The 72,089-nt window shown below is 50.5% G+C and overlaps 1 protein-coding gene across 1 annotated transcript; it reads right to left on the reverse strand.

Annotated features, from left to right (window-relative positions):
* Positions 1-14,780: 14,780 nt before the first annotated feature.
* Positions 14,781-51,222, reverse strand: LPCAT3 (lysophosphatidylcholine acyltransferase 3). The gene is given in 14 exon segments (XM_075352203.1): positions 14,781-15,358; positions 21,274-21,402; positions 22,622-22,780; positions 23,572-23,719; positions 24,628-24,794; positions 24,884-24,928; positions 24,930-24,971; positions 41,704-41,812; positions 41,891-42,069; positions 42,640-42,677; positions 43,756-43,849; positions 43,944-44,050; positions 48,391-48,498; positions 51,077-51,222. Coding segments are annotated over 13 exon segments (1,407 nt in total). The 5' UTR covers positions 51,171-51,222; the 3' UTR covers positions 14,781-15,358; positions 21,274-21,285.
* Positions 51,223-72,089: the final 20,867 nt, after the last annotated feature.

Here is a 72,089-nt window from a genome sequence, read left to right on the forward strand (position 1 = left end):
TGAAAACAGGCTGCGGGGTGAGGAAGGTGAAAACAGGCTGCGGGGCGAGGAAGGTGAAAACAGGCTGCGGGGCGAGGAAGGTGAAAACAGGCTGCGGGGTGAGGAAGGTGAAAACAGGCTGCGGGGCGAGGAAGGTGAAAACAGGCTGCGGGGCGAGGAAGGTGAAAACAGGCTGCGGGGCGAGGAAGGTGAGAACAGGCTGCGGGGTGAGGAAGGTGAGAACAGGCTGCGGGGTGAGGAAGGTGAAAACAGGCTGCGGGGTGAGGAAGGTGAAAACAGGCTGCGGGGTGAGGAAGGTGAAAACAGGCTGCGGGGTGAGGAAGGTGAAAACAGGCTGCGGGGTGAGGAAGGTGAAAACAGGCTGCGGGGTGAGGAAGGTGAAAACAGGCTGCGGGGCGAGGAAGGTGAAAACAGGCTGCGGGGTGAGGAAGGTGAAAACAGGCTGCGGGGTGGGGAACGTGAGAACAGGCTGCGGGGTGAGGAAGGTGAAAACAGGCTGCGGGGCGAGGAAGGTGAGAACCTGCTGCGGGTTGAGGAAGGTGAAAACAGGCTGCGGGGTGAGGAAGGTGAAAACAGGCTGCGGGGCGAGGAAGGTGAAAACAGGCTGCGGGGCGAGGAAGGTGAGAACAGGCTGCGGGGCGAGGCAGGTGAGAACAGGCTGCGGGGCGAGGAAGGTGAGAACAGGCTGCGGGGCGAGGAAGGTGAGAACAGGCTGCGGGGTGAGGAAGGTGAGAACAGGCTGCGGGGTGAGGAAGGTGAAAACAGGCTGCGGGGTGAGGAAGGTGAAAACAGGCTGCGGGGTGAGGAAGGTGAAAACAGGCTGCGGGGTGAGGAAGGTGAAAACAGGCTGCGAGGTGAGGAAGGTGAAAACAGGCTGCGGGGCGAGGAAGGTGAAAACAGGCTGCGGGGCGAGGAAGGTGAGAACAGGCTGCGGGGCGAGGAAGGTGAGAACAGGCTGCGGGGTGAGGAAGGTGAAAACAGGCTGCGGGGTGAGGAAGGTGAAAACAGGCTGCGAGGTGAGGAAGGTGAGAACAGGCTGCGGGGTGAGGAAGGTGAGAACAGGCTGCGGGGTGAGGAAGGTGAGAACAGGCTGCGGGGTGAGGAAGGTGAAAACAGGCTGCGGGGTGAGGAAGGTGAAAACAGGCTGCGGGGTGAGGAAACAGGCATATCAAAGGGTCACACAAAACAGGAATTGACACAATCGGTGTCAGCAGAGATGTCACTCCCCGCCAGTATGAAGATATATTGGGACAGCTCCAGATCATATGTATGAAATTTGCCCCTGAGAGATGACACCTCGGGCACCCCGATGTACGAGAACGGCCCATACTAAATAATCGAGTTGGAGTAAGGTATGCCTGGTGGACAATGTAGCATTGAATCAACTTATTATTAACCGAAGGGGATACCGCAGTCAGAGATTCCAATATCTCTTCCCATTCCTCTCCCTGTAGAGAGGAAATTAGAGATTTCCATCTCTCCTGGGCTGGCAAGGGGTCCGACTCCACCCCCACCGACAACAGGTAAGTGTATATAGCTGAGATGAGGCCTCGAGGTCCTTGTGATTTTAGAATACCTATCATAGGAAGTGATGATATCAATTTCCTCACTCCAATTTTCTGTATGTGGGATTGAATCGCTGTGCGAATCTGCAGGTATCTAAAAAACTGTGATCTTGGAACATTATATTCAATCTGGACTTGTTCAAAGGACTTGAAGGTTGTGGTTCCCGGGACAAAAAGATCACCTAATGCACTGACGCTGTGAGTGGCCCAGAATTGCGCCGAGGGGTGATCTCTCAGAGTATGGAAGTGGCTATTCCCCCATAATGGGAGTTCCGCCACCACCCCTTCGAAGTGTACCCACCCTCTTGGCTTGTCGCCAGACTAATCTTGCCAACCTGAGGAGGGGTTATTGCCGTGGTGTTCTCAGTCCTTCTGATTCGAGAAAACCCACTAAACAATCAGTCCCAGCCGCGTGTGCCAAGTGACTCTCAGAGTTTGGCAGCTGACATCCAGGCATCCAAGTCTCTAGTGCCCTGAGCTGTCCCGCGAGGTAGTAGAGAAAGGACTCCGGTAAAGCCATCCCTCCCAGTCTTTTGGATCTCTGTAAAATGGATAACCGAAGTTTGGGTCTGGATTTCCCCCATATGAAAGAAGTAGTAAGAGAGTTCAACATTGAGAAGAAGGATTTGGGTACTGATACTGCACTATGTTGTAGTGTATAGCTAAGCTTTAGAAGTAATATCATTTTGATTAAATTTATTCTGCCAACCACTGACAGGGGTAGCTTGCTCCACAAGTTATATTTAAGTTTAACGTGCTCCAGAAGTGGTGTTATACTCGTCTGCAGGTCTAGTGTATGGTCTTTCTGTATGTGTATTCCCAGGTATTTAAAGCTAGTTACCACTCGCAAAGGTGACCTACCCTCCATTGACATTCCAGACCCATGCATTAATGGCATCAAAGCAGACTTATCCCAGTTGATGCATAGTCCCGAAAACTCCCCAAATTTGTCTATAGTGTCTATAACCACCGGTAGAGTCTCTCGCACTCGATCTAAGAAGACAACCGTGTCATCCGCATACAATCCTATTTGATCTGTGCGGTCGGCTATAGTGATTCCAGTGATCTGTGGATGAGAGCGGATTCTAATTGCCAAAGCTTCAATAACTAGTGCAAACAATGCTGGAGACAGAGGGCATCCCTGTCTTGTGCCCCGATTCACTGAGAAGGATGTAGACAGCACCATTGACTAGTATCCTGGCTGTCGGGGACCTATACAACATATGAATCCAGTTACTGAATTTAGGCCCAAAAGCGAATCTCTGGAGGCAGGCAAATAAAAATGGCCATTCTACCGAGTCAAATGCCTTGGCCGCGTCCAGCGAGGCCAAGGCCCACTCATTCTCCTGGACCAGTATGCTATATTGCACTATGGACTGGACCCGTCTTATATTTATAGAGGTGTTTTTCCCAGGCATAAATCTGGTTTGGTCTGGGTGAACTATACTCAATATGACTGAATTAAGCCTGGACGCCAGTATTTTGGTAAAGATCTTGTAATCCACGTTAACTAGGGATATAGGACGGTATGAACCGCAGTCTAGTGGGTCTTTACCCTCCTTCCTCAGCACAACTATATGTGCTTCGTACAAGGAGGCAGGTAGAGAGTCGCCGGCTGAAAATTGTGAGAAAACCTCTAAAAGAATCGGGGCCAATACGTCACAATATTTACTATAGAATTCTATGGGAAGGCCATCTGGACCCGGAGATTTCCCCCTAGCCATATCCGAGATGGCAGTAATCACTTCATCCAGTGTGATGTCCGCCTCCAGAGACTCCCGTTGTGATCCACTCAAAGTGGGAAACTCCAAATCCGACAAATATGTCACGCGACTTTGAACTCCATGGGGATTTCTAGATGTGTATAGGGTTTTATAATATTCATGGAAGCACTCTAAGATATCTTCAGGGGATGTAGCTATTGAGCCATCCATCCTCCGTATACCCAATATTGTATTTGAAGTGTTGTGTTGCCTAACCATATATGCCAATAATTTACTGGATTGATTTCCAAGCTCAAAATATGATTGTCGGGTAAAGAACAATTTGCGTTTGGACTTGGTCTCAGAGTGCTGCATATATAACCTATATGATTGCATCCAGGCCGCTCTATTTCCATCGGTTGGGGCCGATATATATATTGCCTCTAAGTCCCTAAGTCTCCCCTCTACTATATCATCCTCAGTTTTAGTCACTCTTTTAAGATATGTTATGGTTGAAGACAAACACCCTCTAAGGTAGACTTTAAGAGTGTCCCACACCAAGTTAATATTCCAGGGTTTAGGGTGGGCTTCCAGGAAATCCTCTATTTGGGTCAGAGTTCTATCACTTTGATCTATTAGTTTCAGCCAAAAGGGGTTTAACCTCCAAAAGGGTTTACCAACACCTTGGTTAGTCTTCATAGTAAGAATCACTGGGCTGTGATCTGATATGCCCCTGACCCCGTGTACCACGTCATCCACCCAGGTCTCGATATTGCTCGACCCAAAAATATAATCCAGTCGGGACAGCGTGCGTCTAGTAGAAGAATGACATGTATATTCTCAGGTGTTAGGATGCCGGAGTCGCCAAAGGTCAATCCACCCACCTCCCTCCGCGTATTGCTGCAAATCAGTCAAGTGTGTGGCCGAATGTTGTCCCCCTCCATCCATCCGAAACCTGTCCTGCTCCTCATTCATCACAAGATTAAAATCCCCCATACATAACACATACGCATCTGGATAATTGAGAGCAAAGCTCAGTGCTTGTTTAAGAATGGAGATGCGAGCTGGCGGGGGGTTGTAAATACATAACAGCACATAATCTCTAGAGTTTATAGACGCATATATAAACACAAATCGCCCCTCCGGGTCACGCCTCACCACCTTCACTTCCCAACGGATATGTCTATGGACCAATAGAGAGACACCCCTGGAGTAGCTGGTGTGGAACGCATGTGCCGACCATTGTACCCACGGTTTGTTTACTAGTCTGGCTGTGTCCCGTGTGAGGTGAGTCTCTACCAGTACCACCAGTTGGGCCTTGACTTGCTTAATTTGGGAGAATACCTTAATATGTTTTTTGGGCGATTTAAGGCCTCTGACATTCCAGGTCATAAATATCAGCTCTGATCCCATATCACATAGATCTTTTTATAGAACCAGGATCCCAGGTATAAGACACTTTCTGCCCTGCAATTAAGTGTGGTTAACCCTCCAACAGTAATAAGCCTGTCCCTGCAAAGAAATAAAGTTAATGCAATTGCAGCTGTAAACATATAGAACCAATATCGAACTTCAGGACCTTTCCGATAAGTCCTGTAAAACATTTCAAACATCAATGGGGATACCACCACTGAATACAGTGTCCTGGTATAGGTGGTATAAGGGTGCACAAGATAGGGCTCCCATTTCACAAGAACCAATTCCTGGCCAATTCCTCCATCACTCGAGGCACGGGGAAGTCCCATCTGTCTCCAAAGGGGGCTTCAAGCAACCATGGAAGAAGAGGGTCGCCAGGGGGCACAGAAAATGTCACTTAGGAAAGTAATCTCATGGCTTCTGCCCCTTAGGTTTCGGGTGTACCTGTAGCCAGTCCTCAGCCTCAGCAGGTGTAGTAAAAAACAGAGGCGACCCTTCATGCACTATGCGGAGCCGGGCAGGGTACAGCATAGAGTAGATGATGTTCCGCTCCCTTAATTTCTTCTTCACCTCCATGAAGTGGGCCCTCTGTTTCTGGAGGTCCACCGAAAAGTCCGGAAAGATCGAGAGGGCAGCATTATTGAACTTGAGTGGGCTCTTCTGTCGGGCCAGACGGAGTGCTGTGTCTCTATCTCTGTAGTTGAGCATCTTTTCTAAAAAGGGACGTGGTGACGCGCCTGGAATAGGAGGCCTTGTTGGAACTCTGTGCGCCCTCTCCACCGCAAATGTCGAGGAGAACTCATCTCCGAGATTACATTTCAGCCACTCCTCCAGGAATTGTTCCGGATGCTGACCTTCCGAGCGCTCTGGCAGTCCTATGATTCGTATATTGTTTCGACGCATGCGGTTCTCCAGATCGTCTGCTTTTTGGCGCCATGCATTTGCCGATCCGGCCATTGTGGTCATTTTTGTTTTGAGTGTTACAGTTTGATCCTCAAGTTCAGACACTCGCATCTCGACTTCCGCTGTTCGGGCCCTCAAGGATTGCATGTCCTGACGCAGGAGGCCCACCTCTGAATGTACCTGCTCAATTTTCCCTGTGAGGGAGCTGTTGCTTGTAGAAATTGCTTGTAGAAGCTGTTCATACACCTGCCTCAGGGTTAAATCATCTTTATCCTCTGACCCGTCATCCAATAGTGCCTGTCCTTTTGGGGTGGCATTTCTCTTGGCTTTAGGGGCATCTGCCTGACCACCCCTTGCGAACTCCTTAAGTTTGTCAATAGCTCCACTTTGTTTAGGGGGACTCATATTGATACACTGGGGATTTGCTGATTCTGCACCCCTCTCTTATCGTGCCCCCGTGCGTCTGAATCTGTGCCTTTATAATGTATATTTAGTAATATGTCTGTCTCCACTTCCTCACCACGTCCAGAGAGCCGGAAAACAGCCACTTATATGGTGGATAATAAGAATGATGGGAGTCCCAGGGCAGCACAGCACTCAGGGTGTATTTATCAGGATGATGCAGGCCTGCGCAGCGTGGGGACTTCAATATGTGTCACTTATTTGTTTTCATGTGTCAGGAATGCCTCGATCACTCTGCCCCCCCCGACTTCCACACTTTGTAGCCTGACCCCCGGGCCTGATCGTGGTCCCTGCAACCGCTCCAGCCTGCTATTCCTATGAGTATACGTGCCCTTAATACTCACAAGCTTATGAAGAATTTGCAGTCATCATTGGCCCCAATGGCCTCCGTCTTAGGTCCTGACTCTGCACGATGCCCTGGATGAAGCTGCACCTCCAACACCCTGAACGCCCTGATACAAATGGCACCAACCCTGGCACACGCTGCAAACACGTATGCTCCCGCGGTGCTCTAGCCACCAAGCGTCTCTGGAGACAATCACTTGCAGAAGAAGACTTCATCCAATATGTTTATTCTTAACCGTAGAAGTCTGCCCTTCACCTCTTCAAAAAAGCAACTTCACCGCCCTCATCATCTCACTGTCCAGAACAAGGCTGACACATTTCCCTCCGTCCTTCCTGCAGGCCCCAATAACTGACCTCTGCTAATGATCTAAGACTGACATCCTCTATAATCTGAACCTCCCACTCTCGTCTCCATGACTTTTCTTGTGCTGCACCAGTTTTCTGGAATGCTCTACCCAGACAATTTGATCAATTGCCTATATCCACTGTTTCAAGCGTACTCTGAGCTGAGTGGATAAACAGCAGCAGTTTGTTCCAATGTATGACTGCAGAGAGGCTCACAGAGGATTGTCTGGGTCCTCGCAGGTGTTAATTCTAGGGAATCCCATGTAAGGTTTTTGTATATCTCCCACGCCTTCCCATACATAGGATCACTAATGAAGGGGTACTGGTTTAAGGTTTCTATTTAAGGGGTTCTAGTCTAGGGTATTTATTTGTCAGGACTCCATATTACTTTCAGTGCTTGAGCGGGGGTCTGTTATTCTATATGTATGGTCTGAGGACAGTTTTTGTTTATGGGGACTGTAGAGTGGTCTGGATTGGGGTCTGCATTAGTGCAGGGATCTGGTCTGGTCTTTGTTTCTAAAGTGGGGGATGGTCTGGGGTCTATGTTATTCTACAGATATGATCTGGAATCTGTGTTTGTTTTGCGGTCTGGTCTCTATAACTTTAGGGGCCTGGGCTGGGGTCTGTGAGCTTAAGGGATCTGGTCTTAGGTCTATATTTGTATAGGATCTTGGTCTGGGGTCCACATTACTTTATGGGCCTGAGGGAGGGGTATGGTCTGGCATCTAGGGGCATGGTCTGGGGTCTGTTTTAAATTGAGGGGTTTGGTCTGGAGTGTATATATATATTATTTTTTTTTTTTTAAAGGGCCATGGTCTGTTGTCTATATTATTTTAAAGGGCCTGGGGTCTGTTGTAGTTTGACAGGTTTGGTATGGGGTCTGCATTTGATTAGGGGGGTGGTCTGTTGTCTATATTACCATATGGGCCTGGGATCTATTGTTATTTAAGGGATTTGTTCTGGGGTCTGTACTTGTATAGGGGGCATAGTCTTGAGTTAATATTACTTTATGGCCAAGGGGTCTGTTGTAATTTGAGGGGTTTGGTCTGGGGTCTGTATTTGTATAGGGGGATGGTCTGGGGCCTAGGGGCATGGTCTTTATTTGTATAGGGGGAGTTGGTGTAGGGGTTTGGTCTGGGGTCTAGGGTCATGGTCTGTATTTGTATAAGGGGAGATGGTCTGGGGTCTGTATTTGTATAGGGGGATGGTCTGTATTTGTATAAAGGGAGATGGTCTAGGGGCATTGTCTGGGGTCTGTTGTAATTTGAGGGGTTTGGTCTGGGTTCTGTATTTGTATAGAGGGATGGTCTGGGGGTCTAGGGGCATGGTCTGTATTTGTATAGGGGGAGATGGTCTAGGGGCATTGTCTGGGGTCTGTTGTAATTTGAGGGGTTTGGTCTGGGGTCTATATTTGTATAGGGGGATGGTCTGGGGTCTAGGAGCATGGTATGTATTTGTATAGGGGGACTTGGTCTAGGGGTTTGGTCTGGGGTCTGTATTTGTATAGGGGGATGGTCTGTATTTGTATAAGAGGAGATGGTCTAGGGGCATTGTCTGGGGTCTGTTGTAATTTGAGGGGTTTGGTCTGGGGTTTGTATTTGTATAGGGGGATGGTCTAGGGGCATGGTCTGTATTTGTATAAGGGGAGATGGTCTAGGGGCATTGTCTGGGGTCTGTTGTAATTTGAGGGGTTTGGTCTCTGGTCTGTATTTGTATAGAGGGATGGTCTGGGGGTCTAGGGGCATGGTCTGTATTTGTATAGGGGGAGATGGTCTAGGGGCATGGTCTGGGGTATGTTGTAATTTGGGGTCAGTACTTGTATAGGGGGAAGGTCTGGGATCTAGGGGTATGAGCTGGGGTCTGTTCATTTTGGGGTCTGATGAAGGAAGGCCTGCACCTCTAGTGAATTAAATGTCTGTGGTTGGGGTGGTGTCCTTCATAAAGGGGTGGTCTTGTGTTTGTAAGTTATGAGTGACATTCTTCCCCCCTCCCCCTTCTTTCATGCCTCAGTCATGCATGTGAAGGTGGGTACTTAGTAGCTGAGAGTACCCCCCATTTAGTGTAAACCGATCAGTCCGGCGCTCACAAACACTTCCCCTGCACTTGTTGTCTCTGAGTATACACCATGTTCCAAATTATTATGCAGATTGGATGTAAGTGTCCTCGTGATTAATAACGAAGCTCATTGATGGTTTTGTGTCTCCGGGGTCTTTGGTCACTGTAATCAATCTCAGATACATTTTATAATTTATTTACCCAGATGAGGCCCAACCAAAGGAAAACTGGATGCTCCACAATATTAAGCAGCCACAGTTTTCAAGTAACATGAGAAAGAAAAAGGATCTCTCTGCTGCCGAAAAGCATCAAACAGTGCAATGCCTTGGACAGGGGATGAAAACATTACATATTTCCTGAAAACTTGTGTGATCATCGTGAAGAGATTTGTGGCTGATTCTGAGCACATACATGTTTGTGCAGATAAAGGCAGAATGAGGAAGGTTTCTGCCAGGCAAGTCCATCAGATTAAGAGAGCGGCTGCTAAAAAGCCATTACAAAGCAGCAAACATATGTGAAGCTGCTGATGTCTCCGAGTCCCTCGAACCTTAAGGTGTAGGATCCTTCAAAGGCTTGCTGTGGAGCATAAACCTACTATTCGGCCACCCCTAACCAGTGATCACAAGCAGAAACGGTTACAGTGGGCCCAGACATACATGAAGACTAATTTTCAGTCTTTTTACTGATGAGTGTCGAGCCACCCTGGATGGTCCAGATGGATGGAGTAGTGGATGTCCACCATGTCCCAACAAGGCTGCAACGTCAGCAAGGAGGTGTAGGAGTCATGTTTTGTGCCGCAATCATGGGGAGACATCTGGTAGGCCCTTTTGATGTTCCTGAAGGTCGGAAAATGACCTCTGCAAAGTATATAGAGTTTATGACTGACAACTTTCTTCCATGGTACAAAAAGCAGAAATGTGCCTTCAGGAGCAAAATCATCTTCATGCATGACAATGCACCATCTCATGCTGCAAAGAATACCACTGTGTCATTGGCTGCTATGGGCGTAGAAGGAGATAAACTCATGGTGTGGCCACCATGATCCCCTGACGTCAACCCTATAGAGAACCTTTGGAGTATCATCAAGCAGAGGATCTATGAGAGTGGGAGGCAGTTCACATCAAAACAGCAGCTCTGGGAGGCGATTCTGACATCATGCAAAGAAAGTCAAGCAGAAACTCTCCAAAAACTCACACCTAATCCATCCTTGTAGTATTGTGCCCATCCTTGTATTTTGCTCTGTAGTACTGTGCCCATCCTTGTAGTATTGTGCCCATCCTTGTACTGTGCTCTGTAGTACTGTGCTCTGCAGTATTGTGCTCTGCAGTACTGTGCCCATCCTTGTATTGTGCTCTGCAGTATTGTGCTCTGTAGTATTGTGCCAATCCTTGTATTGTGCTCTGCAGTATTGTGCTCTGTAGTATTGTGCCAATCCTTGTATTGTGCTCTGCAGTATTGTGCTCTGCAGTATTGTGCTCTGCAGTATTGTGCCCATCCTTGTATTGTGCTCTGCAGTACTGTGCTCTGCAGTATTGTGCTCTGCAGTATTGTGCCCATCCTTGTATTATGCTCTGCAGGATTGTGCTCTGTAGTATTGTGCCCATCCTTGTATTGTGCTCTGTAGTACTGTGCTCTGCAGTATTGTGCTCTGCAGTATTGTGCTCTGTAGTATTGTGCTCTGTAGTATTGTGCCCATCCTTGTATTGTCCTCTGTAGTATTGTGCTCTGTAGTATTGTGCCCATCCTTGTATTGTGCTCTGTAGTACTGTGCCCATCCTTGTATTGTGCTCTGTAGTATTGTGCCCATCCTTGTATTGTGCTCTCTAGTATTGTGCCCATCCTTGTATTGTGCTCTGTAGTACTGTGCTCTGCAGTATTGTGCTCTGCAGTATTGTGCCCATCTTTGTATTGTGCTCTGCAGTATTGTGCTCTGTAGTATTGTGCTCTGCAGTACTGTGCTCTGCAGTATTGTGCCCATCCTTGTATTGTGCTCTGTAGTATTGTGCCCAACCTTGAATTGTGCTCTGTAGTATTGTGCCCATCCTTGTATTGCGCTCTGTAGTATTGTGCCCATCCTTGTATTGTGCTCTATAGTATTGTGCCCATCCTTGTATTGTGCTCTGCAGTACTGTGCTCTGCAGTATTGTGCCCATCCTTGTATTGTGCTCTGTAGTACTGTGCTCTGTAGTATTGTGCCCATCCTTGTATTGTGCTCTGTAGTACTGTGCTCTGTAGTATTGTGCCCATCCTTGTATTGTGCTCTGCAGTACTGTGCCCATCCTTGTAGTACTGGGCTCTGTAGTATTGTGCCCATCCTTGTATTGCGCTCTGTAGTATTGTGCCCATCCTTGTATTGCGCTCTGTAGTATTGTGCCCATCCTTGTATTGTGCTCTGTAGTATTGTGCCCATCCTTGTATTGTGCTCTGTAGTACTGTGCCCATCCTTGTATTGTGCTCTGTAGTACTGTGCCCATCCTTGTATTGTGCTCTGTAGTACTGGGCTCTGCAGTACTGTGCCCATCCTTGTATTGTGCTCTGTAGTACTGTGCTCTGCAGTATTGTGCCCATCCTTGTATTGTGCTCTGTAGTATTGTGCCCATCCTTGTATTGTGCTCTGTAGTACTGTGCCCATCCTTGTATTGTGCTCTGCAGTACTGTGCCCATCCTTGTATTGTGCTCTGTAGTACTGTGCTCTGCAGTACTGTGCCCATCCTTGTATTGTGCTCTGCAGTATTGTGCTCTGTAGTATTGTGCCCATCCTTGTAGTACTGGGCTCTGCAGTACTGTGCCCATCCTTGCATTGTGCTCTGTAGTATTGTGCCCATCCTTGTACTGTGCCCATCCTTGTAATATTGTGCCCAATCTTTAGTAATACGCAAAAAAAAAAAATTCTCCCCTTTCCTCCGTTCCCTCTTATTATGGTATGTGCCCACCATCAGTGTTTGCGTTTTGAATGCGGCATGCTTCAGCTGCGTCCAAAATGCTGTGATGTACAGTACAAGCAGAGTGGATGTGATTTGTAAAAACCCCATGCCCACTGTGCTTGTGCGGCCAGCAGTGAAAACTGACCTGCGGTGCGGCTTGCAGAGGCCGCAGCATGTGAATTTCTGCTGCAGAGCTGCATGCATCCTCCCTAGGGAGAACACAGCGAGGAGACCGCAGTGCTCCTGAGCTTGGGCACGGGCAGCTGAGGTCTCCTGCGGAGGAGACTTGCGGGTACTGATAGTGAGCACGTACCTTACCTGCTTGTTGCGGCCTGTGGCGATCACAGCTCTATGCCCGGGGTCGGCAGGACTTTAGTACAATTGAATCATTTGCGGTGCCGCGCTGAGGAGATGGCTGCTGTCCACCAATCAGGTGCAAGGAGGTGACGTCTGATTCCAAATATCATTTGCATAATAATTTGGAACATGGTGTAGAGACAGGAGATAAACATCCTCCTCCTCCCTGCAGAGACATAGGGAACAGGGTCCTCCTGACACCTGGACGGGACGCTGGGAAATGTATAGCCCAAATCCAGAGGAAAAGCTACAGCATAATTCATTATACAAGAGAAATATCACAGCAAATCCCCCGGAAAGGAGGAAACTCACATTCAGAGGTCCTTAGAAGGGTTCATTAGTTCTGCCACTAAGTGGTGCTAGAGACTGCAGCGAGTTACACTGCACTGCCACCTGGTGGTGTAATAACAGATAATGTATCTGCACAGCAACTGCACCAGCAGAATAGTGAGTGCACCTCTGGAGTATAATACAGGAGATAACTCAGGATCAGTAATGTATCTACACAGCAACTGCACCAGCAGAATAGTGAGTGCAGCTCTGCAGTATAATACAGGAGGTAACTCAGGATCAGTAATGTAATGTATGTACACAGTGACTGCACCAGCAGAATAGTGAGTGCAGCTCTGGAGTATAATACAGGAGGTAACTCAGGATCAGTAATGTAATGTATGTACACAGTGACTGCACCAGCAGAATAGTGAGTGCAGCTCTGGAGTATAATACAGGAGGTAACTCAGGATCAGTAATGTAATGTATGTACACAGTGACCACACCAGCAGAATAGTGACTGCAGCTCTGGAGTGTAATGCAGGATGTAACTCAGGATCAGTAATGTAATGTATGTACACAGTGACTGCACCAGCAGAATAGTGAGTGCAGCTCTACAGTATAATACAGGAGGTAACTCAGGATCAGTAATGTATGTACACAGTGACTGCACCAGCAGAATAGTGAGTGCAGCTCTGGAATATAATACAGGAGGTAACTCAGGATCAGTAATGTATGTACACAGTGACTGCACCAGCAGAATAGTGAGTGCAGCTCTGGAATATAATACAGGATGTAACTCAGGATCAGTAATTTATGTACACAGTGACTGCACCAGCAGAATAGTGAGTGCAGCTCTGGAGTGTAGTACAGGATGTAAGTCAGGATTAGTAATGTAATTTATGTACACAGTGACTGCACCAGCAGAATAGTGAGTGCAGCTCTGGAATATAATACAGGAGGTAACTCAGTGTCTATGTACACAGTGACTGCACCAGCAGGATAGATGTCTCTACAGTCCACACGTCCATGACGTTCCTTTCTGCTGATTCATGAAGATGAAGCAGAGCTCAATTTGTCTTTGAACAGTTTGTTTCATGCAGCATTAGAACGCAAAAGGGAATTTCCCACAAAATGTATTTTTCTATAGAAAGAAGTGAATGTGGCCATTGCAGTCCGGGGACCCTGATCTCCCACCGCTGGTGCTGGTGACACCACTGGGCTCCCTTGCCTGTGTGCTGGGGCTGGCGGCAGCTCCAGGAGAACACTACCTGCTGCTCTGGTGCCCTGATTATGGGGTGCATTTTCTGGCTCCCTAAATTGCAGTTTGGGAACATCCGTGATTTTTACAAATGCCTCTGCCACACTGGATCTTAGTGATCTAGGGCTGCACGATCTGGATGTTTTTTCTTCCATCCTATATATCTGTCACATTAGTGAGTTTCCTGCTGACACGCGGCCCCGGAGCTCAGGACTAGAATATTACACTTGATATACAAAACCTCCATGACGCTCGTTTCAACAAGATCCTTAAAGCAGATGGTTCATCTGCTGTGACACAGACACGCCACCAATTACCAACGCACTATGTATAACCCAAATTTAGGTCACGTCTCTCAATGTGATCTCACCAAGACAAGGGGGCGACCCCATAGATAGAAAAAGCACCAAGTCAGGACCCAGCAGATATTACTATGAAGTCTGCAAAATAAGGAAATAATTGCTGGGAAGGGCTTCATTTTCCTAACACAGAGCTCCAAACCTCCAGCACAAGATAACATTAGAGCTGCCTGCAGTCACCACTAGAGGGAGCTCTCTGCAAGGATTAATACAGCTCCCATAATAAATGTTTATGCAGTGAGCTCCCTCTAGTGGTTGCTGTGAGAGGCGGCGGCGGGTCTGGGACCAGAGGCGGCGGCGGCGGGTCCGGGACCAGAGGCGGCGGCGGCGGGTCCGGGACCAGAGGCGGCGGCGGCGGGTCCGGGACCAGAGGCGGCGGCGGCGGGTCCGGGACCAGAGGCGGCGGCGGCGGGTCCGGGACCAGAGGCGGCGGCGGCGGGTCCGGGACCAGAGGCGGCGGCGGCGGGTCCGGGACCAGAGGCGGCGGCGGCGGGTCCGGGACTTTATATTCGTTTTCCATCTATGTGGTTGTTGCTTAAAGGGGTTGCTCTATATTGGACAGCCACTTAGTGGGCCCAGAAAGGTGAGAAAATAAAAAAAAAAAAAAAAAAAAAAGGTAGTTACCAGACTGGCAACACTCCTCTATAGTCAGCAATGCACCCCCCCCTCCCCAATTAGGCACTAGACAAAAATTCAGATACATGCGGCAGATACCACAGACCTATTGGACCCGTGGGAATGAACACGTGGCACAGACATGTTGACTTGGCAGAGTGCTTTATTGCAGCTCTTAAAAAGGCAGGACATGACCGGACCCCCTTCTTTTCCCCCCCATATGATATCAAAAGCCAATCCAAGTGCACTTTTTTTTTGCTTTTTGTTTCCCCCCTTTGATCGGCCATGTTTGGCATCATGCTTTCTGGCCAGTCTCTGGTGTACTTTTATGCCCCCTCCCCCATGAGTAGACCCCTTCCCCACCCCCACAGCACTTTTCTTCGCATTTGTTGTATCCAGCATCCCTGGACCATCCTAATCCAGTGCAATTTTACCATCGGCTTCTGTCGTCTTAGCTGCCGTGTGACGTGACCCGGCGGCTGCAGAAGGAGAAAAGTCGGGTGAAAGTCTCCAGCAAACTAAAAAGTTCAAGTAATAGAAAGTCCAAAAATCCCCCCCTCCCCCAAGTAGTAGAAAAGTCTATAAAATAACATTTGGGTGGGGGGGGGGGTCCTACATTCCTGCAGGATTATTGGCGCCGGCAACCAGTTTGTATTTAAAAAACAAAAAAAGTTATCAGCAATTGTGTCCTTCCTGGCAGTGTGGAGTCCGCTGTACAGAGGGACCAGCGTGGAAGGAGGAGGTGTGCGAACCGCCGCCACGAGGAGCGGCATACAATCTGCAGAGACAGGAAACAAGGGGTTAAGGCATTCATTCACTGCACGTTCCCAAAAAGACCCAAATATTCAGAAAGGGTTTTTAACACAGTTTGTGGGAAAGATGAAGAGATCTGGTTGTCACACAACGCTCATATATACTGAATGGCCACATTATTAGAGACACCGGCGCTCCCAGGGATAGAGCTTCTCAGGGTGGACGGGGGCCCCGGGACACAGCAAAAAATCAAGTGATTGAAACTGATTCACCAAAAATCCACATCATTGTGATGAAAGAGGTCAGGAGAGGAAGTGAAGAATCATTCTGATGAAAGTGGACTGGTGAATAATCAATCTGATGAAAGGGGACAGAAGAGGATGTGAAAAATCGTTTTGATGAAAGGGGACAGAGGAAGAAGTGAAGAATCATTCTGATGAAAGGGGACAGCGGAAGAAGTGAAGAATCGTTCTGATGAAAGGGGACAGAGGAAGAAGTGAAGAATCATTCTGATGAAAGGGGACAGAGGAAGAAGTGAAGAATCATTCTGATGAAAGGGGACAGCGGAAGAAGTGAAGAATCGTTCTGATGAAAGGGGACAGAGGAAGAAGTGAAGAATCATTCTGATGAAAGGGGACAGAGGAAGAAGTGAAGAATCATTCTGATGAAAGGGGACTGGTGAATAATCAATCTGATGAAAGGGGACAGAAGAGGATGTGAAAAATCGTTTTGATGAAAGGGGACAGAGGAAGAAGTGAAGAATCATTCTGATGAAAGGGGACAGAGGAAGAAGTGAAGAATCATTCTGATGAAAGGGGACAGAGGAAGAAGTGAAGAATCATTCTGATGAAAGGACAGAGGAAGAAGTGAAGAATCATTCTGATGAAAGGGGACAGAGGAAGAAGTGAAGAATCATTCTGATGAAAGGGGACAGAGGAGGAAGTGAAGAATCATTCTGATGAAAGGGGACAGAGGAGGAAGTGAAGAATCATTCTGATGAAAGGGGACAGAGGAAGAAGTGAAGAATCATTCTGATGAAAGGGGACAGAGGAGGAAGTGAAGAATCATTCTGATGAAAGGGGACAGAGGAGGAAGTGAAGAATCATTCTGATGAAAGGGGACAGAGGAGGAAGTGAAGAATCATTCTGATGAAAGGGGACAGAGGAAGAAGTGAAGAATCATTCTGATGAAAGGGGACAGAGGAAGAAGTGAAGAATCATTCTGATTAAGGGAGGACGTAAAGAATTGTTCTGATGAAAGAGGACAGAAGAGAAAGTGAAGAATCATTGTGATGAAAGTGGATGGGAGGAGGAAGTAAAGAATCGTTCTGTTGAAAGGGGACACGAGGAGGATGTCAATTATTCTGATGGAAGGGAACAGGAGGAGGATGTGAAGAATCGTTCTGGAGGTGACTCCAGAGAGCAAAAATTTTATCACTAAGTAGATGTTAACAGATTTCTAATGTGTCGTAGTGATGGGAGGGTCATAAATTGGCACAAGCGGCCGGGATCAATGACCTCTCCCAGTCAGGTGTCAACAGTTCATTCTGGTGGAGCGTGTGTGTGTGTGTGTGTGTGTGTGTGTGTGTGTGTGTGTGTGTGTGTGTATATATATATACATATATATATATATATATATACATATACATACATATACATACACATATATACATATACATACACATATATACATACACATATATACATACACATATATACATATATACATACACATATATACATATACATACATATACATACACATATATACATATACATACATATACATACACATATATACATATACATACATATACATACACATATATACATATACATACACATATATACATATACATACATATACATACACATATATACATATACATACATATACATACATATACATACATATACATACACATATATACATATACATACATATACATACACATATATACATATACATACATATACATACACATATATACATATACATACATATACATACACATATATACATATACATACATATACATACACATATATACATATACATACATATACATACACATATATACATATACATACATATACATACACATATATACATATACATACATATACATACACATATATACATATACATACATATACATACACATATATACATATACATACATATACATACACATATATACATATACATACACATACATACACATATATACATATACATACACATACATACACATATATACATATACATACACATACACATATATACATACACATACACATATATATATATATATATATATATATATATATATATATATATATATATATATATATATATATATACACACAGTCATATGAAAAAGTTTGGGCACCCCTATTAATGTTAACCTTTTTTCTTTATAACAATTTGGGTTTTTGCTATTTCAGTTTCATATATCTAATAACTGATGGACTGAGTAATATTTCTGGATTGAAATGAGGATTATTGTACTAACAGAAAATGTGCAATCCGCATTTAAACAAAATTTGACCAGTGCATAAGTATGGGCACCACAACATAAAAGTGACACTAATATTTTGTAGATCCTCCTTTTGCAGAAATCACAGCCTCTAGTCGCTTCCTGTAGCTTTTAATGAGTTCCTGGATCCTGGATGAAGGTAGATTTGACCATTCCTGTTTACAAAACAATTCCAGTTCAGTTAAGTTTGATGGTCGCCGAGCATGGACAGCCGCTTCACATCATCCCACAGATTTTCAATGATATTCAGGTCTGGGGACTGGGATGGCCATTCCAGAACATTGTAATTGTTCCTCTGCATGAATGCCTGAGTAGATTTAGAGCGGTGTTTTGGATCATTGTCTTGCTGAAATATCCATCCCCTGCGTAACTTCAACTTCGTCACTGATTCTTGCACATTATTGTCAAGAATCTGCTGATACTGAGTTGAATCCATGCGACCCTCAACTTTAACAAGATTCCCGGTGCCGGCATTGGCCACACAGCCCCAAAGCATGATGGAACCTCCACCAAATTTTACTGTGGGTAGCAAGTGCTTTTCTTGGGATGCCGTGTTTTTTTGCCTCCATGCATAACGCCTTTTTGTTTGACCAAATATCTCAATCTTTGTTTCATCAGTCCACTGGACCTTCTTCCAAAATGTAACTGGCTTGTCCAAATGTGCTTTTCCATACCTCAGGCGACTCTGTGTGTGGTGTGCTTGCAGAAACGGCTTCTTTCGCATCACTCTCCCATACAGCTTCTCCTTGTGCAACGTGCGCTGTATTGTTGACTGATGCACATTGACACCATCTGCAGCAAGATGATGCTGCAGGTCTTTGGAGGTGGTCTGTGGATTGTCCTTGACTGTTCTCACCATTCCTCTTCTCTGCCTTTCTGATATTTTTCTTGGCCTGCCACTTCTGGGCTTAACAAGAACTGTACCTGTGTTCTTCCATTTCCTACTATGTTCCTCACAGTGGAAACTGACAGTTTAAATCTCTGAGACAACTTTTTGTACCTTCCCCTGAACAACTATGTTGAATAATCTTTGTTTTCAGATCATTTGAGGGTTGTTTTGAGGAGCCCATGATGCCACTCTTCATAGGAGATTCAAATAGGAGAACAACTTGCAAGTGGCCACCTTAAATACCTTTTCTCATGATTGGATACACCTGCCTATGAAGTTCAAAGCTCAATGAGGTTACAAAACCAATTCAGTGCTTTACTAAGTCAGTAAAAAGTAGTTAGGAGTGTTCAAAACAAGAAATTGATAAGGGTGGCCATACTTTTGCACCGGTCAAATTTTGTTTAAATGCGGATTGCACATTTTCTGTTAGTACAATAAACCTCATTTCAATCCAGAAATATTACTCAGTCCATCAGTTATTAGATATATGAAACTGAAATAGCAAAAACCCAAATTGTTATAAAGAAAAAAGGTCAACATTACTAGGGGTGCCCAAACTTTTTCATATGACTGCGTGTGTGTGTGGTGTGTGTGGTGTGTATTGTGTGTGGTGTGTGTGGTGTGTGTGGTGTGTGTGGTGTGTGTGGTGTGTGTGGTGTGTGTGGTGTGTGTGTGTGTGTGTGGTGTGGTGTGTATTGTGTGTGGTGTATGTGGTGTATGTGGTGTGTGTGGTGTGTGTGTGTGGTGTGGTGTGTATTGTGTGTGGTGTGTGTGGTGTATGTGGTGTATGTGGTGTGTGTGTGGTGTGTGTGTGTGGTGTGTGTGGTGTGTGTGGTGTGTGTGGTGTGTGTGGTGTGTGTGGTGTGTGTGGTGTGTGTGGTGTGTGTGGTGTGTGTGGTGTGTGTGGTGTGTGTGGTGTGTGTGGTGTGTGTGGTGTGTGTGGTGTGTGTGGTGTGTGTGGTGTGTGTGGTGTGTGTGGTGTGTGTGGTGTGTGTGGTGTGTGTGGTGTGTGTGGTGTGTGTGGTGTGTGTGGTGTGTGTGGTGTGTGTGGTTGGTGTGGTTGGTGTGGTTGGTGTGGTTGGTGTGGTTGGTGTGGTTGGTGTGGTTGGTGTGGTTGGTGTGGTTGGTGTGGTTGGTGTGTGTGGTGTGTGTGGTGTGTGTGGTGTGTGTGGTGTGTGTGGTGTGTGTGGTGTGTGTGGTGTGTGTGGTGTGTGTGTGTGTGTGTGTGTGTGGTGTGTGTGTGTGTGGTGTGTGTGTGTGTGGTGTGTGTGTGTGTGTGGTGTGTGTGGTGTGTGTGTGTGGTGTGTGTGGTGTGTGTGTGTGGTGTGTGTGGTGTGTGTGTTTGGTGTGTGTGGTGTGTGTGGTGTGTGTGTGTGTGTGTGTGTGTGTGTGTGGTGTGGTGTGTATTGTGTGTGGTGTGTGTGGTGTATGTGGTGTGTGTGTGTGGTGTGTGTGGTGTGGTGTGTGTGTGGTGTGTGTGTGTGGTGTGTGTGTGTGGTGTGTGTGTGTGGTGTGGTGTGTATTGTGTGTGGTGTGTGTGGTGTGTGTGGTGTATGTGGTGTATGTGGTGTATGTGGTGTGTGTGTGTGGTGTGTGTGGTGTGTGTGGTGTGTGTGGTGTGTGTGGTGTGTGTGGTGTGTGTGGTGTGTGTGGTGTGTGTGTGTGGTGTGTGTGTGGTGTGTGTGTGTGGTGTGTGTGTGTGGTGTGTATTGTGTGTGGTGTGTGTGGTGTGTGTGGTGTATGTGGTGTATGTGGTGTGTGTGTGTGGTGTGTGTGGTGTGTGTGGTGTATGTGGTGTGTGTGGTGTGTGTGTGTGGTGTGTGTGGTGTGTGTGGTGTGTGTGGTGTGTGTGGTGTGGTGTGTGTGTGTGGTGTGTGTGTGGTGTGTGTGTGGTGTGTGTGTGGTGTGTGTGTGGTGTGTGTGTGGTGTGTGTGTGGTGTGTGTGTGGTGTGTGTGGTGTGTGTGGTGTGTGTGTGGTGTGTGTGGTGTGGTGTGTGGTGTGGTGTGTGTGGTGTGTGTGGTGTGTGTGGTGTATGTGGTGTATGTGTGCGTTTTCTTGGTGCACCCTGACTCCTCTGATACCTGTGGCTGGGCAGCCTCTTCCGGTCAGGCTGGTGGACAGTGCGATAGTGGTAAATGTTTCCTGTACAATGCATTGCTGCGGCGCTGGAAGCCAAAAGAGCTCGAATGCACCACGATGGGGCCCTCTAATACAGTGGCCATTTACTGTGTATCTAACCCCGTCCAGCGCTGGGCACCGCTGCAATAATGGTCATCCAAGGGTTAACTAATTCCAAATGTTTTCTATTTTTGTTAGGTGGCCAGACAAAACCGGTAGTCACCGAGCATTAGGGGGTCCATAGTAGGATGGATGCAGGGGACTGGTGCCAGCAATGGTTTCTGATGTGGGGAGTGACCCGGATTTTACACCCGGAGCCGCAGCAGCACGAGCCCCGAGGACACCTAGAAGGGAGCAAACGAATAACAGCGAGAGTGGGATGGCGGCGCTCACCGTCAGGCGCTGTCAGTGGGACTTCTGCAGCTTGTCCTTTCTTTGCACCAGGACTTTCCGTGCATAAGGCAGTGCAAACAGCAGCGATAAGAAGAATAAGTGGCCTATAAAATAGACCGACATGTACACCTGCCGAGAGAGAAGACGGGTCAGCAAGCAGCCTGCTGTGTAACCAGAGCGGCCCCCGGAGTCGGCCCCATACCCCCACCCCCGCCCAATGATAGCCAGAATGATATGGCTAACCTCTGTAACTTTAGATAAAAAGCGCTTACATCCCAGAACCCGCACCACAGCCGACAGACCCAGCGGCGGCCCCCCCCCCCCCCGACAGACCCAGCGGCGCCCCCCCCCCCTCCAACAGACCCGGCGGCGCGCCCCCCCTCCTCCGACAGACCCAGCGGCGCCCCCCCCCCCCCCTCCGACAGCGCATTTTTTCTCAGAATTCAGTGTTGTTCCATTCCTCTGTTATTCCACTTGGAAAAGTCAGACTAATTTGACAACTGGGCGTTACAATCTCTCCACTTTTGTCAAAAGGGTGTGTTCCCAGACTGTTCGCATTGATTCAACAGGGTTGGAGTTCGCACTTACACAGCACCGACTAGTATCACCCGGTTATCAATCTGGTAATACATTTCCAAGAGGAATAACAGAGGAATCGCCCACAACAAAGCTGTGGGGGGGGAAAGGCAAAAAAAAAAAAAAAAAGGAATGCGGCTGCAAACTATTATGGGAATTCCCGTGATAACATTCTGCATCCTGGTTGTCAGTGACTCTTTCATGGCTTTGGGTGTCAGGATCCAGCACTTTTGAGGGTCCAATGAATACTTTGGAATCTTACGCCGGCCGCACATCAGCGGTATTTTGCCGCAGGGCCGGATCCGGTGCAAACGCGCTTCAGTTCAATTCACCTCCAATGGAGTCGCGGCGAGATGCGGTCACATGCAGCCGCGTATGACGCACGTGACCGCATCTCGCTGCGTGCCATTGGAGGTGAATTGAACTGAAACGCTGATGTGCGGCAAAATACCGCTGATGTGCGGCAAAATACCGCTGATGTGCGGCAAAATACCGCTGATGTGCGGCAAAATACCGCTGATGTGCGGCAAAATACCGCTGATGTGCGGCAAAATACCGCTGATGTGCGGTGAGCCTTACAGAGACAAAATAATGATGGTGGCTGCATCCCTGGCCACCTGACATGTGGACCTGCGTCATGAAGCCCCCAATCCCCTCGCCTCCTCCACACCCCCCCCCCCCCCCCCACAATTCCCAGGCCTCCACAGCCATCGCCACCCCCAATAACCGCTCACCGCCATATAGTGAGAGCGCCGACACGTTTTCCACATACCTTGAGCCACTTGTCCCAGGTGAAAAGGCAGAACGGCACCAGCGGGTATCCCATAAAGAGCCAGTGGAAGAACTGCTGCACCAAATACAGAGGAGGGCGCAGCAGAGGCACGGAGCAGATGTGACTGAGTACAGGACTGTCCCTCACCAGCTCCATCGCCTGCAGAGGGGGAGACACAAGACGGGGGCGTCACATTCATGTAATGCTCCGCACCATAATCTCCGGACACCTACCGAGCGCAGGCACCTACCGAGCGCAGGCACCTACCGAGCGCAGGCACCTACCGAGCGCAGGCACCTACCGAGCGCAGGCACCTACCGAGCGCAGGCACCTACCGAGCGCAGGCACCTACCGAGCGCAGGCACCTACCGAGCGCAGGCACCTACCGAGCGCAGGCACCTACCGAGCGCAGGCACCTACCGAGCGCAGGCACCTACCGAGCGCAGGCACCTACCAAGCGCAGGCACCTACCAAGCGCAGGCACCTACCAAGCGCAGGCACCTACCAAGCGCAGGCACGCAACTGATCTCCAGAATTCCTAGCAAGCCTCATCACTATGGAAGAGAGGCCGTTCCTGAAGTCAGGCCCCCGCTCTGTACCCACCACTCCACCATTACCCCTGGGCCCCTGCCCCGGCTCTGTATCCACCGCTCCACCATTAGCCCCGGGCCCCTGCTCTGTACCCACCACTCCACCATTAGCCCCAGGCCCCTGCTCTGTACCCAGCGCTCCACCATTAGCCCCAGGCCCCTGCTCTGTACCCACCACTCCACCATTAGCCCCAGGCCCCTGCTCTGTACCCACCACTCCACCATTAGCCCCGGGTCCCTGCTCTGTACCCAGCGCTCCACCATTAGCCCCAGGCCCCTGCTCTGTACCCACCACTCCACCATTAGCCCCGGGTCCCTGCTCTGTACCCAGCGCTCCACCATTAGCCCCGGGCACCTGACCTGTTTCTCCACTATGACAATCAGGAACTCCAGCGAGAAGCAGACGAGGTATCCGGAGTGCAGACCATGCCATATGGCCAGGAAGAAGAGGGTGGCTCCCTGAGACACGGCCTTGTTACCGAGAAAACGGAGGCGTTTAAAAATATATCTGGAGAAAGAGAAGAAGAAGGAGGCGACATTAAGTAAAGCAAAATACATCACATGCAGAAGAGGATTATAAAAAAAAACCAAACTGGTACGCTTTACTGATCCTGAATTGCATACAGTATTACCCTCCAGAGCTGCACTCACTATTCAACAAGTGTCAGACCTGACATCACAGCGAAATAGTGAGTGCAGCTCTGGGGTATAACACAGGAGGTAACTCAGGATCAGTAATGTAATGTATGAACACAGCGAATGCACCAGCAGAATAGTGAGTGCAGCTCTGGAGTATAACACAGGAGGTAACTCAGGATCAGTAATGTAATGTATGTACACAGTGACTCCCCCAGCAGAATAGTGAGTGCAGCTCTGGAGTATAATACAGGAGGTAACTCAGGATCAGTAATGTAATGTATGTACACAGTGACTCCCCCAGCAGAATAGTGAGTGCAGCTCTGGAGTATAATACAGGAGGTAACTCAGGATCAGTAATGTAATGTATGTACACAGTGACTGCACCAGCAGAATAGTGAGTGCAGCTCTGGAGTATAATACAGGAGGTAACTCAGGATCAGTAATGTAATGTATGTACACAGTGACTGCACCAGCAGAATAGTGAGCGCAGCTCTGGAGTATAATACAGGATATAACTCAGGATCAGTACAGGAACAGTAATGTAATGTATATACACAGTGACTGCACCAGCAGAATAGTGAGTGCAGCTCTGGAGTATAATACAGGAGGTAACTCAGGATCAGTAATGTAATGTATGTACACAGTGACTGCACCAGCAGAATAGTGAGTGCAGCTCTGGAGTATAAAGTATAATACAGGAGGTAACTCAGGATCAGTACAGGATAAGCAAATATTTTTTTTTGCCTATAATATCTTATATACATGTAGGAGTCTCACCTAGCCACCCAGTCATTGGTATTAATATTGAAGCTGCCAATGGTCCCTGTGAATAGTGGAGTGGTCTCGAACAGCCAGACCTTCACGTTGGCGCAGGCGTCCCACAGCGGCTGGCCGGCTTCATCTTTGCCGTTGTATCCGAGACCAGAAAGTATACAGACGCCCTCCTGTGGTGAGAAGGGGGGAACAGCCCCGATGAGATGTAGCAGACGCTGGAGACGCCGCTCCGCTCTCTCCCCATCGGGTCAGCACTCACCGTTACCAGCCAGCAGGTGACGTACTTATACAGCGTGATTTTGCCCCCAGATCGTCATGTACACGCAGCGGTACCAGAACGGTTGGTTCTAAACAAAGAGGTCCAAATAGAAGAAAAATAATCGTAAACAAGAGGAAGCCGGGATTGAGTAAAGGTCTATAGACTAATGCAGCCATTGTTATTAATGCAGTGCATCCAAATAAAAAGGATTACCGGATTTTCGGATTATAAGACGCACTTTTCCCTCTTAAAAATTTGGGATGAAAATGACGAGTGCGTCTTATAATCCGAATGTAGCTTACAATAATTAATCAATAATAATTGTATTAATTTATATAGCGCTATTAATTTCTCAGCGCTTTACATACATCAGCAATACTGTCCCCATTGGGGGCTCACAATCTAAGGTCCCTATCTGTATGTCTTTGGAGTGTGGGAGGAAACCGGAGAACCCGGAGGAAACCCACGCAAACACGGGGAGAACATACAAACTCCTTGCAGATGGTGGCCTTGTGTGGGATTTGAACCCAGGACCCCAGCGCTGCAAGACTGCAGTGCTAACCACTGAGCCACCACAAGACTGCAGTGCTAACCACTGAGCCACCACAAGACTGCAGGGCTAACCACTGAGCCACCACAAGACTGCAGTGCTAACCACTGAGCCACCACAAGACTGCAGTGCTAACCAACTGAGAGCCACCGTGATGCCCATAGATTACCGGGGGTGGTGAAGAGAGGTCACCGGAGGTAGGGGCTGCGCTGTGGGCTCTGCTGCGGGGGGGTGAGGCAGGGGCCATCCTGAATGTCGGCGGTGCGGGCTTCAAATAATGTCGCCGGGAGTCGGGCCGCGTGCGCAGATGTAGCCCTCAGCTCAAGATCTAATCTGCGCATGCGCCACCTCCGGGCCACTGATCTCCCAGCAGACTGAAGGAAAATTGGCGCCCGGAGGTGATGAGATCTCGGCTTGTTATTGAGCCAATAGCTCAATCTGTGCACGCACCCAACACTGGGCGCGCCATTTCTTTTAACGTCCGCACCGCCGACAGTTTCTGGGTGTTTGTGAGGCAGAACCCTGGGATATGAAGATGAATTATGACTTCCAGTCATAATCGCTCTCATCACTCCATGGCAGTGCCCCCCTCTCCTTCTTGTTCTCAATGTCCACCATCTGGGAAGGTGTCACATCCCCCTTACACCTCCAACAGCCATCTCCTCTGATATGGAAATGAGATGATGTGGGAACAATGGACACAGGATGACTCCCTGCCGTGACCCTGTAGTAGGGGCTGCTATCTAATTAGCAAGGCTATGGAAGTATCCAGACAGAACGACTCCAGTAAAAAATGGTTCATATCTCGCAAGCCATATTTCCGATAAATATGGCAACCATAAAAATGGCGTCTCCGCATGCGGACGATGCTGGCACACCCTTTTTATGGGAGCAGGGACCTGGGGAAATACCCCAGGCGTGATATCCGCCAATGGGGAACTAGTAGACAAGTCATGAGTCCTCTCGTTCCGTAGCTAAATTCATAGCTGTCACAATGAGAGCGTTGGCGTCCGCCTACGACGCTCCCAGGCAAAGTTATGGGCCCCATATTCCATGTTGGGATATTGTCCATAACTCAAGCCAGGGGTGGAGCAGTGCTCCCTCTGAGGTCACGAAGGTAGGAGGGGGACCTGGATTTGCCCAGGTTGATAACCCTACTTCGGGCCATTTTCCAGGGTTCTTTCGCTGGGGGTCACGTGTAGGAAACATCTGTGGGAAGGAGCCTAGAAACCTGGTCTACAGCGCCCCCCTGTGGCCAGACGCACAAGGTAACTGCTGGAACTGTGTATGCCTGTTTGTAACCCATGCTTTGATTGTAACTGTACTCTGACATATGTATATTCTGTAGATCCCCTATTGTATATATTGTAGTTTCTAGTGTGCTTTAGGCTGATTAAATTATATAATTAATCTTGGGCTGTTCTGTTATCTCGATCTTGAATCCCACGTCTGTGTGTTCGGCTAATAGTTACCGTGAAGCGGTTGGTGGCAGCGAGTTGTGCCAAGGATTATTGTGGGGAGGCCAGTGAGATTCGGGGAGGTTTTTATATATTCCGCCCGCGGAGGTCGGGGGAATATATACCCTACTCTCACCGGGGACCCTTCAATAATCGGCATAAGTAGTATAGCGGCCTCCTTGCTTATTGTCGGGGCAATTCCATAATTGGCCTGACTATAAGAGGGGCGCTAGAGAGCGCGTCACGTGCTCTGTCTGTCGGTCGGGAGGTATAAAGGAGGGGTGACCCCCCCACTTGGTTACCCCCCCGATTGTGACGTACTGGTAGCCAGCGCGGGGGATTTCTGAGTGACCCCCCCGGTGGTTCGTGACAGTGTTCCTCCTGCCTCACAGCGCCGCCGTCTGCAGCGAGCATCTGGCACACCCGCCGCACCGACGGCCAGCATCGCCCTACTCCAGCACCGCGCGCCGCCTCCCTCCAGAAAGACACCTCCGGATTATAAGACAGACCCCATATTTTTTTTCCCCCTCTAAATTTGGGGTGCGTCTTAGAAAACGAAAAATACAGTAAACATTTTGCAAATGCCTCTAATAGAAAAAAAAATACCGTTTTGTGTACGCAGCCCCTGTGCATGTCTGCATTTCTTTAATTATAGACTGCAAACAGACTTCATAGTATAGTCTGATCCTATTTAGACTGGGGGCCCGCATCCGACTGTGACCCCAGAAATACACAAGTCTGCAATAGAGCTGCTGACACCAAACAGATCGATAATCAAAATTGTTTGTATTAAAAAATAAAAAAATTAAAAAAAAAATAAATGTATAATTGCAAAAGTATTCAAACCCGTGCATATATTGCGAGTCATGTCCCAGCTATCACAGTCCTGAGAAAGTTCAGGGTCTGAGAAAATTGCAGCACAAGCCATTTTTATTTATTTTTTTTTAATTCCTTTGCAGTTTTTTGTTTTTTCTACGAAGGGAAGAAAACAAAATGGCATAAACTGGATTTTTTCTCACTGTACTTGGATTTTTTTTTTCCTGTTTTTCAATAAGTTACAGGGTAAAATGGATGGTCTCATTCAAAAATAACTCATCCTGTACAAAAAAAAAAAACACAAAAAATAAATAAAAAACAAACCCCCGTGCGGCTGCGTGGCCTGAAAAATTAAAAGGTGGTGGCTCCTTAACGACCACGGGGTAGTAATATTACATCCTAAGCGGTCATAGTCTAATCCCCCTTGGCTACTGCCGGCAGCGATCCGTGCACGTCAGCTGATTTGTATAGCTGACATGTGTGCCTCGCAGGCACGAGTGGATTCATGTTCCACCCATACCTGGTAACCCCTTTAAATGACACTGTCAAAATGTGACAGAGCCATTTAAACCTCCGCCGCGGTAAATCCATACTCACCGGGCTCCATCGGCATTGCAGAGACGTGATCACTGTGAGCCAATGGCAGTCATGATAGCACAGGGTCATGTGATGACTCATGTAGCTAGCATGAGTCACAGACAAGAGGTGAGAATTTCTGCTGTTCTCAGCTGTGTAGCTGTGATCAACAGACATGAATGAGCGATCAGACTGCTGATCCTTATAGTCCCCTAGGAGTACTAGTAAAATTAAAAAAATAAATAAAAAGTTTTAAAAAAAAATGAAGAAAAAGAAGGGAATTTTGTTTACTTACCGTAAATTCCTTTTCTTCTAGCTCCAATTGGGAGACCCAGACCAATTGGGTGTATAGGCTATGCCTCCGGAGGCCGCAACAAAGTATTACACTAAAAGTGTAAAGCCCCTCCCCTTCTGCCTATACACCCCCCGTGCTCCCACGGGCTCCTCAGTTTTTGGTGCAAAAGCAAGAAGGAGGGAAAAAGAATTATAAACTGGTTTAAAGTAACTTCAATCCGAAGGAATATCGGAGAACTGAAACCATTCAACATGAACAACATGTGTACACAAAAAAACAGGGGGCGGGTGCTGGGTCTCCCAATTGGAGCTAGAAGAAAAGGAATTTACGGTAAGTAAACAAAATTCCCTTCTTCTTTGTCGCTCCATTGGGAGACCCAGACAATTGGGACGTCCAAAAGCAGTCCCTGGGTGGGGTAAAATAATACCTCGTAAGAGAGCCGTAAAACGGCCTCTTCCTACAGGTGGACAACCGCCGCCTGAAGGACTCGTCTACCTAGGCTGGCATCCGCCGAAGCATAGGTATGCACCTGATAGTGTTTCGTGAAAGTGTGCAGGCTCGACCAGGTAGCCGCCTGACACACCTGCTGAGCCGTAGCCTGGTGCCCTCAAAGCCCAGGACGCGCCCACGGCTCTGGTAGAATGGGCCTTCAGCCCTGAGGGAACCGGAAGCCCAGCCCGAAACGGTAGGCTTCGAGAATTGGCTCCTTGATCCACCGAGCCAAGGTTGATTTGGAAGCCTGTGACCCTTTACGCTGGCCACAGCGACAAGGACAAAGAGTGCATCCGAGCGGCGCAGCGGCGCCGTACGAGAAATGTAAGAGTCTGAGTGCTCTCACCAGATCTAACAAGTGCAAATCCTTTTCACATTGGTGAACTGGATGAGGACAAAAAGAAGGTAAGGAGATATCCTGATTGAGATGAAAGGGGGATACCACCTTAGGGAGAAATTCCGGAACCGGACGCAGAACCACCTTGTCCTGGTGAAAAAACCAGGAAAGGGGCTTTGCATGACAGCGCTGCCAGCTCAGACACTCTCCGAAGTGAAGTGACTGCTACTAGAAAAACCACTTTCTGTGAAAGGCGTGAGAGAGAAATATCTCTCATTGGCTCGAATGGTGGTTTCTGAAGAACCATCAGCACCCTGTTCAGATCCCAGGGTTCTAACGGCCGCTTGTAAGGAGGGACGATGTGACAAACCCCCTGCAGGAACGTGCGTACCTGTGGAAGTCTGGCTAGGCGCTTCTGGAAAAAACACAGAGCGCAGAGACTTGTCCCTTAAGGGAGCCGAGCGACAAAACCCTTTTCCAGTCCAGATTGAAGGAAGGACAGAAAAGTGGGCAAGCCAAAAGGCCAGGGAGAAAAACCCTGAGCAGAGCACCACGACAGGAATATTTTCCACGTCCTGTGGTAGATCTTGGCGGGCGTTTGTTTCCTAGCTTGTCTCATAGTGGCAATGAGGTCTTGAGATAACCCTGAAGACGCTAGGATCCAGGACTCAATGGCCACACAGTCAGGTTGAGGGCCGCAAAATTCAGATGGAAAAACGGCCCTTGAGATAGCAAGTCTGGTCGGTCTGGTAGTGCCCACGGTTGGTCCGACCGTGAGATGCCACAGATCCGGGTACCACGACCGCCTTCGGCCAGTCTGGAGCGACGAGGATGACGCGGCGGCAGTCCGGCCCCTGATCTTGCGTAACACTCTGGGCAACAGTGCCAGCGGAGGAAACACATAAGGGAGCTGAAACTGCGACCAATCCTGAACTAAGGCGTCTGCCGCCAGAGCTCTGGGATCTTGAGGCCGTGCCATGAACGTCGGTACCTTGTTGTTGTGCCGGGACGCCATGAGGTCGACGTCCGGCACCCCCCAGCGGCAACAGATCTCCTGAAACACGTCCGGGTGAAGGGACCATTCCCCTGCGTCCATGCCCTGGCGACTGAGATAATCTGCTTCCCAGTTTTCCACGCCTGGAATGTGAACTGCAGAGATGGTGGAGGCCGTGGCTTCCACCCACATCAAAATCCGCCGGACTTCCTGGAAGGCTTGCCGACTGCGTGTGCCGCCTTGGTGGTTGATGTATGCCACCGGCTGTGGAATTGTCCGACTGAATTCTGATCTGCTTGCCTTCCAGCCACTGCTGGAACGCTTTCAGGGCAAGATACACTGCCCGTATTTCCAGAACATTGATCTGAAGCGAGGACTCTTGCTGGGTCCACGTACCCTGAGCCCTGTGGTGGAGAAAAACCGCTCCCCACCCTGACAGACTCGCGTCCGTCGTGACCACCTCCCAGGATGGGGGTAGGAAGGATTTCCCCTTCGATAATGAAGTGGGAAGAAGCCACCACCGAAGGGAAGCTTTGGTCGCCTGAGAGAGGGAGACGTTCCTGTCGAGGGACGTCGGCTTTCCTGTCCCATTTGCGTAGGATGTCCCCATTGAAGAGGACGCAGGTGAAACTGCGCGAAAGGAACTGCCTCCATTGCTGCCACCATCTTCCCCAGGAAGTGCATGAGGCGCCTCAAGGGGTGTGACTGGCCTTGAAGGAGAGATTGTACCCCTGTCTGTAGTGACCGCTGCTTGATCAGCGGAAGCTTCACTATCGCTGAAAGGGTATGAAACTCCATGCCAAGGTATGTGAGCGATTGGGCCGGTGTCAGATTTGACTTTGGAAAATTGATGATCCACCCGAAACTCTGGAGAGTCTCCAGGGTAGCGTCGAGGCTGTGTTGGCATGCCTCTTGAGAGGGTGCCTTGATCAGGAGATCGTCCAAGTAAGGGATCACCGAGTGACCCCGAGAGTGGAGGACCGCTACTACAGTAGCCATAACCTTGGTGAAAACCCGTGGGGCTGTTGCCCAGGTCCGAACGGCAGTGCCACGAACTGCAGGTGTTCATTTTTCTATGGCGAAGCGCAAGAAGCGCTGGTGCTCTGGAGCAATCGGTACGTGGAGATAAGCATCTTTGATATCGATCGATGCAAGGAAATCTCCTTGGGACATTGAGGCGATGACGGAGCGGAGGGATTCCATCCGGAACCGCCTGGTCGTTACGTGTTTGTTGAGAAGTTTCAGGTCCAGGACAGGTCGGAAAGACCCGTCCTTCTTTGGGACCACAAACAAGTTGGAGTAAAAACCGTGGCCCTGTTGCTGAAGAGGAACAGGGACCACCACTCCTTCTGCCTTCAGAGTGCCCAGCGCCTGCAGAAGAGCCTCGGCTCGCTCGGGAGGCGGGGATGACCTGAAGAATCGAGTCGGGGTGGACGAGAGGTGAACTCTATCTTGTAACCGTGAGACAGAATGTCTCTCACCCAACGGTCTTTTACCCGTGGCAGCCAGGCGTCGCAAAGCGGGAGAGCCTGCCACCGACCGAAGAGATGCGGAGTGAGGAGGGCCGAAATGTCATGAGGAAGCCGCTTTGGTAGCGGCACCTCCGGTGGCCTTTTATAGGACGTGACTTAGACCGCCATGCGTCAGAGTTCCTTTGATCTTTCTGAGGCCTTTTGGACGAGGAGAATTGGGACCTGCCCGCGCCCCGAAAGGACCGAAACCTCGACTGCCCCTTCCTCTGTTGGGGGTAAGTTCGGTTTGGGCTGGGGTAAGGATGTATCCTTTCCCTTGGATTGTTTGATGATTTCATCCAAACGCTCGCCAAACAATCGGTCGCCAGAAATTGGCAAACTGGTTAAGCGCTTTTTGGAAACAGAATCTGCCTTCCATTCCCGTAGCCACAAGGCCCTGCGGAGTACCACCGAATTGGCGGCTGCAACCGCCGTACGGCTCGCAGAGTCCAGGACAGCATTAATAGCGTAAGACGCAAATGCCGACGTCTGAGTGGTTATGGACGCCACCTGTGGCGCGGACTGTGCGTGTGGCTGCGTCAATTTGCGCTTGACCTGCTGAGATAGCTTGTAGCGCCCATACGGCTGCGAACGCTGGGGCAAAAGAAGCGCCGATAGCTTCATAGATGGATTTCAACCAGAGCTCCATCTGCCTGTCAGTGGCATCTTTGAGTGAAGCCCCATCTTCCACTGCAAGTATGGATCTAGCTGCCAGTCTGGAGATTGGAGGATCCACTTTGGGACACTGAGCCCAACTTTTTGACCACGTCAGGGGGAAAAAGATAACGTGTATCCTTAAGGCGCTTAGAAAAAACGCTTATCTGGACAAGCATGATGATTCTGGACTGCCTCTCTGAAATCAGAGTGGTCCAGAAACATACTCGGTGTAAGAGAAGCTGACTCCTCCACCGGAGGAGCTGAGGGAGAAATATCCAACATACGATTGATGGACGCAATAAGGTCGTTCACTATGGCGTCCCCGTCCGGAGTATCAAGATTGAGAGCGCCCTCAGGAATCAGAATCCTGATCAGCTGTCTCCCGCATCATTAACCAGAGATTCCCCCCGCTGAGACCCCTGCACAATATGATGATGTCGAGGGAAAATCTAAGCGAGCTCGCTTAGTCGGTCTGGGGGCTGGGGTCTGTGTCAGAACCCTCAGCCTGGGATCCATGAGATACCCCGGGAGGACATTGTTGGTCCAGCTGAGGTGGGCCAGGGGACAAAGATTCAACAGAGTCCCTGTGCTGAGATACCGGCCTGGACTGCAAGGCTTCTAGTATCTTAGCCATAGTCTCAGAGAGTTTTGCAAACTCCGTCCCCGTCACCTGAACAGTGTTAGCAGGTGGCTCCCCCTGGGCCCCTCTTAGCAGAGGCTCCGGCTGAGTAAGTGCCACAGGGGCCGAACAGTGCACACAATGAGGGTCAGTGGAACCTGCCGGTAGCGGCGTCGTACATGCGGCGCAGGCAACATAATAAGCCTGTGTTTTGGCACCCCTGCCTTTCGTGGGCGCCATGCTATTATCTTCCCTGAGTAACACAATAGGGTATATAGCCAGAAATCAACTGTGCACCATACAGTGTAAAACATATATAGCATAAACATATAATGTTACACTTCTGCACAATGGGGCTAGCACCACAGGTGCTGCTTACCACCCGCCTAAAGCGGTTGTGAGGCCACCAGAGTCCCTGCCTGGGTCTCCCAGACTTTGTCCCCCTGTGCTGCGTCCGAGGAGCTGACAGGAATGGCTGCCGGCGTCCTGAGGAGAGGAGGGAGCCGTGGGCGTGACCCAGAAAGAGCGGGAACTGGTGCCCGCACTGTGCACAGTGAGAGGGGTGGAGTATGCAAAGCATGCTCCAGCCCTCAGTGCTGCTCGTTCTGTGCAGCGTCCTGCCCTTCCCCTGCCTGTCAGGGCTGTGGGCGGGAGGAAAGGAAACTAGGCCGCAAAAAGCCGGGGACTCTAGTAATAAACGCGGCCGCCGTAAAAGCGCGGCCGGCGCGAAAGTCCCCGGCGCACTACAAGTCCCAGCCGCGCCGCAGTGTTTCCATGGCCGCGGCGGTCAGTGCGGCAGTCCCTATACATAAACACACTCAGCAACGCTGAGTGTGTAATGGCACATATTAACCCGGTCAGCGCCGTGGTCCCCGGTGCACTAGCACACCCAGCAAAGCTGGAGTGTTGCTGTGCGCTGTCCCCACAGGGATACAGAGTACCTCCAAGTAGCAGGGCCATGTCCCTGAACGATACCCGGCTCCTATCCAGCAGGCTCCACAGGAGTTGTGGATGAAGCACGGTCTCAGTGCCTGGAGACCGATAGGATCCCACTTCACCCAGAGCCCTGAGGGGGATGGGGAAGGAAAACAGCATGTGGGCTCCAGCCTCCGTACCCGCAATGGATACCTCAACCTTACACCACCACCGACAAGAGTGGGGTGAGAAGGGAGCATGCTGGGGGCCCTATATGGGCCCACTTTTCTTCCATCCGACATGGTCAGCAGCTGCTGCTGACCAATCTGTGGAGCTGTACGTGCGTGTCTGACCTTCGCACAAAGCAAAAAACTGAGGAGCCCGTGGGAGCACGGGGGGTGTATAGGCAGAAGGGGAGGGGCTTAACACTTTTAAGTGTAATACTTTGTGCGGCCTCCGGAGGCAGAAGCTATACACCCCAATTGTCTGGGTCTCCCAATGGAGCGACAAAGAAAATTCAAATCACTCCCTATTCACCCCATTGAAAATTAAAGGGTTAAAAAAAAAAAAAAAAACCCACACATTTGGTATCGCCGAGGTTCAGAAATGCCCGATCTATGAAAATACATCAGTTGATCTGATCGGCAAACTGCGTAAGGGCAAAAAAAAAATCCAAACGCTAAAAGAAGGGAATTTTGTTTACTTACCGTAAATTCCTTTTCTTCTAGCTCCAATTGGGAGACCCAGACAATTGGGTGTATAGCTATTGCCTCTGGAGGCCACACAAAGTATTACACTTAAAAGTGTAAGGCCCCTCCCCTTCTGGCTATACACCCCCAGTGGGATCACTGGCTCACCAGTTTTAGTGCCAAAGCAAGAAGGAGGAAAGCCAATAACTGGTTTAAAGACCAATTCAATCCGAGGAAACATCGGAGAACTGAACCATACCACATGAACAACATGTGTACCCGAAAAAACAGAAAAACCCAGAGAAAACAGGGCGGGTGCTGGGTCTCCCAATTGGAGCTAGAAGAAAAGGAATTTACGGTAAGTAAACAAAATTCCCTTCTTTTTCGCTCCTAATTGGGAGACCCAGACAATTGGGACGTCCAAAAGCAGTCCCTGGGTGGGTAAAAGAATACCTCGTGATAGGGCCGTCAAACAGCCCTTTCCTACAGGTGGGCAATTGCCGCCTGAAGGACTTATCTACCTAGGCTGGCGTCTGCCGAAGCGTAGGTATGCACCCGAAAATGCTTGGTAAAAGTATGCAGACCCAATCAGGTAGGTGCCTGACACACCTGCTGAGCCGTAGCCTGGTGCCGTAATGTCCAGGATGCACCCACGGCTCTGGTAGAATGGGCCTTCGGCCTTGAGAGAACCAGAAGCCCAGTAGAACTGTAGGTTTCAAGAATTGGTTCCTCGATCCCCCGAGCAAGGGTGGATTTGGAAGCTTGCGACTGTTTACGCCGACCAGCGACAAGGACAAAGAGTGCATCCGGGTGGCGCAGGAGCGCCATGCGGGAAGTAGAACCTGAGTGCTCTCACCAGAACCAACAGATGCAAATCTTTCTGAAATTGATGGACTGGACGAGGACACAAAGAAGGTGAGGTGATATCCTGATTGATATGAAAGTGGGATACCACCTTAGGGAGAAATTCCGGAACCGGACGCAGAACTACCCTGTCCTGGTGAAGGACCAGGAAGGGAGTTTGTATGAGAGCGTTGCTAGCTCGGAAACTCTCCTAAGAGACGAGACCGTTACTAGAAGGCCACTTCCCGTGAAAAGCGGGAAGGGAGACATCCTTCAAAGGCTCGAAAGGCGGCATCTGGAGAGCAATTAGAACCTTGTTCAGATCTCAGGGCTCTAACGGCCGCTTGTACGGAGTGCTGAGAAGACAAACTCCCCGTAGGAACGTGCGTACCTGAGGAAGTCGTCGTTTCTGAAAAAATACAGATAGCGCTGAGACTTGTCCCTAAAGGGAACTGAGCGACAAAGACGATGCAACCGGCCAGGGAGAAACACCCTGCGCCGAGCACCGAGATAAGAATATCTTCCACGTCCTGTGGTCAATCTTGGCGGACGTTGGTATGCTAGCCTGTCTCATGGTGGCAACCACGTCCTGAGGTAATCCTGACGACACTAGGTTCCAGGACTCAATGCCACACCATCCGGTTGAGGGCCGTAGAATTCAAATGGAAGAATGGCCCTTGAGACAGCCAGTCTGATTGGTCTGGTAGTGCCCCCGGTTAGCCTACCGTGAGGCACCACAGAACCGAGTACCACAACATCCTCGGCCAATCTGTAGCATCGAGGATGGCGCGGACGCAGTCGGTCTTGATCTAGCGCAGTACTCTGGGCAACAATGCCAGAGGTGGCACCTAAGGTAGCTGGAACTGCGACCAATGCTGAACTAAGGCGTTTGCCGCCAGAGCTCGATGATTGTGAAACCGTGCCATGAAGCTGGCACATTGTTGTTGTGCCGTGACGCCATTAGATCGACGTCCGGCCTCTGTCAGCGGCGCCCGATCTCCTGAAACCCGTCCGGGTGAGGAGACCATACTCTTTCGGCCACACCTCAGCGACTTAGGAAGTCAGCTTCCTAGTTTCCACACTTGGGATGTGAATTGTGGATATGGTGGATGCCGTGTCTTCCACCCACATCAGAACCTGCCGGACTTCCTGGAAGGCTTGCCGGTTGCGCGTTCTTCCTTGGTGGTTGATGTATGCCACCGCTGTGGAGCTGTCCGACTGAAGTCGGATATGCTTGCTTTCCAGCCGCTGTTGGAAGGTTTGTAGGGCAAGATACACTGCTCTGTGTTCAAGAACATTGATCTGAAGGGTGGACTCTTGCTGAGTCCACGTACCCTGAGCGCTGTAGTGGAGAAAAACTGCTCCCCACCCTGATAGACTCGCGTCTGTCGTAACTATCGCCCAGGATGGGGATAGGAAGGACCTTCTTTTTGACCAAGAGGTGGGAAGAAGCCACCACCGTAGAGATTCCTTGGCCGCCTGAGAAAGAACGACGACTCTGTTGAGGGACGTCGACTCCTCGTCCCATTGGCGGAGAATGTCCCATTGTAGTGGACGCAGTAAAACTGCGCGAAAGGAACTGCCTCCATTGCTACCATCTTACGTAGGAAGTGCATGAGGCGTCTCAATGTGTGCGACTGGTTCTTAAAGAAGAGCTTGCAGCCCGTAGTGAATGCTGTTTGTCTAGCGGAAGCTTCACTATCGCTGAGAGAGTAAGAAACTCTATGCCTAGATATGTTATCGATAGGGTCGGGGTCGGATCTGACTTTAAAAAGTTGATGATCCACCCAAAACTTTAGAGAGTCTCCAGCGCAACGTTCGGGCAGTGTTGGCATGTTTCCTAAGAGAGTGCCTTGACAAGTAGATCGTCTAAATACGGGATCACAGAGTGACCCTGAGAGTGCAGGACTGTGACTACTGCTGCCCTGACCTTGGCGAAGACCAGTGGGACTGTCGCTAGCCGGAAGGTAGAGCTACGAACAGAAGGTGTTCGTCTCCTATAACGAAGCGTAGAAACGCTAGTGCTCTGGATCAATCGGCACGTGCGGATAAGCATCCTTGATGCCTAATGATGCTAGGAAATATCCTTGGGACCTTGAGGCGATGACATGGCGGAGGGATTCCATCCGGAACCGCCTGGTGTCCACGAGCTTGCTGAGCATTTTTAGATCCAGAACGGGACGGAACGGCCCGTTGTTATAGGTACCGCAAAGAATTTGGGGTAAAAACCGTGACCTTGTTCCTGAAGAGGAACGGGGGTCATCACTCTTTCTGCCTATAGAGTGCACCCTGTTTGCAGAAGAGCAGCGGCTCGGCCGGGAGGTGGAGAAATTCTGAAGAATCGAGTTGGAGGACGAGAAGTGAGCTCTATCCTGTACCCGTGAGACAGAATGTCTCACACTCAATGGTCATTGACCTATGGCAGCTAAATATCGCCAAGGCGGGAGAGCCTGCTACCGACCGAGGCCGCAAGTCATGAGGAAGCCGCCTTGGAAGCGGGTTTTCAGACTGTCGCTTTTTTGGGCGTGACTGAGCCCGCTAAGAATCTGAGCTCCTCTGATCCTTTTGAGTCCACATTGGACGAGGAAAAATGGGACCTGCCCGAGCCTCGAAAAGGCCGAAAACCCCGACTGCCTCTTGCTCTGTTGGGGTTTGTTGTGTCCGGGCTGAGGAAAGGATGAATCCTTACCCCTGGACTGTTTAATGGTTACATTCACCAAACAGTCGGTCAGCAGAAAAAGGCAACTGGTTAGGCAACCTTTTTTGGAAGCAGAATCTGCCTTCCATTCACTTAACGAGCAGACCAGGCTCTGCTTAAAAACACGGAGTAGCGGAGGCTACCGCCGCACGGTTCGCAGAGTCCAGGACAACCTGAATCGCGTAAGAAACAAATGCAGACATTTGAGAGGTTAAGGATGCCACCTGCGGCACAGATGTACGTGTAACCGTGTCAATCTGTGTAAGACAAGCTGAAATAGCTTGGAGTGCCCCAAGGGAGAGAATGCCGGAGCCAACAGCAGTTCCATCTCCCACTGCAACTATGGATCTAGCTACAAGCCTGGAGATTGGAGGATGCCGCTTGGGACACTGGGTTCAGTCCCTGACCAAGTCAGGGGACAGGGATAACGTGTATCCCAAGCCGTTTGGAGAAGCGCATATCTGGATAAGCGTGGTGTTCCTGGACTGCCTCTCTGAAGGCAGAGTGGTCCAGAAAAATACGTGAAGCTGACTCCTCCACTGGAGGAGCTGTGAGAAATAACCCACATTCTATAGATGGACGCTATAAGATTATTTACTATGGCGTCACGATCAGGTGTATCCAGATTGAGAGCGGTCTCAGGATCAGAATCCTGAGCCGCTACTTCCGCCTCATTACACAGCGAGTCCTTCTAGTGAGCCCGCTTAGGCTGTCTGGGACTGACGTCCGTGCAGAGCCGTGACTCTGGGATGCGTGTGACATTCCCGGAGCTGTTAGTTGTTCACACTGAGGGGGGCCATGGATCAATGATTCAACAGTGCCCATATTGTGAGAGACATGTCCGGACTGCTAGGCTTCTAGTATCATAGCCATAGTCTCAGAAAAACTGTCAGTAAATACTGCAGACACCGTCCTCATCCCCTGGCCATTAGTGCATACAATGGGAGTCTATGTAACCTGCCGGCCGTATAGCCGTACATGCTGTACCAGCTGTATAGAAAAACATGTGGTTCTGCACCTTTGTTTTACACAGAGAATATGCTGATAACTCCTCCGCATAATCCAGGAGGGTATATACAACGTGCGACCAAACAGTGCAATGTATATAGTACAAGCATATCTATAAGTGCACTTCTGCACTAGTGGGGTTAGAACCACAGGTGCTGCTTAACGCCTGTTGCAGCGATTGTGTGACTATCAGAATGCCAGGGTCTTCCACACTTGTCTCTGTATCGTACAGAAACTGACACTAATGGCTGCCGGCGTCCTTGTAGAGAAGGAAGCCGTGGGCGTGCCTGAGAAAGTGCGGGAATCCGGATTCACAGTGCACACAGTGAGAGGGGTGGAGTATGCAAAACATACTCCAGCTCTCAGCGCTGCTGTGCTATGCAGCGTCACGCCCCTACCCTGACTGTCAGGGCTGTGGGCGGTAACGAAGGGAGACTAGGCCCAGAAGCCGGGGACTCGAGTTAACAGCGCGGCCGCCGTAAAAGCGCGGGCCGCGCTGAAGTCCCCGGCGCACCACAAGTGCCAGCCGCGCCGCAGTCCCAGCGGCCGGCGCGACCGATTCCTAGAAGTGGCCAGCGTCCCGCCCCTCTCCTGACTGGCAGGTCTGGGGGGCGGGAACGAACGGAAGCAGGCCGCAAAAGCCGGGGACTCTAGTTATCAGCGCGGCCGCCGTAAAAGCGCGGGCCGCGCTGAAGTCCCCGGCGCACCACAAGTGCCAGCCGCGCCGCAGTCCCAGCGGCCGGCGCGACCGATTCCTAGAAGTGGCCAGCGTCCCGCCCCTCACCTGACTGGCAGGTCTGGGGGGCGGGGAACGAACGGAAGCAGGCCGCAAAAGCCGGGGACTCTAGTTATCAGCGCGGCCGCCGTAAAAGCGCAGGCCGCGCTGAAGTCCCCGGCGCACTACAAGTGCCAGCCGCGCCGCAGTCCCAGCGGCCGGCGCGACCAATTCCCATAAGTGAGCCTGCTTCAGCGAAGCTGAATGAGGCCATGGCACAGGCGCCGTAGCGCTGATGTCCCCCGGCGCACTACAACACCCAGCATGCTGCGGTGTGAGCGCCAAATGCACGGGGACACAGAGTACCTCCATGTAGCAGGGCCATGTCCCTGATGTACTCCGCTCCATCCAGCATCTTCTCCAGGGGCTGTAGATGGAGCACGGTCTCAGTGCCTGGAGACCGGTAAATCCCACTTCACCCAGAGCCCTGTAAAAAGGGATGGGGAAGGAATCAGCATGTGGGCTCCTGCCGCCGTACCCGCAATGGGTACCTCAACCTTACAAACACCTCCGACATACAGTGGGGTGAGAAGGGAGCATGCTGGGAGCCCTTAGTATGGGCCCTCTTTTCTTCCATCCGACATAGTCAGCAGCTGCTGCTGACTAAAAAGTGGAGCTATGCGTGGATGTGTTGCCTCCTTCGCACAAAGCACAAAACTGGTGAGCCAGTGATCCCACTGGGGGTGTATAGCCAGAAGGGGAGGGGCCTTACACTTTTAAGTGTAATACTTTGTGTGGCCTCCAGAGGCAATAGCTATACACCCAATTGTCTGGGTCTCCCAATTAGGAGCGAAAAAGAAATTACGGTTTTTGGTCGCTACAAATTTTACGCAAAATGCAATAAAAAAAAAAAAAATAAAAAAAAAACTAGCATCTGCGCAAAAATGGTACTACTTAAAAAAACAGCTCGAGACGCAAAAAAATAAGTTGTCACTGAGCCATAGATCCCAAAAAATGAAAACACTATGGGTCGCGGAAAATGTTGCAAAAAAAAAAAAAAATGCGCCACTTTTTTTTGGACAAATTTCTAATTTTTTTTTAGCCCCTTAGATAAAAGTAAACCTATACATGTTCGGTGTCTACGAACTTGCCCCGACCTGAGGCATCACAGCGACACATCAGTTTTACCATATAGTGAACACTGTGAATAAAATATCTCCAAAACAATGGTGCAATCGCACTATTTTGCAATTTTTCTCGCACTTGTAATCTTTTTGCCATTTTTCAGTACATTATTTCGCAAAACCTATGGTTTGATTTTAAAGTAAAACTCGTCCCGCAAAAAACGAGCCCTCACATGGCAAGATTAACGTAAAAATTAAAAAAAAGTTACGGCTCTCGGGAGGGGGGGAGGGGAGCAAAATAAAAAACGAAAAATAGAAAATTGGCCGGTGTTGAAGAGGTTAAGTAAGGGGAGGAACCAAAGTGTCAGGAAGAGGTTAATAATCTGTGTAGACAGGGTGCTGATAATTATTAGCCGCATTTACAGGATTAGAGCGTTGCCTAATTTTCTGGCCCCGGGTGATGTGCGCGGCTGCAGATTTTATCTCCGGCTGTGCATGTGCCGCCATGGCGTGCCGCGTCTTACCGCGTACTCATCCGTCAGGAAGTAGCTGTCGGGCAGGTGGGGGCCGAACACCATGTAGGTGGTCAGGAAGAAGAGTCCCAGGCACAGACGCTTCATCGCTGGCTGGATGCTGCGAGGAATAAAAGGTGGTCACTCTCAGAGGGTCGGGCTGGAGTACCCCCCACTGCTCCAGTCCTCGCCGTCTCACCTGTTCGGTCTCTGTCCCTCCACATCGGTCAGCTCGCCCGTCACCAACTGGTGGTATTTGCACATGGAAAACTGAGGTCCAACTAAAAACCCTCCGTAATAATAGGAAAAGCCGCAGACCTCCAGCAAGGTGGGTACTCCAATCACTGCAGAGCGCTGCTGGTCCGGCGTCAGCGATGTCTGCAAAGATAAAATTATAAACTCAAGACTTAAAAAGGAACACGCCGGGTAAAACAGCAACTACTCCAAACACAGAGAGTGCAACCCCCCTCCCCCGGTCCAACTTGGCCCTGTATCTACTCCGTGCCTTTAAAAATCGATTGTTTGCATTCAGAGATCTTGCCAATAGGGATGAAATGAAGCATGTCCATTACACAGTCAGAATCCAGGTTAATGTCAATGAGTCACGTCCATGTGAAGGCATCATGGAATTGCTAGTTATGCAATTGCCTTAATTAAAAAGGGACGCTGGCGCTTTAAATAGAATCAGAACCGTCCGTCTACTGGAGGGCGCCTGGAAGTGACTGATGCGCGGCCTTCAAGGACTATATAAAACACAGGATTAAATATCCGGTCCAGAGGACGCGGGTGTAACAAAAGCCGGCCCAAGACAGGCAACACCCTGGCACAGCGACAGGAGGAGATGCAGAGGGCGGCTAATGGCAGCGTCCTCCGTACACCGCGTTCAGGGTAATTACAGGTGACGAGCGGCCGAGTGACAGAGGAGCCGCACGACGAGACCATACAAACCTTGGCTTTCCCTCCATCGTAGTAATCAAAAGAGAGTCCTGCAAGAAAAGAAGACACGTTCAGCGAGCGCAGGACGAGCGGCCACACACGTGCCCATAATTACAAGAAAATAGTGTTTCAGTGTCTTCAACTAAACATCTCTGCAAATATAATAACATCCAGAGACAAGACAAGAGCCAAGAGGACCTCAGTGCTGGGAAGTGAAGCCGCCATTGTAAGAGATAGAGGCCAGAGGTCCCCGAAATCCCCCCGATACAAAGACAGAGACCAGAGGTCCCCGAAATCCCCCCCCCCCCGATAGATGGTAAAAGTAACAAACCCTCTGCAGAGAAAATTATTAGCTCTGGATGTAAACAGGAATAATAACATTCATCGACAGCAAGCAGAGATATTCAAAATGTAAGAAACGTCAACGCAAATTGAAAAATCAAGCACCCCTGAAATCACTTACCAACTGCGTTACCCTGACCCCAACCACTGAATTACATCCTGTATTATACTCCAGAGCTGCACTCACTATTCTGCTGGTGCAGTCACTGTGTACATACATTACATTACTTATCCTGTACTGATCCTGAGTTACCTCCTGTATTATACTCCAGAGCTGCACTCACTATTCTGCTGGTGCAGTCACTGTGTACATACATTACTGATCCTGTACTGATACTGAGTTACCTCCTGTATTATTATACTCCAGAGCTGCACTCACTATTCTGCTGGGCGCAGTCACTGTACATACATTACTGATCCTGTACTGATACTGAGTTACCTCCTGTATTATACTCCAGAGCTGCACTCACTATTCTGCTGGTGCAGTCACTGTGTACATACATTACATTACTTATCCTGTACTGATCCTGAGTTACCTCCTGTATTATTATAGTCCAGAGCTGCACTCACTATTCTGCTGGTGCAGTCACTGTGAACATGCATTACCGATCCTGAGTTACCTCCTGTATTATACTCCAGAGCTGCACTCACTATTCAGCTGATAGAGAAATGCATGTACCATCTTATGTAAACATGCAGATCAAAACTTCCAGCTAGAGGGACATAGGATTTGGCAGGAGAGCGCAGTCAACAAAAGACATTTTTTGCTCCTATGACAACACTTACCTATCAGCTTGAGGGTAAGAACGCAGTGCGGCATTGTCCACTTGATGTCATAGTTATCTGTGGATGTGTAGTAGTAACCAGACAATAGATAGCCCTGTCCACGAAAAAAAATATATGTCATATTGTCCAGATCTAGCAGAACCACCTAGATTTACTATAGGGGACGCAACAAGTCCAGCCGCACTTACCAATTGGAAGCAAAAACTGGTCAAAACCGCAGTAACCGTCCTCCCCATGAGACGAAGGATGAGGAAATGTAGCACAATACATAACAACGAGTGATACAACTGAGAACCTGCGAGAAGAGACCATCACATCATCACTGCGAGAACCGCTGTACACAGGGGCAGTATTATAGCAGTTATATTCTTGTACATAGGAGCAGTATTATAGTAGTTATATTCTTGTACATAGGGGGCAGTATTATAGCAGTTATATTCTTGTACATAGGAGCAGTATTATAGTAGTTATATTCTTGTACATAGGGGCAGTATTATAGTAGTTATATTCTTGTACATAGGGGGCAGTATTATAGCAGTTATATTCTTGTACATAGGGGCAGTATTATAGCAGTTATATTCTTGTACATAGGAGCAGTATTATAGCAGTTATATTCTTGTACATAGGGGCAGTATTATAGCAGTTATATTCTTGTACATAGGGGCAGTATTATAGCAGTTATATTCTTGTACATAGGGGCAGTATTATAGCAGTTATATTCTTGTACATAGGGGCAGTATTATAGCAGTTATATTCTTGTACATAGGGGGCAGTATTATAGCAGTTATATTCTTGTACATAGGGGCAGTATTATAGCAGTTATATTCTTGTACATAGGGGCAGTATTATAGCAGTTATATTCTTCTACATAGGGGGCAGTATTATAGCAGTTATATTCTTCTACATAGGGGGCAGTATTATAGCAGTTATATTCTTGTACATAGGGGCAGTATTATAGCAGTTATATTCTTGTACATAGGGGCAGTATTATAGCAGTTATATTCTTGTACATAGGGGCAGTATTATAGCAGTTATATTCTTGTACATAGGGGGCAGTATTATAGCAGTTATATTCTTGTACATAGGGGGCAGTATTATAGTAGTTATATTCTTGTACATAGGGGGCAGTATTATAGTAGTTATATTCTTGTATATAGGGGCAGTATTATAGTAGTTATATTCTTGTACATAGGGGCAGTATTATGGTAGTTATATTCTTGTACATAGGGGCAGTATTATGGTAGTTATATTCTTGTACATAGGAGCAGTATTATAGTAGTTATATTCTTGTACATAGGGAGCAGTATTATAGTAGATATATTCTTGTACATAGGGGCAGTATTATAGTAGTTATATTCTTGTACATAGGGGGCAGTATTATAGTAGTTATATTCTCGTACATAGGGGCAGTATTATAGTAGTTATATTCTTGTACATAGAGACCATATTATAGTAGTTCTATTCTTGTACAATGGGGCAGTATTATAGTAGATATATTCTTGTACATAGGGAGCAGTACTATTTTTTACAATTGGTCTAGTGTAGCATTACACAATTTGTATACAGCTGACAAGAAGAAAAACTGTGGCTATAATTATGAGTGACCTTGACTGCTAATAAGGGGTTAAGCAGAGGGACCGGTTCCGGGTAGATACATTGACCTGTTGATCTCCGGCACTTTGTGATCAGTTCCCGCCCTCAGCTGAGCCTCTCCCGACTCTATTCATCTGAATGGGGTTTATATTATTCCGTCCATTTGGCGTTTGTACAGCCCTAATAAGATGCATGGAATCTGCCCGGTGTGAACATCGCCCTACAGAACAGCACAGGTCGTTCTTCTGACCTTGGTGAAATTCCAGGAATGTGACTCACCACCGAGCTTGCACCTTTCGATTTCCTCGTAGAACTTTATAAACTTGGCAGTGACTGGCGGATCCAGATAAGACGTCTCGCTGTGATACGACGCTGCCAGCGCACGTGTGCAGGAGATCAGGGTGCGCCCGCACCGCCCGAACCTTCACTGCCTCCCGGCATCAATCATATTCTGCTATATAATTCCACCCGGACGAATAATCTCCTTAAAAACCCGGAGGAATAAGCCTAAAGCCGGCAGCGGGATGCAGCACATCTTAAAGGGACGGCGCACAAACAGCTTCTTAAAGGGCCCCCAGGTTTAAACTAAACTAAAGCAAAGAAACATTCCAACAGACCCGGTGTTTTAATTCTTTAACACTTTCTACATCTGCTTGCTGTCACGCACTGGAAACATTCTCTGCTTACAACTGTTGAAGTTCTGTTACACTGTATCGGTGCAGTCTGGAGTTTACACTTAGATGAGGTGTAGGGATTACTGAGGAGGGTCAGAGTTTGTATAGGGAGTATGGAAGATGATCGCGCCTAATTCCGTATTTAATTTGCTTGCAGGAATTGGTCGCGCACTCTTGCGGTGTTGTGGATAAGTGTCACATGTCACGCAGCCTCTGAGCGCAGCATGTCAATGGGTACCTGGGGGGCGCAACCGGCGGTGGCTCTGTGTGACGTGAAGGCACCAGGTGGACGCGACCGGCAGCGACTATGTGTGACGTGTGGGTACCGTAGGGACATGACCGGCGGCGACTACGTGTGACGTGTGGGTACCAGGGGAACGTGACCGGTTATGACTACGTGTGACGTGTGGCACCAGGTGGACGCACCGGCAGCAACTACGTGTGATTCCCCAGAACAGAAGAAAGTCTCCCAGGACCCTGGTTCAGCAGCCACACTGAGTCGGAGGCCGCGGGGCCAGCGCACGACGAACGAGTCGGAGGCCAGCGCACGCCGAACGAGTCGGAGGCCAGCGCACGACGAACGAGTCGGAGGCCGCGGGGCCAGCGCACGACGAATGAGTCGGAGGCCGGCGCACGACGAACGAGTCGGAGGCCGCGGGGCCAGCGCACGACGAACGAGTCGGAGGCCGCGGGGCCAGCGCACGACGAACGAGTCGGAGGCCGCGGGGCCAGCGCACGACGAACGAGTCGGAGGCCGCGGGGCCAGCGCACGACGAACGAGTCGGAGGCCGCGGGGCCAGCGCACGACGAACGAGTCGGAGGCCGCGGGGCCAGCGCACGACGAACGAGTCGGAGGCCGCGGGGCCAGCGCACGACGAACGAGTCGGAGGCCGCGGGGCCAGCGCACGATGAACGAGTCGGAGGCCGCGGGGCCAGCGCACGACGAACGAGTCGGAGGCCGCGGGGCCAGCGCACGACGAACGAGTCGGAGGCCGCGGGGCCAGCGCACGACGAACGAGTCGGAGGCCGCGGGGCCAGCGCACGACGAACTTCTCACTACCTGCGGTGCCTTCTGCGATCACGAGACCGGCCGGCATCTTGCCACGACGTACAGGTCTGAATAGAAGAAGCAGGGGAGGCCGCAGGTAGTGGGCAGCTTGCGGCACGGCGTCTGTACCCATCTTACTGTTTAATTCTAGAATCCCCTCACAGGGTATCGTGCACACAAAGCAGATTTGATGCAGATTTTTTTCCCAGTAAGTTGCAAAGATTGAAACTGCAGGAAGAATTGACATTAAAAAAAAAAAAAAAAAAAAAAAAAAAAATCACATTGCAATTCCATTTACATGCAACCTTTTTCTGCAAAGTGGAGACGATCTGTAAAATGTCATTTACTTCTGCAGCAAAATCTCTCTTTGGTGCAGATTTTAATGCAAATTTGTTGCACATTTTACCCCGAGCATCGCTGAAAAGCAAAATATATAAACTCCGCATTGCAGGGTCGCTTCCATTGAGAATGTTTTTTTTCCTGCAGAATAAGAATGAGATTTGAGAAAAGACGACCTAAAAAAATATAGGGGAAAAATCTGCGGCAAATCCCCTAAGGATGCATTCACACTGCGTGTTTTTGTAGAGGCACTTGGCGGTATTTTCACAAGGTGACAGGTGTCTGCTGTACAGTATGATGGGGGGGGGGGGGTTGGTTTCAAAAACATGAAAAATGTGGCAGCGATAAGACGAGGGCTTCAGACGCAGCTTAGGAAGTGTATTTTCTTCTACAAAGGTTCAAGGGTCATGTACTGTGTTACCGGAGGACACGGAGTCTGGCACTGCGCCCGCGCTTCAGCAGATAAGCCCATTAGTCCTATCTCCCGGCCACTGAACATTACCCTCATCATCTCCATTACACTCACAATCCCTCGTAATCTATCAGCGGACTCCAGACTCACACTGCACTGATACATTGTAACAAAACAACAAACAAAACGGAGATGGCAAAGGTTGTGTTTAACAAACAGCACAATCCACATTGGATACAATTGTAACATCCCCTCAGCTCCGAGGTATCGGATCCGTACTGGCTTTCAGCCTCTGGATCCCGTTCACTGACAGCAAGCAGAGCTTTATATCACACAATGATTAAAGGGAATGTCCAGGCTGAAATGAAAAGCCAGGGCGTGAGCACAAGTATCCGAATCACGCGCACGATTTAGAATGACTGCACTTTTCGCTTGCGGCCCGGACAATCCCTTTAAGTTTTATTTGCCCAAAACCTCGGAAGATTCCACAAAATCAGCGGCTGAGGAAGAGGAGGAGGAGGAAGAAGAGGAACATCGACTTTACCACCTGTCCCCGGACGCTGACGTACCAAAATTAAAGTAGGCGATGCAGAGGCCGGTCACCGTGTTGAACAGATGGATGTGAGACGGCTGCTTCTTAAAAAGGAAGTATCTCTGGAATAAGGCCAAGGGGTAACCTGAGGAAAGAAATGGAAACGTCACGTCTGGAGGCTTCACAACTATTACAATGGGGTGGTCCCGGGAGACCCCCGATCGTCAAACCCTTCTATATCTGTCCTACAGGTGCACACAAAACAGTGACCCACAAATGCAACATCTGGATATATATTACAGTGGGTGGTCAGGAGGTGGCAGTGCCCAGAGCCGCCGCTCGTCGAGCCCCCTGTAGTCACCCTAGTAAGTGCCCGCGTACAGCACGGAGCCATTACACATATATTATGATGGGCAGCCAAGACGTGGTGGTGGCTGGAGCCGCTGCCGATCGCATCCCCCTGGTGCCCACACGTCACACGTCGTCACAGCCGGTTGTGTCCACCTGGTACTCACACATCACACGGAGCCGCTGCCCATCGCATCCCCCTGGTGCCCACACGTCACAAGGAGCCACCGCTGGTCGCATCCCATTGGTGCCTACATGTCACACTTCGTCGCAGCCGGTTATGTCCACCTAGTGCCTACATATCACATGGAGCCACCGCTGGTCGCGTCCACCTGGTGCCGGTGGCATCCCTCTAGTGCCCACAAATCACACGGAGACGGTTGCGTCCACCTGGTGCCCACAAATCACACACAATCGCAGCCGATCACGTCCCACTGGAGTCCACGCGTCGCACACAGTCACGTCCCCCTGGAGTCCACGCGTCGCACACAGTCGCGTCCCCCTGGAGTCCACGCGTCGCACACAGTCACGTCCCCCTGGAGTCCACGCGTCGCACACAGTCGCGTCCCCCTGGTGTCCACGCGTCGCACACAGTCGCGTCCCCCTGGTGTCCACGCGTCACACACAGTCGCGTCCCCCTGGTGTCCACGCGTCGCACACAGGTCGCGTCCCCCTGGTGTCCACGCGTCGCACACAGGTCGCGTCCCCCTGGAATCTACACGTCGCACATAGTCGCGTCCCCCTGGAGTCTACACGTCGCACATAGTCGTGTCCCCCTGGAGTCCACGCGTCGCACATAGTCGTGTCCCCCTGGAGTCCACGCGTCGCACATAGTCGCGTCCCCCTGGAGTCCACGCGTCGCACATAGTCGCGTCCCCCTGGAGTCTACACGTCGCACATAGTCGCGTCCCCCTGGAGTCTACACGTCACACACAGTCGCGTCCCCCTGGTGTCCATGCTTCGCACACAGTCGTGTCCCCCTGGTGTCCATGCTTCGCACATAGTCACGTCCCCCTGGTGTCCATGCTTCGCACACAGTCGCGTCCCCCTGGTGTCCATGCTTCGCACACAGTCGCGTCCCCCTGGTGTCCATGCTTCGCACACAGTCGCGTCCCCCTGGTGTCCATGCTTCGCACACAGTCGCGTCCCCCTGGTGTCCATGCTTCGCACACAGTCGTGTCCCCCTGGTGTCCATGCTTCGCACACAGTCGTGTCCCCCTGGTGTCCATGCTTCGCACACAGTCGCGTCCCCCTGGTGTCCATGCTTCGCACACAGTCGTGTCCCCCTGGTGTCCACGCGTCGCACACAGTCGTGTCCCCCTGGAGTCCATGCTTCGCACACAGTCGCGTCCCCCTGGTGTCCATGCTTCGCACACAGTCGTGTCCCCCTGGTGTCCATGCTTCGCACACAGTCGTGTCCCCCTGGTGTCCATGCTTCGCACACAGTCGTGTCCCCCTGGTGTCCATGCTTCGCACACAGTCGTGTCCCCCTGGTGTCCATGCTTCGCACACAGTCGCGTCCCCCTGATGTCCACGCGTCGCACACAGTCGTGTCCCCCTGGTGTCCATGCTTCGCACACAGTCGCGTCCCCCTGATGTCCACGCGTCGCACACAGTCGTGTCCCCCTGGTGTCCATGCTTCGCACACAGTCGTGTCCCCCTGGTGTCCATGCTTCGCACACAGTCGTGTCCCCCTGGTGTCCATGCTTCGCACACAGTCGCGTCCCCCTGATGTCCACGCGTCGCACACAGTCGTGTCCCCCTGGTGTCCATGCTTCGCACACAGTCGCGTCCCCCTGATGTCCACGCGTCGCACACAGTCGTGTCCCCCTGGTGTCCATGCTTCGCACAGTCGTGTCCCCCTGGTGTCCATGCTTCGCACACAGTCGCGTCCCCCTGATGTCCACGCGTCGCACACAGTCGTGTCCCCCTGGTGTCCATGCTTCGCACACAGTCGCGTCCCCCTGATGTCCACGCGTCGCACACAGTCGTGTCCCCCTGGTGTCCATGCTTCGCACACAGTCGCGTCCCCCTGATGTCCACGCGTCGCACATAGCCGCTGCCGGTCATATCCCCCTGATGCCCAAACATCACACAGAGACCCCACTGGTCGCGTCCACCCATACGCTGCCATACTCGTCACCCCTCTCCCATACAGATCCAATCCCTACATCACTGAGGAGCCACCTCGTCCAGAGCCAGGATGAATATTGTCCCTCCTGAGCCTCCATACTTCTCCCAGTTACCACACCTGTTAATGTCCCCATCACTCGGCACCTGTGGTGGGTTCCCCCCTCCCTCACAGCGTCCCCCTTCAAGGGTCTCTCCATAACTAACCCCCCTGGAAACTTCAGCAGCCCCCTCTTATTCCTCACCGCTTAAGATAGAAAGGATAAGTCTCAGCGCGGCCTCCGAAGCCCCCAGCGCCTCGGCCGCCCCGTGCAGCAAAGACCCCGAGGCCGCCGCCATCTTCGTGCTCCCCGCCGGCCCTGACTGGACCGAGCAACAGCCCCCTATAAAAGGCCACGCCCAACAAGGAGGCGCTCAGTGACTGTCTACGCCCCGTCAATCGCTGATTGGTTGTACAGGCATGAGGAGTACTTGATGGGCGTGGCTTTGATGGTCATTATTACACAGCCAATGTCACCTGAGGGCGGGGCTCTGGCGGTAGTAGCGTGACAGTGGGCGGGGCCTAGCGCTGATTGGACGCGTCAGGAGAGGGGGGTTACTGCCGGTCACTGTGTGGCGCGAGCGGGACAAGGGTCACGTGATGTCACATGTAGGTGAAAGGTCAGCGCCTGTGTGTTATAGGTGATTATACAGCCGGGGTCTCCACTCACTGCCCCCCCCCCATCAGTTCAGCCTCACTGCCCCCCCCATCAGTTCAGCCTCACTGCTCCCCACCATCAGTGCAGCCTCACTGCCCCCCACCATCAGTGCAAAATCACTGCCCCCCACCATCAGTGCAGAATCACTGCCCCCCACCATCAGTGCAGAATCACTGCCCCCACCATCAGTGCAGCATCACTGCCCCCCACCATCAGTGCAGCCTCACTGCCCCCCACCATCAGTGCAGCGTCACTGTCCCCCACCATCAGTGTAGAATCACTGCCCCCCACCATCAGTGCAGCATCACTGCACCCCACCATCAGTGCAGAATCACTGCCCCCACCATCAGTGCAGCATCACTGCCCCCCACCATCAGTGCAGCATCACTGTCCCCCACCATCAGTGTAGAATCACTGCCCCCCACCATCAGTGCAAAATCACTGCCCCCCACCATCAGTGCAGAATCACTGCCCCCACCATCAGTGCAGCATCACTGCCCCCCACCATCAGTGCAGCATCACTGCCCCCCACCATCAGTGCAGCGTCACTGTCCCCCACCATCAGTGTAGAATCACTGCCCCCCACCATCAGTGCAGCATCACTGCACCCCACCATCAGGGCACAATCACTTCCCCCCACCATCAGTGTAGCATTGCTGCCCCCACCATCAGTACAGCATCACAGCCCCCATCCATCAGTGCAAAATCACTGCCCCCACCATCAGTGGAGCATCACAGCCCCCCACCATCAGGGCACAATCACTGCCCCCCACCATCAGTGCAGAATCACTGTCCCCACCATCAGTGCAGCATCACTGTCCCCACCATCAGTGCAGCATCACTGCCCCCCACCATCAGTGCATAATCACTGCCCCCCACCATCAGTGCAGCATCACTGCCCCCCACCATCAGTGTAGAATCACTGCCCCCCACCATCAGTGCAGAATCACTGCCCCCCACCATCAGTGCAGCCTCACTGCCCCCCACCATCAGTGCAGCATCACTGCCCCCCACCATCAGTGCAGATCACTGCCCCCTACCATCAGTGCAGAATTACTGCCCCCACCATCAGTGCAGAATCACTGCCCCCCACCATCAGTGCAAAATCACTGCCCCCCACCATCAGTGCAGAATCACTGCCCCCCACCATCAGTGCAGCCTCACTGCCCCCCACCATCAGTGCAGCCTCACTGCCCCCCACCATCAGTGCAGCATCACTGCCCCCCACCATCAGTGCAACATCACTGCCCCCCACCATCAGTGCAGCATCACTGCCCCCCACCATCAGTGCAGATCACTGCCCCCACCATCAGTGCAGAATCACTGCCCCCCACCATCAGTGCAAAATCACTGCCCCCCACCATCAGTGCAAAATCACTGCCCCCCACCATCAGTGCAGAATCACTGCCCCCCACCATCAGTGCAGAATCACTGCCCCCACCATCAGTGCAGAATCACTGCCCCCACCATCAGTGCAGAATCACTGCCCCCACCATCAGTGCAGCGTCACTGCCCCCCACCATCAGTGCAGCATCACTGCCCCCCACCATCAGTGCAGCGTCACTGCCCCCACTATCAGTGCAGCTTCACTGCCCCCCACCATCAGGGCACAATCACTTCCCCCCACCATCAGTGTAGCATTGCTGCCCCCACCATCAGTACAGCATCACTGCCCCCACCATCAGTATATAATCACTGCCCCCACCATCAGTGCAACTGTCCCCACCATCAGTGCAGCATCACTGCCCCCCACCATCAGTGCATAATCACTGCCCCCACCATCAGTGCAGCATCACTGCCCCCCACCATCAGTGTAGAATCACTGCCCCCCACCATCAGTGCAGCATTACTGCCCCCCACCATCAGTGCAGCATCACTGCACCCCACTATCAGTGCAGAATCACTGCCCCCCACCATCAGTGAAGGATCACTGCACCCCACCATCAGTGAAGGATCACTGCACCCCACCATCAGTGCAGAATCACTGCCCCCACCATCAGTGCAGAATCACTGGCCCCCACCATCAATGTAGCATCACTGCCCCCACCATCAGTGCAGGATCACTGCCCCCACCATCAGTGCAGCCTCACTGCCCCCCACTATCAGTGCAGAATCACTGCCCCCCACCATCAGTGCAGAATCACTGCCCCCACCATCAGTGTAGTATCACTTCCCCCCACCATCAGTGCAGAATCACTGCCCCCACCATCAGTGCAGAATCACTGCCCCCCACCATCAGTGCAGAATCACTGCTCCCAAAAGTATTATTTTTTTGCACTTTCACTTTTTCCTCCACTTTTTTCAAGAGCCATATTTTTTAAGATTTTTACAGTGGATGGACTTTTTATGTGAGTGCAATCTGTGCAGTTTATTGTTACCATTTCAGGTCCATATGATTATTATAACTTTTTACGGCATTTTTTATGCAGTTGTGGGGTCTGAAAAACAGCAATTTTGGTGTTTTGATTATTTTTGTTTAATTTTGCAGATTGCGTTAATTTTTTTATTTTGACTTCTATGAATGCGGCAATCCCAAATATGTTTATATTTTTATTTATTTTATTAGGTAAAAAAAATAAACTTATCTTTAAAACTTTAAAAAAATATTATTTTTATTTTTAAAGTTTTTTTAGTCTTTCCTATGGACTTTTACCTTGTGCTATAAAGCGCGTAACTCCAGTATTGTTGTATATACAGACAATGTAAAAAGTCTACACACCCCTGTTACCATTACAGTTTTTGTCATACCAAGAAGAATAATTCCAGATTTTTTTTCCACCTTTAATGCTGCCCAGAACCTGTGCAAAAATATTGAGAAACAAGCTGAAATAATTTTGAGGGGGGATAAAAATAAACTTTGAGATTGTGTTTGCTTAAGTGTGAGCACCCTCCTATAACTGGGCATGTGGTTGTGTGCAAAATTACCAATCACATTTATACTGGTGTTACATAGTAGTCAGTGCTTGGCTGCCATCATTTACAGCGATTGTGATTAATCTTATAGAAAGTTTCACTGTTCTAGGAGGATTTTCCTGACATTTTCTTAGTTGCTGCATTTTACAGCAGAAGCCATGGTCCTTAAACATCTGACAACACAGCAAAGGTCCTTAAACAGCTGACAACACAGCAAAGGTCAGTAAACAGCTGACAACACAGCAAAGGTCAGTAAACAGCTGACAACACAGCAAAGGTCCATAAACAGCTGGCAACACAACAAAGGTCAGTAAACAGCTGACAACACAGCAAGGGTCAGTAAACAACTGACAACACAGCAAAGGTCCGTAAACAGCTGACAACACAGCAAAGATCAGTAAACAGCTGACAACACAGCAAAGTTCAGTAAACAACTGACAACACAGCAAGGGTCAGTAAAGAGCTGACAACACAACAAAGGTCCATAAAAAGTTGACAATACAACAAAGGTCAGTAAACAGATGACAACACAACAAAGGTCAGTAAACAGCTGACAACACAACAAAGATCAGTGAACAGCTGACAACACAATGCAAAGTTAAAGTCCAGCTCACCTGTTCCCTTGAGTGCAACGGATAAAAGGCTCCAGTAATAGAGAAAAATAAATCCAGAGAAAATCCAGCTGTTTAAAAAAGGATAAGCTTTTATTGTATAAAAAAACATGACATATACAAAAGACAAAGAGATGGGTAGTAGAAATATACCCCAATGCGGTTTACAATGCGGCAATGTTTCAAGGCTTAATAATAACCTAAGCATGGTCTGTAAACAGCTGACAACACAATAAAGGTCCATAAACAGATGATAACACAGCAAAGGACAGTAAACAGCTGACAACACAACAAAGGTCAGTAAACATCTGACAACACAACAAAGGTCCATAAACAGCTGACAACACAACAAAGGTCAGTAAACAGCCTATAACACAGCAAGGGTCAGTAAACAGCTGACAACACAGCAAAGGTCTGTAAATAGCTGACAAGACAATAAAGGTCTGTAAACAGTTGACAACACAACAAAGGGATCTCAGGAGAAGTAGACAAAACACATATTTGGTATTGCTGCATTCATAAAAGTCTGGTCTGGCACTAACGAGGAGAATTGGGTTTTCGGATAATTTTTATTGTGCAATAATGTCAAATTGGATTTTTTTTCCAATCATTTGCTCCCTAACTTTTTTTCACAGATATGGAAAAATGAATGATGTTGTTGAAAAATGCCATTGTATGACTCTGGGGACAGAGAGTTAAAAGACCTATGACTTTTGGAAGAAGGGGGAAAAAAATGAAAGCATAGAAACGGAAGATTGCCTGGTCCTGAAGAGGTGAACGAAGCTGCAGGCATTTCTGGCACTTACTGGTTGTGTTCTGCATGTGACAACAATCTCCTGTATTCCTTATATCTTCGGGCTGGAGGGTTAGGGGGAAATACAGAAGCCTTGTCTTACAAAGAAAAACATCCAAGACCGGTTATGTTAAATTAAAATCTACATCAAGTTTGCCACAAGCAGTAAAAGTGTGTTCTGTCTGATGAGACCAGAGTTGAACATTTTGTCCACAATTCCAAAATGCATGTTTGGTGCAAAACCAACGCTGTGAATCAACAGAAGACCACCATACCCACAATGAGGCATGGTGGAGGCAGTATTGTGTTTTGGGGCTGTTTTTTGGCAGCTGGAACTGGAGATTTAATCAATGTGGAGGAAATTATGAATAGTTCCAAATATCAGTTAATTTCGCAACAAAACTTTCAGACATCTGCTAAAAAGCTGACGATGAGGAGGAATTTCACTTTTCAGCACAACAACAACCCTAAGTGACCTCTAAATCATCAGATGAATTACTTCACCATAAGAAGATCAGAGTTCTGGAATGGCCAAGCTCAGACCTGAATCCAAGTGACATGAAGAGGGCGCTGTACACAGGAGAGATGCCCCCGCAATCCGACAGATATGAAGCTACTGCAAGGAGGAGCGGGCAAAAATCGGCAATCCTAATTGTGTGAAATTTATTTTAAAAAAGTCGCATTACTACAATTTGCTCCAGCAATGGGATAATTTGTGGGTAGTATTATTCCCTTTTGGGTAGATTTGCTCTGTAATGACAATTAATGTTTATTGCTGTTTATTATGTGGCTGCAGCAGCAAATATGGATGAGACGCTGCAAGTAAGATGCAGGTAAGTAGTGATGTCACTAATAATGAATATTTGGGATATACACTCACAAGCAAAAGGGTAACAATGATTTTCACTTTTGACTTTCCAGCTCCATATCTCACCATCCACTACAGCTTTCAGCGTGAGACGACCTTCATTTTATAGACAATCATCTTGGCTATGTCTTGTGTATGTGACCTGCATCTATTTAGCATATGATTAGTTCTGCAAATTCTTGTCATGTCGCTGCATTGTTACTGTTTTGCTTCTCTTTTCCTTCCTGTATACTACAAATTACAACCTGTTCTCACATTCCCTAATAGCTCAGTGTGTTATTAGGTGGATTCCCAAGTGAAAGGTCACTGGTACGAATCGAGGATCCGCCACGAAGAAGATTTCCCAAGAAAAGAGAAACAGCGTCATCCAGATCATCGATAGGAGTCTCTCAGCCAAGAAAATTGCCAAATGCATCATGTGAGGCCATGACAGCTGGAAGAATAAGAAATGAAGTCCGTCCATTCAAAAGCCAAGAGGTGACGTCCAAAATATTGGAATCACAAGGTCTATCAGTTGTGGTGACACCCGGCAGTGGAGGCGGCTCGTCTGCTCCATAATAGTGAGATCACAGACGTCCATGAAGCACCGAGCAACGCGGTTTACACAAGTCTGGAATGGTGACCCGAAAAAAGGTGAAGAAGCCTCAACTTCAATATTTTCATGAGAAGCGTCGGCTCAAGATTACAAAAATGTACGAAAAGTAGAAGATTTGAAATGGGTGACCTGGAGCAATGAGACAAAAGTCAATAGACGGCTCTGATGGCGGCAAATGATGGATCTGGAAGAAACAAGGAAAAAAGGAGCTAATGGATCGAGATATTGAAGGAACTGTCAGGATCGGTGGAGGAAGCCTGATGATGCATTGGATACTTGACAAGGGTCAATGGTGGTCTCAATGCTGAGCTATATGTGAGTGTCCTACAAGATGAGATACTTCATACACTCGAGTACTACAGATATGAAAAGGATGACAAAGTGTTCCAGCAGGACAATGACCCGAAGCATACGGCGAGATTGGGGAAGAAATGGTTCAGTAACAATGAAGTAGAGGAGCTGGATTGTCCACACATTCCCCAGACCTCAACCCAATACAGCACTTGTGGACAGAGGTGAAGAAAAATCTGTATATGTAGCGCCCCTGAGGCTCTGGTCGCTACAGGGTACTGCAACTGAGTTAAGGAGCAGTATCTATCTGGGGTAAGTGACGGGTGGTTTGCCGGTGCTCACACCAGACACATTTCACATGCAGTTAGGTGCCTTCCCCACAGGGGGAGTGGATTGTGGTGGGCAGGGAGAGTTAGCCATACAGTAGTATGGGACTTCCTGTTCACCAGGACAACCACTGGGCGCGGCTGCCACACGGGGTATAAGAGGAGGTAGCCATGACACATAGTGAGCTTTCTGGAGGGACGTCCCCTGAGACCAGACTGGGTGCAGGAGAGCACCAGTGCTGGTGGGCCGACACACAGCTTATCTTTCTGCTGCGGAGCCTGGGGCCTGTGAGCTGGAGCTCGGCCCAGGTTCCTTCTGCCAGTCGCTGGACAGCGAGAGAAAACAGGACATTTACACTGACACCAGTAACCACTTGGAACTTGCACCGGATAATCAGAGACTTACCAGCAGTGAACCAGGACACTCTCGGGCAATCTCCTAACCAGCGAGTAAATACCTGAACCGGAGCTCTTGCCTCGTTTCCATTATTTACCAGTGACGCCGTCCCGCACTTTGGCGCCTACGGCCCACTACCAGCCAGCCGGCCACCCTCCCGGGGTACCCACTCTGCCTGTGGGGAGTGACTACATCTTGGCTGCAATCAACAACGACCCCCGGTGAGAAGAACCCTGCAGCGGCGGCCCCCTACCTGGCCGCAAACCATAGGTGGCGTCACAACAAAACCTTTAGTATTACTCCCCTGTACATAACCCCTTTGAAGCGACCCCCAGGGTCATGGAACCGGGCAACGGCCACCCAGTGAACTGTCCCAGTAAATTTACTGCCCGGGACCGAGTACCCCAAAGCCCTGGGGTGAGTCATATACATCCCCAAGAAAGCGACCAGTATACACCAACACTGGGAACGTATAGAAGAGACCTAGAATCAGATATCGATGGAGACATGTTTGAATCTGGTGGAGAGAAGTATTCAGCAGAGGTGAAAGCCAAAGGAGATTTACAAAATACTAACAAGATAATATAAATTTACAGTTAGATTTTTAGGAGCAAAACAGTAACAATGCAGTGACATGACAAGAATCTTCATAACTAATCATATGCTAAATAGCCGCTGTCACAAACCACCGGGGGGGTCACTCAGAAATCCCCCGCGCTGGCTACCAGTACGTCACAATCGGGGGGTAACAAGTGGGGGTCACCCCTACTTTATACCTCCCGACCGACAGACAGAGCACGTGACGCGCTCTCTAGCGCCCCTCTTATAGTCAGGCCAATTATGGAATTGCCCGACAATAAGCAAGGAGGCCGCTATACTACTTATGCCGATTATGGAAGGGTCCCCGGTGAGAGTAAGGTATATATTCCCCCGACCTCCGCGGGCGGAATATATAATATCTTCCCGAATCTCACTGGCCTCCCCACAATAATCCTTGGCACAACTCGCTGCCACCAACCGATTTACGGTAACTATTAGCCGAACACACAGACGTGGGATTCAAGATCGAGATAACAGAACAGCCCAAGATTAATTATATAATTTAATCGCCTAAAGCACACTAGAAACTACAATATATACAATAGGGAATCTACAGAATATACAGTTATGTCAGAGTACAGTTACAGATAAAGCATGGGTTACAAACAGGTATACAATTACATCAGTTACCTTGTGTGTCTGGCCACAGGGGGGCGCTGTAGACCAGGTTTCTAGGATTCTTCCTCACAGGTCTTTCCCAACCAGGCCCCCGAGCAGAAGAACACTGGAAAATGGCCGAAGTAGGGTTATCAACCTGGGCAATCCAGGTCCCCTCCTACCTTAGTGACCTCACAGGGAAGCACTGCCACTCCCCCTGCATGGATCAGAATTATCCAGCAAAGGGGATATTGGCCATAACTTTGCCTGGGAGCGTCGTAGGCGGACGCCAATGCTCTCATTGTGACAGTCATGAATTTAGCTACAGAACGAGGGGACTCATGACCTGTCTACGAGTTCCCATATGGCTGATATCACGCCTGGGGTATTTCCCAAGCTCCCCCTTCCATAAAAAAGGTGTGCCAGCATCGTCCGCCTGCGCAAACACCATTTTTATGGTTGCCATATTTATCGGAGATATGGCTTGCGAGATATGAACCATTTTTTACTGGAGTCGTTCTGTCTGGCTACTTCCAAGCCTTGCTAATGAGATACAACTCTTGTTACAGGGTGACGGCAGGGAGTCATCCTGGGTCCATTGTCCTCACATCATCTCATCTCCATATCAGAGGAGATGGCTGTTGGAGGTGTAAGTGGGATGTGACACCTTCACAGATGCTGGACATTTGAGCACAAGAAGGGAGGGGGGCACTGCCAGGGAGTGATGAGAGCAATTATGACTTCTAGTCATAATTCCTCTTCATATCCCAGGATTTACCTCACAGCCGCAAGTGACATTTATGCATGAGATAGCCAAGATGATTTTCTATAAAATGAAGGTCACTTCACACTCAGACTTGTAGTGGACGGTGAGATACGGAGCCTGGAAGTCACAAGTGCAAAACATTGTTACCCTTTTGCATGTCAGTGTACATCTATGGTCAGGAAATTCCTTTTGCAAGTGTTCACTGGGTTAGGATTTCGGAGTCTAAGGGGTACTTTGCACGTTGCGACATCGCACCTGCAATATCGTAGGGGTCACATCGAAAGTGACGCACATTCGGCGCCGGTAACGATGTCGCAATGTGTAAAGCCTAGAAGAGAAGATGAACGAGCGTGAAACAGTCCAAAATTGGTGACCTGTGTCACGTCGTTCATTTTCACAATATCGGTGCGTCCGCAGGTACGATGTTGTTTGTCGTTCCTGCAGCTCCACACATCGCTGTGTGTGAAGCCGCAGGAGCGACAAACATCTGCTTACCTGCGCCTGGCGTCCACCGGCAATGCGGAAGGGAGAAGGTGGGCGGGATGTTTACATCCCGCTCACCTCCGCTGCTATTGGCCGCCTGCCGTGTGACGTCGCTGTGACGCCGCACGACCCGCCCCCTTAAGAAGGAGGTGGGTCGCCGGCCAGAGCGACGTCGCAGGGCAGGTAAGTGCGTGTGAAGCTGCCGTAGCGATAATGTTCGCTACGGCAGCTATCACAAGATATCGCATGTGCGACGGGGGCGGGGACTATCGCGCTCGGCATCGCTATCATCGGCTTGCGATGTTGCAGCGTGCAAAGTGCCCCTAAGATGCCACTTGTGTAAAGTGATGGTTTTGCGCTGTATCTTTTATGTTAATGTAGTAAGTTGCTTTCATGCCCCCTGGTATGAAGTCTTGAGCCTGTGCTTTGTGGTCGGTTTATTTGTCCATTGAGTGTCAGGTCCCCACCGGAGCCCGCTCCTGCGACTTCTGCTCCGATAGCCAGCCGACGCCATGTTCCCACCATGGATAGTGCTGGTGATGGGAGAGGAGTCGGTGCCCGTGGCTCTGTGGAGCACAGGCTCCGCTCATCCACTAGGCTGGGTTTCCCTGGAACCTGCAGAACCACTGGCTGACTGTAGGTGGCGTGTGTGTCTTCCAGCTGAAGTTGCCAACATTCACCTGCAGCCAATGGGAAGACACCACACCCTTCTTATTCCCCCTCCTGTCACATGACCACTGCCAGAGATAGTTCTGCGCTCCTGGTTCATGTGCTGTTTGTATGTTGATTCCTGTGCGCTGACCTTTGCTTGTTTTTTGACTTCCCTCCTGCCTGTCGTTTTTGTACCTTGCTGCCAGTTCCGGATTTGACCTCTGCTTTGTCTCCTCACTACGCCCTTGCCTGCCGACTGTTCCTGTTTTGCATCTCCTGGTTTTTGACCCTTCCTGGCGACCACGGACTACAGCCTACCACAGGTAGTGATCTCTGGAGCTCTGTGTAATTCCAAATCCCTGTATAGGGGTTAAAGGGTTGCAGAGTTCTTGGGGTCCTACTTTGTGAGCGGCTTTTCTCTAGACTCCCCTTACAGCCAGTCTGAGTCTGTGGCTCCAATCAGGCATTACATTGAGTCACAGCAGATACACCATTTCTCTGGGTGTTTATTATTTGTTTTCCTTGCTTTAGTCTTTTAGGTTAACAGGTGTTTTCATTTACTCATTTGTCTGTCCAGTCACCTTTTGGGTGCAACTATAAATATCTTCCCCCTGCTGGTGATTTTCTCATTTGGATGTCCAGCCATTCTGTCCAGCCAACCCTTTCTATCTCAGCACTCCTTCCCTTCTGTAGGTATATTGCATTGTGTTCTGCCTTTCGGTTCCTTAGGAGGAATGTGAAGAACGTGAAGGCCTTTCAGGCAGCGTAGGTCTGAGTTGCCATCATTTAGCCTGTGGTCAGGATTATTCCAACTCCCGCAGTAACCGCTATGGACTGTGGAGTATGAATCGCTATTCTGTACAGGAAGCGGCTGGGTTAGATGTAGTATTCTCAGTGTTTTATCTATTTATCCCATGTGAGCTGATTACACAATCACAACAGTTGCTTGTGACATGGCCAAGTTAGAGGATGAGGCATGGCACATAAGCAGTCATTGCAGGGAGAAGATAGCGTCCAGTTTACTGCTGATGAAGATTAGAAACATTGGTGAAAGGCACCGCAGCTAGCTAGCAAGTGGGGATGAGTAGTGCTTCTTATACATGGTGCGCTACCTTCGCGATATAGATAGGGTAAAAAAAAGAGCATGCAAAAACTTCAGCATCAGCCACAGATAGTGTAGTCTAGCCGTGGTGATCGAGACCAGCCGACCAGTACCACCATTACAGCAGCACGAACTGTCATGGCAGAAGGCAGCAGAGGCTTATTACTCACTATAAAGTCTGCCACATCAGAGGAGCATGTGTAGCGCCCCTGAGACCCTCAGGGCACTACAGGGAACTGCATCCTCGTGGGGATGCAGGACCTACCACCTGGGACCTGGAGTACCAGTGCCTTTGTGACGCCCTGGCAAAACCAGGTAGTCACACATAGGCCGCCGCATAACACCTTCCCTCACCTAGGTGACATACAGCCGACCTGAAACCCTAGTCACCCCCCTTGGGGCAAGACAGGCACACCAGTGGGCGGGACCAGGCGGTTAGAGAACGCCCACCTAGGGGTCTAGACAGCCCTGGGCGGGAAAACAAGGAGTGCAGTTTGTATTTCAAGTTGAGAGGAGTGTGGGCTGGAGCTAGGTGTAGCTCCAGCAGAGGAAGTTCAAGTTGAACGGTGCCAGGGTCGGAGTACTGGTACCTTGGCTAGGTGGCAGACGGTGGTCTCTGTGAGCAGGAGACGGAAGGACGGCTCGGCAGATCCGAGGAGGACCGGAGAAGGGTTGAAGCCCACCGGTATCGACACCGGAGACCCGACCGGAAACCGTGCACAGAGGGGGTACTCGGACCCTGAAGCCAGGACCAAAACCAGCAGCCTAGCTAATTAACCAATTGAGGGCAGGATTATAGGTCCTGTCCCAAACAAAGTCCCAAAAGCAGACAACCACCCACAGAGAGGGATAGGGCAATCACCAGGGCCCATAGATCCCACAGGTCAGCGTCTGCGGGCAAGGCTCCTTAGGCACATAAGCCGGGAGCGGACTCCTGAGTTCCAAATCAGGCAGCCCACAATACACAACATAGTGCCGAGGAAAGGACAGCGACCACCAGCCCGGGTGGGATTACCAGAATACAACCGGCCGCGGCAGCCGGCCACCAGCACCTTGGTTTACCAAAGCACTCATGTGATTCATTCAATTGTGAGTAACCAACTAACCCCTGGTCCATCTGGGCGTGCAAGCCCTGGTCATCGCCATACCCTGCACAGAGACACTGGGCCCCGGGGCAACCATCCCTACCCACGGAGGGGTTAACATCCAGCTGCCATCACATCTCCCCCGGTTATCCCATAACAACAGCGGTGGTGTCCCACCTCACCACACACCGTGGGTGGTGTCACAGACATTCTATAATCAACCCCGTACAAATACGTCCCCTTTTTATTCGGAGTGACCGCGGGTCCCCCGGGTTCAGGGAACTCCTCAAGCCGTACCGTAGGCCCCGGATCCGAGCAGCGCAGGCTGCTGGCACGGGGACGGCACACCCCTAACACCAAAACACAATCTAAATCCTAGTTCTAGTCTCCAAACTGGGCTTAGAGGGTTAACCACGTAAGTGGATGGTCGCCATGGGAACGAGTCCCTGGGTATAGCCAGCCTGGTGGGAGGGGTCAGTCTGTCTGTAGTGAGGAGGGAATCGAGTAGTACACAGGAGAGGTGTGCGGACGTGCTTGAGCTGGGTCCGTGTAACGGTGACCCCGGGGGCACAGGAGAGAGGTCGCCAGGACGGGTACCGAGATACCACTGGGACTGGAGCACGCACGGGGCACAGGTCCCTAGGTCAAGTGCAAGTTTTAGACTGTTTGGCAAATACCTGCCCGGTGAGGACACCTTCACGGACTTCACTGAACCAAATAATCCGAGGGCATCAGCAGTAAACTAGGATCGGGGGTTCGGACACTTACCTCCCCGCAGGGTCCACACTGCCCGCCGTACGGAGAAGGAGACTGTACCCCACAAGGGACATTCGGGCCCCAAACGCTCCACACTACGGGGACCCAACCAACAGAGAGTGCCGGGGACAGCGTAACATGGGTCACTACATTGGCACTGGTCCTTCGGGGACCTGAACCAGGAACTCCAGGGTCCACAGTGAGTAGAGACTGTTAAAGACAACCTGGTGTGGTCTCCATTATTGCCCAGCTACATCTCCCAGGCACAGCCATACCTGCGGAGGGCCTACCATCACAGCTGCCACTACCAGCAGCCCTGGGAGTACCCACATTGAACAGCGGCGGTTCTCCATCCTTAACCACAACGCGCAAGTGGCGTCAAGTGACAAAAACTCTTATCTCCCCTGTAAATACCCCCCATTAACAAAAGAGGCCCAGGGCATGGAACCGGGCAACGGCCACCAGAGTGAGATTCCCCAGGTATACACCGGCCAGGACCGGGTACCCCCTTCTCTGGGCGCTACACATGGATGGTATTGCCTCAGTGTGAAGAGGAGTGCCACAACAAAGGAGCCTGCATGCTGATGCCTCAATGTATAGAGGAGTGCCCCAACAAAGGAGCCTGCATGCTGATGCCTCAGTGTGAAGTGGAGTGCCACAACAAAGGAGCCTGCATGCTGATGCCTCAATGTATAGAGGAGTGCCACAACAAAGGAGCCTGCATGCTGATGCCTCAGTGCGAAGAGGAGTGCCACAACAAAGGAGCCTGCATGCTGATGCCTCAGTGCGAAGAGGAGTGCCACAACAAAGGAGCCTGCATGCTGATGCCTCAATGTATAGAGGAGTGCCACAACAAAGGAGCCTGCATGCTGATGCCTCAGTGTGAAGAGGAGTGCCACAACAAAGGAGCCTGCATGCTGATGCCTCAGTGCGAAGAGGAGTGCTACAACAAAGGAGCCTGTATGCTGATGCCTCAGTGTGAAGAGGAGTGCCACAACAAAGGAGCCTGCATGCTGATGCCTCAGTGTGAAGTGGAGTGCCACAACAAAGGAGCCTGCATGCTGATGCCTCAGTGTGAAGTGGAGTGCCACAACAAAGGAGCCTGCATGCTGATGCCTCAGTGTGAAGAGGAGTGCCACAACAAAGGAGCCTGCATGCTGATGCCTCAGTGTGAAGAGGAGTGCCCCAACAAAGGAGCCTGCATGCTGATGCCTCAATGTATAGAGGAGTGCCACAACAAAGGAGCCTGCATGCTGATGCCTCAATGTATAGAGGAGTGCCACAACAAAGGAACCTGCATGCTGATGCCTCAGTGTGAAGAGGAGTGCCACAACAAAGGAGCCTGCATGCTGATGCCTCAATGTATAGAGGAGTGCCCCAACAAAGGAGCCTGCATGCTGATGCCTCAGTGTGAAGAGGAGTGCTACAACAAAGGAGCCTGCATGCTGATGCCTCAGTGTGAAGAGGAGTGCCCCAACAAAGGAGCCTGCATGCTGATGCCTCAGTGTGAAAAGGAGTGCCACAACAAAGGAGCCTGCATGCTGATGCCTCAGTGTGGAGAGGAGTGCTACAACAAAGGAGCTACATGCTGATGCCTCAGTGCGAAGAGGAGTGCTACAACAAAAGAGCCTGCATGCTGATGCCTCAGTGCGAAGAGGAGTGCCACAACAAAGGAGCCTGCATGCTGATGCCTCAGTGTGAAGAGGAGTGCCACAACAAAAGAGCCTGCATGCTGATGCCTCAGTGTGAAGAGGAGTGCCACAACAAAGGAGCCTGCATGCTGATGCCTCAGTGTGAAGAGGAGTGCCACAACAAAAGAGCCTGCATGCTGATGCCTCAGTGTGAAGAGGAGTGCCACAACAAAGGAGCCTGCATGCTGATGCCTCAGTGTGAAGAGGAGTGCCACAACAAAAGAGCCTGCATGCTGATGCCTCAGTGTGAAGAGGAGTGCCACAACAAAAGAGCCTGCATGCTGATGCCCCAGTGTGAAGAGGAGTGCCACAACAAAAGAGCCTGCATGCTGATGCCTCAGTGCGAAGAGGAGTGCCACAACAAAAGAGCCTGCATGCTGATGCCTCAGTGTGAAGAGGAGTGCCACAACAAAAGAGCCTGCATGCTGATGCCTCAGTGTGAAGAGGAGTGCCACAACAAAGGAGTCTGCATGCTGATGCCTCAGTGTGAAGAGGAGTGCCACAACAAAAGAGCCTGCATGCTGATGCCTCAGTGCGAAGAGGAGTGCCACAACAAAGGAACCTGCATGCTGATGCCTCAATGTATAGAGGAGTGCCCCAACAAAGGAGCCTGCATGCTGATGCCTCAGTGTGAAGAGGAGTGCCACAACAAAGGAGCCTGCATACTGATGCCTCAGTGCGAAGAGGAGTGCCACAACAAAGGAACCTGCATGCTGATGCCTCAATGTATAGAGGAGTGCTACAACAAAGGAGCCTGCATGCTGATGCCTCAGTGTGGAGAGGAGTGCCACAACAAAGGAGCCTGCATGCTGATGCCTCAGTGTGAAGAGGAGTGCCACAACAAAAGAGCCTGCATGCTGATGCCTCAGTGTGAAGAGGAGTGCCACAACAAAAGAGCCTGCATGCTGATGCCTCAGTGTGAAGAGGAGTGCCACAACAAAAGAGCCTGCATGCTGATGCCTCAGTGTGAAGAGGAGTGCCACAACAAAAGAGCCTGCATGCTGATGCCTCAATGTGAAGAGGAGTGCCACAACAAAGGAGCCTGCATGCTGATGCCTCAGTGTGAAGAGGAGTGCCACAACAAAGGAGCCTGCATGCTGATGCCTCAGTGTGAAGAGGAGTGCCACAACAAAAGAGCCTGCATGCTGATGCCTCAGTGTGAAGAGGAGTGCCACAACAAAGGAGCCTGCATGCTGATGCCTCAGTGTGAAGAGGAGTGCTACAACAAAGGAGCCTGCATGCTGATGCCTCAGTGTGAAGAGGAGTGCCACAACAAAGGAGCCTGCATGCTGATGCCTCAGTGTGAAGAGGAGTGCTACAACAAAGGAGCCTGCATGCTGATGCCTCAGTGCGAAGAGGAGTGCCACAACAAAGGAGCCTGCATGCTGATGCCTCAGTGTGAAGTGGAGTGCTACAACAAAGGAGCCTGCATGCTGATGCCTCAGTGCGAAGAGGAGTGCCACAACAAAAGAGCCTGCATGCTGATGCCTCAGTGTGAAGTGGAGTGCCACAACAAAAGAGCCTGCATGCTGATGCCTCAGTGTGAAGTGGAGTGCTACAACAAAGGAGCTGCATGCTGATGCCTCAGTGTGAAGAGGAGTGCCACAACAAAAGAGCCTGCATGCTGATGCCTCAGTGTGAAGTGGAGTGCTACAACAAAGGAGCTGCATGCTGATGCCTCAGTGTGAATTGGAGTGCTACAACAAAGGAGCTGCATGCTGATGCCTCAGTGCGAAGAGGAGTGCTACAACAAAGGAGCCTGTGTGATGCCCTGGCCTATCAGGTCCTCACAGGGTATTGTGCAATCTGCCCTTCTGCACAGTGTCCACTCCTCCTTGGTAACGGATCCTGGTCCTTTGGTGTCAAAATCCTAGGAACACTTTGCACTGTACCCACCAGACACACCATTGGGGGGCCTGAAGGGAATAGGGCCGCCCACATGGGGGGTTGGTAGGGGAAAGTGACAAGGTGGAAAAGGAGTTGGGTGGTGACTCTCAAGAGGAGAGGTCACCGGGTAGGAGCTGGTCTCCTTGAGTACTAGGTGGCAGACGTTGGTCTGGGCCATATAGGAGCTGGAACCCCAGTCGCTGGGGATCGTGTCAAGGGGCACGGACTGCCGAGGAGGGCAGCCGGCGGCTTTGAGCCATCACCGGGCAGGGGCCAGGGTACGACGGGGTCCGTGGACCCTTGGCCGGGAAGTAGCTTCATGCGTCCCGGTAATTTACCCGATGGGGGTGAAGACTTCAAGATTCATCCCCAACCCACTCCAAAATTGGGGTATTAGCGCATCGATGGGATAGGACTTTCCCAAACTACAGTCCAAAGAAATCCCGAGCGTGAACCCTGAGAGCAAGCTCACTCCATTAGCCATATGGGTGAGTGGGACCCGAATAGTTCCAAACTTGAGGGTCCAATAGTGAGAAGGTGCCACGAAAATGCCACAGGCTAACAGCAACACCAAGGACACGGATCCCAGTGTGCTCCCTCCATGCTGCAGCGGTGCTCAGAATTCTAGTTTACAAGCTGTCGGTGTTATTATTCTTGGACTGAGTGAGTAAGCTGAAAAAGCCCTTTGCCTCTTCGCAACGGCACCCTGTCACTGACACCTAACGGGTCCCGGGGCACAAACCCCCTACCCACAGAGAGGTTAAAACATCCTGCTGCTACACCATCACCACCGGGCTCCCCCCTCCCCAACAGCAGCGGTGGTATTCCACATTACCACGCACCGTGGGTGGCGTCACGAACTTCCAATTCCCCCTGTACATAGTTACCCCCCTTTAAATCGAGTGGCCTCACGACCCCCAGGTCCGGAGACCCCTCGAGCCACCGCAGATCCGGATCCGAGCAGGCCGGCTGCTGGCATGAGGGCGGCACACCTGCATGCTGCTGCCTCAGTGTGAAGAGGAGTGCCACAACAAAGGAGCCTGCATGCTGATGCCCAAGTGTAATAGAAGCTCCACTCTAGTAGCAGAGGTGTTTGGGCTCTGATCTCTGAGTGTGAATAGGAGCGCTATACTAGAGGAGCATGGAGGCTGATGCCCCAGTGTGAATAGGAGCGCTATACTAGAGGAGCATGGAGGCTGATGCCCCAGTGTGAATAGGAGCGCTATACCAGAGGAGCATGGAGGCTGATGCCCCAGTGTGAATAGGAGCGCTATACTAGAGGAGCATGGAGGCTGATGCCCCAGTGTGAATAGGAGCGCTATACCAGAGGAGCATGGAGGCTGATGCCCCAGTGTGAATAGGAGCGCTGTACTAGAGGAGCATGGAGGCTGATGCCCCAGTGTGAATAGGAGCGCTGTACTAGAGGAGCATGGAGGCTGATGCCCCAGTGTGAATAGGAGCGCTGTACTAGAGGAGCATGGAGGCTGATGCCCCAGTGTGAATAGGAGCGCTATACTAGAGGAGCATAGAGGCTGATGCCCCAGTGTGAATAGGAGCGCTATACTAGAGGAGCATGGAGGCTGATGCCCCAGTGTGAATAGGAGCGCTATACTAGAGGAGCATGGAGGCTGATGCCCCAGTGTGAATAGGAGCGCTATACTAGAGGAGCATGGAGGCTGATGCCCCAGTGTGAAGAGGAGCGCTATACTAGAGGAGCATGGAGGCTGATGCCCCAGTGTGAATAGGAGCGCTATACTAGAGGAGCATGGAGGCTGATGCCCCAGTGTGAATAGGAGCGCTATACTAGAGGAGCATGGAGGCTGATGCCCCAGTGTGAATAGGAGCGCTATACCAGAGGAGCATGGAGGCTGATGCCCCAGTGTGAATAGAAGCGCTATACTAGAGGAGCATGGAGGCTGATGCCCCAGTGTGAATAGGAGCGCTATACTAGAGGAGCATGGAGGCTGATGCCTGAGTGTGAATAGGAGCGCTATACTAGAGGAGCATGGAGGCTGATGCCTGAGTGTGAATAGGAGCGCTATACTAGAGGAGCATGGAGGCTGATGCCCCAGTGTGAATAGGAGCGCTATACTGGAGAAGCATGGAGGCTGATGCCCCAGTGTGAATAGGAGTGCTATACTAGAGGAGCATGGAGGCTGATGCCCCAGTGTGAATAGGAGCGCTATACTAGAGGAGCATGGAGGCTGATGCCTGAGTGTGAATAGGAGCGCTATACTGGAGAAGCATGGAGGCTGATGCCTGAGTATGAATAGGAGCGCTGTACTAGAGGAGCATGGAGGCTGATGCCTGAGTGTGAATAGGAGCGCTATACTGGAGAAGCATGGAGGCTGATGCCTGAGTATGAATAGGAGCGCTGTACTAGAGGAGCATGGAGGCTGATGCCTGAGTGTGAATAGGAGCGCTGTACTAGAGGAGCATAGAGGCTGATGCCTGAGGAGCAGTTGTTGAACCATCACCAGGGGCCAGTACATCTTGTTAGTTATGAATAAACATTCCCTGCTGCTTCAGGGTCTCAGATTTACATTCTAATAAGTGTAAACTTTGCACCAGACACTGCATTGTCATGTGATATAAAACCACTTAGTTCAGCCCTCCCTGTGAGAAGCCGCGGGATATGTGCTCTGTGCTATATACTGTGCTATATACCGCGTCTCACAGGGGTGGATATGTCGCGGGCGGAGGAGGGGACGCTGCGCTCACCCACTGCTCGGGTCCGGCTACTGCTGCTGCTGCTGCTGCTGCTCGGTGGTGGCTCGAGCGGTGGGCCGGATCCCGGGGACTCGAGCGGCGTTCCTCGCCCGTGAGTGAAAGGGGGTGGTTTGGGTTTAGGGATATTGTCCGTGACGCCACCCATGGTTGTGGTGAGGTTGTGACACCACCGCTGCTCTGGACGGGGATCCCGGGAGCGGTGACAGGGAGCAGCTCGGATGTTGGTTCTCCCCTCCGTGGGTAGGGGGGTTGGTTGTCCCGGGGCCCGGTGAGGGGTAGGGATGGATGGCAGGCGGGTTACGGGGCCTGGTGAGGTGCAGGGTCGTGGGGGCAGCGCTGTGCCGCACGGCACGGTGGTACTCACTCAGCCAATGATGAATGTGTCGCGGGCGGAGGAGAGGAGACGCTGCGCTCTCCCACTGCTCGGGTCCGGCTGCTGCTGCTGCTGCTCGGTGGTGGCTCGAGCGGTGGGCCGGATCCCGGGGACTCGAGCGGCGTTCCTCGCCTGTGAGTGAAAAGGGGGATGGTTTTGGGAATTTATTGTCCGTGACGCCACCCACGGTTGTGGTGAGGTTGTGACACCACCGCTGCTCTGGACGGGCATCCCGAGAGCGATGACAGGGAGCAGCTTGGATGTTGTTTCTCTCCTCCGTGGGTAGGGGGTTGGTTGTCCCGGGGCCCGGTGAGGGGTAGGGATGGACGGCAGGCGGGTTACGGGGCCTGGCGAGGTGCAGGGTCGCGGGGGCAGCGCTGTGCCGCACGGCACGGTGGTACTCACTCAGCCAGTAATTCACACAGAGTCTCTGGTCAAACAAACGGCTGGATGGACGGGTCCCATAGGCGGCTGCGGTGTTTTTCCCCTGACCCCAGGTTGGTAATGTAAGTCCTTTCCTGCACCTTCCGTACGCTCCTCCTGCGCTCTGGTTTCCAGCGGGCTCCCCGGTTCGGTACCGGCGGGCCACCGCCCAGCCCCAGCTACATACGGCTCCACCAGATTGTCTTCCCGGCTCCCTCAGACGGCCACTACCGTCTGCCTGACTGCTACACGAGGGCCCTAGGCTCCAACCTAGGCCCCAGTCTGCGTCTGCCTCTCTGCAGACCTCCTCTCTCTTCCTCTGCCTGGACTTGTCTGGACCTGCTTCCTGCCTCAGGCCAGCCAGACTCCTGGGTGGGCGTCTCCTTCTGCCTGACTCCGCCCACCTGGTGTGTCTGTCTGAACCCGAGGAAGAAATCAGGTCTCACTGGGGATGTCTGTGTGAACTGCTGGGGGTGGGGGTGTGTGCGTGTTGTTACCTGTGGCCCCTGGCTTGTCCAGGGCGCCACATTCCCCCTTAGTAAAATGCAGACCGTCCGCGGACTGCCCGTCCATCACCGGTTTTATTTTCACAAACTGAAAAAGAGTAAAAGAATGGTAAAAC

Source organism: Anomaloglossus baeobatrachus, chromosome 5 (assembly GCF_048569485.1).
Source record: "Anomaloglossus baeobatrachus isolate aAnoBae1 chromosome 5, aAnoBae1.hap1, whole genome shotgun sequence".
In the NCBI taxonomy this organism is placed as follows: Eukaryota; Metazoa; Chordata; class Amphibia; order Anura; family Aromobatidae; genus Anomaloglossus; species Anomaloglossus baeobatrachus.